The sequence below is a fragment of the Rosa chinensis genome, chromosome 3 (assembly GCF_002994745.2).
Source record: "Rosa chinensis cultivar Old Blush chromosome 3, RchiOBHm-V2, whole genome shotgun sequence".
Lineage (NCBI taxonomy): Eukaryota > Viridiplantae > Streptophyta > Magnoliopsida > Rosales > Rosaceae > Rosa > Rosa chinensis.
In genome coordinates this window covers 6,817,975-6,881,143 of record NC_037090.1, presented here as the reverse complement: position 1 = coordinate 6,881,143, position 63,169 = coordinate 6,817,975, and the positions used below count along the sequence as shown (strand labels likewise).

The window sequence follows — 63,169 nt, the reverse complement described above, 5'->3', positions numbered from 1 at the left end:
TGCATAAACCCCAATTACCTGACAAACTTATTTTTAAATCCGGCTCCTCTAAATTTACATTGTCTAAAGTTACGTAAATTTCATAAAATCACAATCTTTAATTTAATCTAACGGACAAAAATGTGGTCATCTAAACTAATATAGATCCCTAAGGATTTTTATTATCTTTTCTAGCTACTTGCTGCGGCTACTTCTTTGGAGGTAGAAGGGGAGAGAGAGAGTGTGAGGAAAGAGAACTGAAGAAGAAGAGTTGAAAAGAAAAAACAAAAAAAGAGAAAACAAATAAATAAATAAAAAAATAAAAAAAGAGAAGGTGAGGGTATAATAGTCATTTCAGTGTAAAAAGTGTCACGTCAGCAAGAAAACGGAATTTTGGACAGAAAATTGACTGCGGGGACCTTTTGTGTGAAATTAGAGAGTTTAGGGACTATCCAGATGAAATTGAAACGTCGATACCCTATAAATATAGGGAGTAAACAGTATTTTGTCCTTAATCTTTTGCTGATGAGTGAACAGAAGATGTTAATACTAAAGTAATTTTGTCCATTTGATTTTTTTGTGTCAAACTAGCTGATTGCAAAAGATTGAGACTATAAATATATATATATATATATATATATATATATATATTCTGAGCGAAACACTTAATACCTGATTAATTAGTTGATCATAATGTGGAGTCTTTGTGGAGGATGGATCTCTTGATGATGTGGAATATATATCTCATGATGATGCAGACCCTAGAGATGCTTTGAGAGATCGATATATGGATGTCAGCAAAGGTACAGATCCAATTGTTCTCTCTCACCTTTTAATTTGAAGTTGATTCAAGGGTTCACATTTACAGAAGTAAACTCTGTCAAAGTTACTAGTTGTCACTTCTTATTGGATGGAAAACTTCTTACTAGTGGCGGCCATGATAAAGAGGTGAGTGAGTGAATTTCTACATTGCGAAGAAGATATCTGGAAAGAATTAAATTCGGCTCCATATTGACTAATTGGTTCTTTGGAAACATAAATGGGAAACTGGTTTAATTGTTTCTCAAGTGCAGTGACTTCTTCTTTCTGGTGTTGCTTTTGCTTATTAAGATTGCTTGTTGATATATGGTGCAAGCTATATTATGGTACACTGATACTCTGAAGCCAAAATCTACACTTGAAGAACCTTCAGCTTTGATAACTGATGTTCGGTTCAGTCCGAGCATGCCACGTCTTGCAACATCTTCATTCAACAAAACTGTCAGTCTGGGATGCTGATAATGTGAGTGTAATATTCTGATCTTTTCCATCATATTGTCATGTTGTGCATAGCTTGTGCTTTGTTATCGAACATGTCTAGAGTAATCAATATTTATATTTCTCGATCTTGAGTAATCATAATACTATTTGTTTCTTACCCTTATCTTCGGAAATATTTCCAGTATGAGCTTATCTCTGCTGGTTAACTATTTTAATTTTTTTCTTGGTGGTCTATGTTCTTGCAAGTAATCTTTCTGATAATTTCAATTGACATGTAATGAGTTGTAAGAAAGTTTTGTTTATGTCTTAATCTGCAGCCTGGTTATTCACTTCATACTATCCTAAGATGTCATGGTAAAAAGTAACTTATACTCTTTTCTTTTTATGGTCTCTAGCATCGATTTCTCAGAGGGCACGCTGGAGTTTAGCATATGATGGGATAATTGTTGGTTGTTGTTTATGATAATTTGATTAATTGGGGAAGATTTGAAAGTGCAGTTTCTATATGTGAAATTTCGGTCAAGTTTCCTTAAGGAAAGTGCTTGTGATCCTATAGATATTTGTTTCTAACCCATGCTCCAGATTTGGTTTATTTTTTCTTTCTGGTTCTTAAATAGAGGTGTGATTCATTGGATTGGAGAAGCTATAAGAGCTTAACTTGTCTTCCAACCTGTTGGAGTCAGTGTCTGACACCATTGGACTACTGCAAAATAAGGTTGTACGTAGGTGTCTTTGGCAACAAGCTTGTTGCTCTTCTTGACTCTTATTTGGCAACAAGATCCTCTAGTTTTGTCTTCATATGGTTTATTTAGGAGACTTCAATTTTGTTCTTTTCTTTTGCTATTGTATATGGAGAAGTTTAGGCCATATGTCCCCTTCTCCCTACTCTTTGTACTTTTTTTATCAATAATATTAATGAGAATTTTCTTTTGCTTACCACTGGTATTCTCATTATGATACTTTTCTAGTGAAGAAACTGATTTAGTAATCACTTCTAAACTATAAATTGAAGCAAGACGAATGAAGACACAACAATTTGAAATAACAAACTGATGTTATAAATGACTCACGACATCAGTTCTATCTATAGAACATATGTCTAATACTGACATATAAATCAGTTTCTTATGTAAAACGATGTCTTAGTAGGAAACAAAATCAGTTTTTTATAAATCAAACGATGTCTAGAGTCATTTTATACATTGGGAGCTTACAAGAAACTGATGTCTAGAGTCATTTTTAACATTGGCTAAAAACCGATGTCTGGGATTTCCCGATCTTTAACATCACCCACTAAGACATTGGTACATTTTTTTTTAACATCAGTTTCTGGCCGATGTTAAAGGCAAAAATTCTAATAGTGGTTATTCATCTACTAACCTAATTATAATAATGAGGTATACTTTGTAAACAGTTAAATCTTTACAGTAAATTTCTTTCTTACAGTTGTATGTTGCAGATTTGATAGGTGAATTAGAAAGTTTGACTGTCAATGCTTAATGTAACGCTTCAAGCAGTAATAGAGGCACATACCTCTTTATAAATAAAATGCGGGCAATTGAGGTAGAGGTGGAACAAGGATTTTTTGGTTGCAAGGGCAGGATAACTGTATAAGACAAAATTAATTAATTAGATTTGGATGGGGGACTTGGGGTATTTTCTCTCTTCCTATAATGTTTTCTTAAAAGAAAGTGTCATTTTGGCCAGGTCCTTCAATTAAGAACTTATTAAGTGATTTTTTTTTAAAACCAAATCATTCATTCATCTCAAGCCAGAATGGCACGGATACATACATTCTCTTGCCAATTCTAGGGCAAGTTTAGGACATGGTATATATGCTAGCACCACCCATTAGACAACCAGTGCTCACTTATTCAGCGAGCCTATGAACTATGAATGTACATAGTAAATAGGTACAAAACAAAACAAAAGTGCATAGGTCCCTAAAAAAATAGGGTATAACTTAGAAAGAAAAATCTATCTAATTTGGAGTCCAAATAGACCCAACACTTAGCCCAAAAGACAAAGTGAAAGTCCGGGCCTATAAACCGTAGTTCTACAGGATATGCAGCCAAGGCCCAACAGTGAAGCCCAGCCCATCATCTCTCTATAGGGCAGAGCCTTCGAGCTTCACGACACCATCGCCGCCCGATGCTAGCACCGCCCAACGCGAGAGCCTCCTGACTTCCTTGCCGTCCGACCCCATCGCCGTCCTACCCCATCAATTCCGATCTCGCGCCCAACCCAGAAGCGAGGTACGATCTACTCCATAGGTCGACCACTCGAAACCCGACACGGGCTGCACAACGCCGTCGTCTGGAGCAAAACCTAGCCGACTCAGTCAAGAGCAAAAACCAGCCGCCTCCTCGTCATGAACCTCCAGCCCCAAACTGCCTCGATTCGAATAGGTATAGCTACCACCATCAAAACCTTAAGGAAAGATCCCATAGGGCTAGACCATGTGTCGCCCGTCCGGCAGCATCCCCACGACGTTAAGGAGACGCCGGAGAGCCATCGGACGAGGCTGGAGATGCCTTCGCCGCCGCAAAGCTTTAGGGTTCTCATTTTTTTTTTTATTGCTTATTAAGTGATTAGAATGATCAAATCACACATTTATTGTTCTTATGACATAATATTTTCTCTCTTTCATTGATAAATTGGGGAACAAGCATGCATGTTCATAAGTCGAACTTTTTTGCTGAATAGAAATCCAAACCACAACCCCCCCCCCCCCCCCCCCCCTCCCAAAAAAAAAGAAGTTAAAATGGAGCTAAGGATCAATATTGATTGCTTACCAAGAAAAGGAAAACAAAATTAATATTAACTTCGTTCCTAATCGTAAATGGAATTAGTTGCTGACAGTGCACGTTTATCATACCCTATCCTTATCGGAAAAGGAATCCCTTATCTTCTATAAAATAGGTGCAGTAAAGCAATGACAATTTATTTCATTTCATGCGTTCAATTCCGAGATATCGAAACTCATTGCGTTCATCTACCAATATGAAGAAGAATCAGAGATCAACGAACAAAGATCACATGAATGATTATTCAGAGTCAGAGGATTGGTGCTTCATCTGCAAAGACGGTGGGGTTCTAATTCTATGCGACCACGAGGGCTGCTCCAAAGCCTATCACCCTCGCTGCGTTGGAAAGAAGATATCTTTCCTCAAGAAACAAAAGCGCTGGATTTGTAGTCACCACTCCTGCTCAGCATGCGGTGTTGCCGCCTCTGGAACTAAGATCCTCTCTTGCCTTCTTTGCACTTATGCAGTGTGTGGTAGTTGCTGCAAAAGCAGCGATACTAATTCGGAGTTTGCAGTGGTGAGAGGGAAGGAGAAACTTGGCCTTTGCAATGACTGCTTAGGGATTGTTAGGCTTGCAGAAGAAAATGGACCTTATGGAGTAGATGGAAAGAAATTAGGCTTCGAGGATCCGGAAACATTTGAATACGGATTCAAAGAATGTTGGGAAAACATCAAGGAAAAGGAGGGCTTGACCTTGGATGATCTCTACTTCCCATATTCCAAAGGGGTAACAGATAGTCATGACAGTGAAGGCACAGAAACTCACAAGTTAACATTGAGCAAACGGAAGGCAGAAGCCGCAATTTGTGAGGATAACAAAGATGAATTTGGTAGTGACGATCTTGCTGCAAGCAACCACAAGAAGAAAAAATTAGTGAGCTCATCAGAGTATATGACATCAGAATCTGATTTGCATGAGGAAAATAACTCCGAGGAAAAAGAGGAAATGATTCCTAGTCCGACTAGGAATGACGAATCAGAGTGGCGCTTTGCATCTATAGTTGCTAGTAATATGAAGCTTGTCTACTTGAGAAGGAGCTTAGTGGAGGAGCTGATATCCAAGCAGCCTGATAGTTGGGAAAGAAAACTAGTTGGAAGTTATGTGAGAGTGGAAAATGAACCCGAGGACTATTTTCAGATAAAATCTTCTTACCAACTTTCACAAGTGAAAGGCATAATTAGGAACCACAACAATGGAGAAGAAATTCTCCTGCATCTGCTAACAAGAGAGGTTCCAATTTATATGCTATCGGATTGTGACTTCACTGAGGAAGATTGTGAAGATTTGCAAGAAAGGGTGAAAAATTACCTGATGAGGAGACCGACGGTTGTTGAAATTGAACAAAAAGCGAGAGAGCTACATGAAGATATAACAAAGGATTGGATTGAGAGAGAGTTGGTCCGGTTACTGAAATGCATTGATCACGAGGAATATCAGCATGGATGGATCAGCAGAGAGTTTTGTGAGTATTTGAAACAGAGAAATATGCTAAAGCAACCATCTGAGCAGGAAAGACTCCGAAAAGAGGTGCCACAAGTCATTTCAGAGGACTTGGACTCCAGCAATTTATGACTTACTCATATGTATGTCAACACGGAACTCTTGTACAAATATTAACGTTGTTGTTAACACTTAACGTACAGTAAGAAACCATAGTTATTAATCGTTATTGGATAAATTCCGAATTCCAACGTCTACTCGGCTACTCCATACATATATGCATATTAGTGTTGATTCTTAAATCCAGTGTATGAAATTAAGGTTCCCATCCTGTTCGGTGAATATGTTGAGTGCAAGTTTTACAGTCTTTACGAAGAAATTCAATTGGCGTAGTTTATGACTTCATACTACCCCAGGTCCTTTACAAGCTCATTGAGAGCAGAAACCCACATTTCTAGCCATCAGATTTAGCTAATTAGTAAAGTTTGGACGTAAACCTGTTGAAATCAAAGGTAGAAACTATTACTAGAAGTACTGTAAAAACCCTCATTCCTCAGTAACTTGAAGACTGAAATATACTGTGCGTGAATATGGACTATGGACTAAGGCAATCCCTAGTTCCCATAGAATAGAGAATAGGGTTTTTTACTTCAACAGTGTCTGAACTCTTCGAGGACTTTTGAAATGATACCTGAACTTTCAAAGTTATCAATGTGATACCTGGACTCATTTTTTCGTATCAACGTCGTACCTGCGATCGATTTCCGTCACAGAACCGTTAACTATGACCACGTGCCCAGCACGTGAGGCACAAAATAAGGGTAAAAGACTAATTTACCCTCAAAAGTATATACTTCAACAGTGTCTGAACTATTCGAGGACTTTTGAAATGATACCTGAACTTTCAAAGTTATCAATGTGATACCTGAACTCATTTTTTCATAACAACGTCGTACCTGCGATCGATTTTCGTCACAGAACCGTTAACTATGACCACGTGCCCAGCACGTGAGGCACAAAATAAGGGTAAAAATGACCTTTCCCAGTTCCTTTAGTTCTTCACTTGTCCCGTCGTACCTTCAGTTCTTCTTCTCCATTTCTATTTCCTTTTTCATCTGCAAAATGCAATCAGATGGGATGATGACATTTCCTAGCAAAATGCAAAACCCAAAGCAAAACTTGAATCCAATTCTCTGATGGATGGACACCGCCGGGGACTCCATCTCGTCGAAGTTCTCCAAGCACAACTTGCTCGACAGCTTTGCTTCTCTGAATTTATTGCAGGCCGAAGCGGTGTAGACGGTTTCACGACTCTTGGCCTCCATATCTGAGACTTGGAATTTACCTGAGATTTCAGACAGAGGGATCACAGAGAGAGAGAGAGAGAGAGAGAGAGAGAGAGAATATGGCCAGTGGCAATCCAGACCTTCTTGTGCAGCTTGCCGGGAAAATGACGGAGGCGGGCCACGCCATCGTGGCACTCGGCTTCCTCACTGCAACTAATATCACAGCATAAGTTCATGAATTTCATAAATAGTCTGTGTCATTGTAATTGAATCAAAATCTGCAAAAGTGAAGGAGACTGAGAGTCTCTCTCTTTCTCTCTCTGCAACTCGCTTTCTCTGTCTCAACAGCGGCGAAAAGGCAAAGGATGGTGATGATGGGAGAAAATCCAAAACTGATTTTTCCGTGACTGCGTGTCTGTGTATAACTATATCTATATGTATATGATTTATCGAACAATGGGCCAAGGATCATTTCACTGATTCCAGCTTCTAGTCAATTTGTCCAAAAAAGAACCGGTCTTTGGTTATTTGCTGCTGTAATATAAGTACTTAGTGGGAGCATCGGACGAGGTACTTCAGCGAGGCAATCGATGGCGGTCGGGGCTGGTGAGGAACAATCTGAGGGTTTTACGGCGGCGGAGGTGGATGACGGGGCATTGAGTGGTGAGGAGCTTGAATTTTTGCAAGGTAGCCATATCGATCTAGCTGAGTTCAATGTGATTGTAGTCAGGTAGTGCTTGGAAAGGGTTGGGTGGTTGAGAGAGAAGGTGAGATCTGATTTGCGACCATAGCTTCCAATCGGAGGGGACAAATTAGAGGGAAGAAGACGTCGAAAAAGAAAAACAAGAAAGAAAGAAAGAAAGCAAACAAAAAAAATAATACTTTTGAGGGTAAATTAGTCTTTTAACCTCATTAAGTGCCTCACGTGCTGGGCACGTGGTCATAGCTAACGGTTCTGTGACGAAAATTGACCGCAGGTACGACATTGATACGAAAAAATGAGTCTAGGTATCACATTGATAACTTTGAAAGTTCAGGTATCATTTCAAAAGTCCTCAAAGAGTTCAGACACTGTTGAAGTAAAAAACCCTAGAGAATATGGCCGTAAAGAAGTGTCTGCTGAGCAAGAATGTACGTAAAGGAGGTCACCAACCACAAGCTAATTGCTGTTGGTCAATCATTGAATTCAGTTTCTTTGAAGCATGAATGTATTAATTTTGGGAAATTTTATTATACACCCAATTTTCTAATCACATATTAAATTAACTTACCCATAAGATTAATGATACTACCAAACCTATTAATTAGGTTGTTCTCAAAATAAAAAAACCTATTAACTCGAAAAAAATAATAAAACATGTAATTATTAAAAATTACGAAAGATACTACAAGCCCTAAATATATCGTAGATGAAATTGACACTCACAGACATCTCCCATAACAAAATCAGACTCTTGATTTAAGCAGTATGAATCAACACCAATTACCTAGATATGAGGTTAATTATAATACTCAAATGTTAGGTAGATATTCAAATTATAGGTATCTATATAAGTATGCATATTTAATTTAGTGTAGGTTAATTCCTCCTCAATAGGTATTTGTGATTTGTGTTTTGTCTTTTAAAATTTATGCTAGATAGGAGATTATTTATAATACTGTCACTACAGGAAAATGGGTCATTCACGACGCAAGATTCACGGCGTGCATTAAATGTGCGCCGTGAATGAGTATCATTTACGACGTGTATTAGATGCACGCCGTAAATCTTGCAAATTTTTGAAGAAAATTACGGCATGCTTATAAAGAACGCCGTAAAATCATACTTTTAGTGAAATTTACGACGTTTTTCCGTTACACGTTGTGATTTCAACGTATACAAAATTCTCATTTATAAAAATTAGCCCGTTACAAAAAGCACCCATTTAACACAGGCCTCGTCTCTCTCTCACTCTACCTACCTCTCAAAAAGCGGTGACCTCCTCCGACCTCCTCCACTCTCCCATTGCTCCGGCCTCATCCGACCTCCTCCGGCCTCCTCCACTCTCCCATTGCTCCGGCCTCATCCGACCTCCTCCGGCCTCCGCCGACCTCCTCCTCTCCCATTGCTCCGGCCACAATAGGTACTTTCTTCTCTCTCATCCACAACGCTAATGTGATTGTTGCTGAAATTTACTGTGACTGTTAGCTTCGAAGCTTTGATTTTACATACTCGGTGTTCGATTCTGGTTTTCTACAAGTAACTACAATTGATTCTTGAAGTTTTTGTTATCGTTATTTAGTCGAACACTTGGTGTGCGTTCCTGATTTCTCTTTTGATTTTGTTCATCGAGTGTAAGGGTTTACTTCTTCTATGTATTTCTGGATTTTCTTTTTGATTTTGTGTGATTGATGATTTGCTGGGTTTGGGTAATTCAGAATCTTGGGAGTGGTTCATATTATGTGCTTATGAATTTCCAAGTTAGATTGTATCTGATTTTCTGGATTTTTGTTCATTCGTATGATTTTCTGGTTAGTATTCTTGTGTTGGTGGCTATTGATTCTTCAAGGTCTAGCATCTATAGCAGAAGATATTTGTTTAACAGAGGAAGATATTTGTTTAACAGAGTCACACCGAAAGGATCTGCACAAGTTTCTTGTAAAATATGATTTGCCATTAGCATTTGTGGTGGTGTTTAACTCAAATGTGCTCCCATTGTGGTTGATTTATATACTTTGTGCTTGGTAATACTTGGTTCTGTATACATTATTTGGCTCAAAACGTCATGAACCTCAAGGTTGCTGCCCTTTCTGCACTCGGATTGGAGAACAAAGCACAATCAACACTGAAGGAGGGTACTATGCTTGAAGGCAATAGGAAAACTACTGCTGGACACAAGTGAGAATAAAGGCTCAGGTACTAAATGTGCACTTATCAGTTCAACATAAATAGGCTTCAAAGTTGGAACTAATGGCTTGACGCAATATTAAGTATTAACATAACAACTTTTGCATTTTGACTAGAAATGTATCAGTTGATTTAGTCATGTACTTCAGTTCCTTAATTAAGCTCTTAAACTAATGTTCATGTTGAACTCGTGCATGGCTTATCAATGCTTATAATTTGTCTTTATTATGAAGAAGATAAGACATACACAGTTATATTACCATACTTTTGCTAATTGCGAACATTAACATCTCTCAATAAGTAAACACCTGCCTAATTAACTAATTCATGCCAACAAAGTATGACTTAGGAGCATTACTGGATGATTATATATATATATATATATATATATATGTAGTTTGAGTTATTTCAGAAGTGGTTGAGAATTTTGAGACCTAAACAAGCGTAGCCTCTCATCCTCATCTGCAGAAGCTATACAATTGCAATGACTAAGTTTAGAGATGCTAAATGGGAAATGGGAACAGCTGGTCCCTTGGGTGACATCAAGTCTTCAAGTCTTCATTGTACTTTTGTAAAGCCTCAAATAGACTAATTGAGTTCCTGATTGATTGCAGGTAGTTGCTAATATACTCTTTAATATAAGTACAGATGCAGTCAAACAACTTCGTCCAATGGGTGACATCTTCTCTGAAGTAGTTCTCTTACTCCAGGTTAGCATTATTCTATTGTTCTATAATTGTAATTCTTTACATATAGGTATATTGTGCCGCCTTCTATTCATATTTCTTTTACTGTTGTGGTCATGTGTTTGGTAGTTGTATATTGGGATGCCTTCTATATTTGAAATGTACTGAGTACTAGTGTTACTTTATGAGTTTAGTTGAATTAGCATATATGTATAAATATGGAGTGATTAAACTGAACAATAAATGACTTGTTTTAAAATCAAGCTCCCCTTCATTTCAGTTTGCTTATAATTAAAAGACAATTGGAGCCACCTAGGCAAGCTTCCATGGATACAGAATGGATATATTATCCCAGGTTATATTCAGAACCTTAGGCCATAAGTTTTAAATATGTAGATTCTTAGTAAAATTGTTACTGTTTTTTCTGTTCTTTAGAAACTCTTAAACCTACCGTGCTGGAGCTCAATTGTATGTTGATAGACTTCACACTAGCTTGGGGAATCCAGCTATCATGCAATGCCCTTGTCGCCTCTGCAAAAATATGCAGTGGCATTCCCCTAAGTTAGTTTTTGGTCACTTGTGCATGAATGAGATCCATCCTCTTCATGTTAGTCGAATCTTACATGGTGACTGAGTGACTGAGATACATGGAACATGTGATGTTGATGTTTGATGCATTTAGTACTCATTTTTCTCTTTGTTTGATTTCTGATGCTTTAGTTTGATATATGGGATGACATGGGAAAAGAATAAACTTCTGAAGTTTAAGACGAGTCTAGTTTAAGTGGCTCTGATTCAGGGATTGGGATATTTGAAGTATGCTGCCATTTATTAGTATGATGTGTAAATATTAGTTTTGGACCAATGCAGATACAATATTCTTTTGTTTGGCTAGCATTCTTTTTCTATTTGTATACTTTATTAAGTGTAAGTTATATGATTGTTTCCTCTATTTGTATACTTTATTAAGTGTAAGTTATATGATTGTTTCCTCCTTGTAGGTAAGCAATGGAGGCGAAAGCAAATCAAGAACATTACCGATAAGATGTTTGATCATTTCAAAAACATGATAGGAAGAGCATATATGAGATTCGAGGATGGGCAAGTTTCAGACCTCTTTTTTGTTCTTGCCTCTCATTTCATTTTGAAGGCCTTTTGTGTTATGGCTTGAAGAATAGTTTATCAACATTGGATTAATTTGAGTTGTTGGATATAATGGATAATTTTATAAAATGCACATTTTCTTTGTCTACTTAACTTTTGGGTGCTTAAGTTAATGTAATTATGTGGAAATGTAACATAATAGCTCATTGAAAGTTTGAAACGGGGAAAATATCCAAGAAAAACAAACAAATTTACAGCACGCATTTGTCCATCTACGGCGTGCATAAGTGTTGATTTACGACGTGCAAAATGTTGATTTACGACATGCAAAATGCACACTTACGGCGTGCATGTGTTGATTTACGACGTGCAAAATGTAAAATTACGGCGTGCGTAAGTGTTGATTACGACGTGCACTGGGGTCGTCAGTTTAACATTTTCAAATTGGAGAGAAGAGATTCACGACGTGCTTTTGGGTTCATTTACGGCATTCTTTTTGCGCGCCGTGAAATTCAAAAATTGAACTCGATTTCACGACGCGGTCTATAAGAGCGCGTTTTTGCACTATTTTGCGCGTCGTAAATTGTAATTTACGGCGCGCTTTGCACGTCGTAAAAGACATATTTTCATGTAGTGTGTAGTCAGATACCCAAATTATAAATTTCTAACACACTGTCCAAAAGACCATCGTTTTAGGCACATCCATTAGCTAAAAGTAGACTAATTAACTTCAAGCTTCTTGAAATGTCCATGCATACGTTTCTGTTTCTTGTTGCTCTTGGAATTAATACTGTGGCCCTTTTTAGCTACGAATAGCGAGCATGCACACTAGTCATCAATCTATTAGGATTAATTAAAGATAAAAAAAAATGTAATTAAAAAGTGTCCCTCATCCACCTTAAAGGGTTTTTTTTTTTTTTTTTTTTGAAAACTAAAGCGTTTGGATAATGTATAAATTGCCTAAAGACCAAGCAATACCTAGTTCACACAGACAACGCAGAATGTGGCCGCACTGCAAAAGAAAATAACCAGCTGCAAGAAGCTATTGGCGGCCGGCCATCACTGGATTGAGTTTCTTCAAAGCATTAAACTTGCTTTCTGCATGACCTCATAATAAACCCTAAAGAACGCAATATTTAATATCTGTCTTCTTCAATACTTCAATTCCCACATTGGGGGATATTATATTTTAATAACTGAAAAATATAGTGGGAGGCTGCAACCTATAGATCTAACAGCTAGCTTTCGCAAAATGACCACTCCTCTAATTCTTCTCAGCCCCTTTACAATCATGCTATGCAATTCTTGGTTCAACATAAAGATCCATTTTAAAGATCCTAAGGCACCAACTTTTCTTCAGTGACATTGTGTCTATAATTATGCCAGTGCTCGCATGCATTCTCTCAGCAAAAGAAGCCAAAGCCATAGCTCTAAATGGAGGTGGTCGGTTTCTCAACACTGTTGCATGTGTTCGTTAGGCGTGGAGCGACCTTATAAAAGTAGCTTCCCACTAAAATTCCTAGTATGAAAATGACTTATTACACTCCCAAGTCCCAACTGAATGTTCTGTAACTCTAACAGCCTCTGATATTCCCAAAGTTTGTAGTAGGGTTTATCTCTTTGCAACTTGTCTGGTGGTGGTGGTGATTAAAGTGGTCACATATGTGGCTTTTTTTTTAACTCTTATGGTAATCTTCAACTTCCTAAGATCGTGGGTACCTTGCTTCTATTTAACCCTATAAAACCTAGCTGATGAATGTGGAAAAATCTCAGTTGCATTCTTTGAAATTCAATACCTAGAGAAAACTAAGGGCTACCCTACTCTAGGTCTTCTAGGATTAGAACTTGTTCTATTATAAGTACCCAATAGTCTTTCATTCCATTTGCTCCACATCAACTTAGTGAAAGCCATGCTGATCAACTTTGTTCTTACTCAAATTTTCAACTTCTTTTTTTGTTTCTTGTTTCTTCCAATACACGGCAGACTTCACTACACTTCTTCGCTTTCACTGTCTCAAATTTCAGTGCCTCCTTCTCCTGCACCCACGGCTGCCGTTATCCCGAGTTACAATGGTAGTTCTGCTCTTGGTACCACTGTTTTCAATGTGAGAACTTTTGGTGCAGTTGGGGATGGTGTTACTGATGATACAAAAGCATTTAAAATGGCTTGGGACAGTGCTTGTCAAACTGAAGATTCGGAAGTTCTTGTTCCAAAAGGGCATTCCTTTATGTTACAGTCTACAATATTCACAGGGCCGTGTAAATCTGGCCTCAAATTGCAGGTTGAATTGTATTCGGTAATTTTTTTTTTTGTTTTACTACTTTTTTCCTCAACCAGAATCTGATATGTTTTTGTTTGGCTTGTTGATGAGAAAAGATTGATGGGACATTAGTGCCGCCAAATGGACCGGATTCATGGCCGAAAAATATTAGTAAGAGACAGTGGTTGGTTTTCTACAGAATCAATGGAATGTCAATGCAAGGAGGTGGTGTAATAGATGGTAGAGGAGAGAAATGGTGGAATCTTCCTTGCAAACCCCACAAAGTACGTAAACCATGCCTTTTGTTATTGGTCCTCATCACCATCTTACCCAATTCAGTAGAAGAAATATCTTCTTCTGGAAGAGGACTTCCTAGAATAACAGAGTCTGTATCCGTGTAGTTGCGGTCATTATTTTTGAAAACTATATAGAATTCTCTCAGAGATCTTTTTCGGCACGATACTGATCTTGTGCTTATGGTCGTTTTGGGTTTGGGGTTTAGTATTTTGGTGTGTTCAGAACTTCAACACCTTATAATTTTGTTAAAAATGAAATATTATATAAGATTTTATGTGCTTACGGTAAAAGTATAGTGGGCAAAAACACTTCATATCATGCGCTATATTAGAAAGAAAATTAAGTAGAAATCTAAAATGACATTGTTTTAGACATAAGCACATGATCAAACCCCAAAAAGATAAGCATGATCTGAATGAAATCTATATTTTACTGTTCCATCCCAATTCTTTAACTGTTTCGTCTATATGTAATGGAACAGGGAATCAATGGAACAACAATGCCTGGACCTTGTGATAGCCCGGCTGTAAGTTACAGACACAAAATTCTTCTGAATTGTATCTAATTTCTAGAGTAATGAGCACTACTATTTGAAAAGTTGTTTAGAGACTTCATTTTCTGTTGCAGGCTGTAAGGTTCTTCATGTGCTCAAATCTGAAACTGCAAGGACTCAAAATCAAGAATAGCCCCCAGTTTCACTGCAAGTTTGATAATTGTCAAAACGTTTTCATAGAATCACTTACCATAAATTCACCTGCTCTAAGTCCCAACACAGACGGAATTCACATACAGAACACAAATAATGTGAAAATATACAATTCACTCGTATCCAATGGTGATTAACTATTCCACAGCAGCCTCCAATCTATTAGACTTGTCTTCTCCATTTCACAAAGCTCACCTTGCTCTTTGGTTTTCATGTAGGTGATGATTGTGTATCAATTGGGACTGGTTCTTATAATATGGAAATTAGGAATATTACTTGCGGTCCAAGTCATGGAATAAGGTACATCCACTGCTTTTTTTTTTTTTTTGCTTGGTTAAAATAGGATTGGAAAGGTACATCCACTGCTTTAAAGCTTTGTACGGATGGTTTCTAAGAGTTCAGTTATTATCAAAATTTGATTCAACCCAAATCCTCTTTCTTGGTACAGCATTGGCAGTCTTGGAATTGGCAATTCCCGAGCATGTGTTTCGAATATCACAGTTAGAGACTCGATCATCAAGCACTCTGACAATGGGGTTCGGATCAAAACATGGCAAGGGGGATCAGGATCTGTGTCGAGCATAACATTCCACAACATTCACATGGACACCGTACGAAACCCCATTGTGCTAGACCAATATTACTGCCTCACCAAGCATTGCCCTAACCAAACCTCTGCAGTTCACATATCAAATATCTTGTTCACCAACATAAGGGGTACTTATGATGTGCGAAGCCCGCCTATGCATTTCGCTTGCAGTGACTCAATGCCTTGCACAAACCTCACTCTCTCTGAAGTGGAATTGCTCCCTGCTACAAAAGGACGCTTGGTGTCGAGCCCGCTTTGCTGGAGTGCTTATGGAACTATGCAGACAATTACCGTTCCACCAGTTTTGTGCTTATTAGGGGGCATCCCGGAACTGTTGCCCCAGAATGATAATGATGGGTGTTAAATGTTAACCAATATGGATCATATTATAAATACATATATATATATATATATAGAAGATGATAGCTATTCTAAACAAAGCTCCAAGTAACTGAGAGTCTAAAACTCTGCTCCTCACACACACACACTGACGCAGCAGACGGATTGATAACTAGGTTTACCAGCAATAAACCTAAGCAAAGGATTATGGAGTCCACCAGAGATAAAAGAGAATAATCTCAATTTTATTGATAAAAGATGATAAGATGCCTTTCTGCAGCCATAAGGCGGCTTATTTATAAGAAAATAAACCCTAGGGCGACTAACAATGAAACCCTAAAGCCCATGGGTAAAAACAAAAACAACCCGAAAATAACTAGAAAAACCAAAACGTCGAAAAAAAGAAAAATGCAGTTTTGAGGCCCTAAACGACCCCGAAAGCCCGAAAAAGGTCATAGGTCGTGGCATAGCGACGAGTTTGATTTCTGGCGCGATTCCCTTTCCGGAAAGGTAAGGTGCGTCCCAATCGGACTCCGGAAGCCCATTTCACGTTTACTAGTCACTTTTCGTTTTTCACCTTTAGCACGATCCAATTGTTTTTCAAATTGGACTGCCATCTGTTCTGCATCACACACATATATATGGTACATGGTTTGGATTTTTTAGCTTTTGTCTGTGTTTCTTTCTCTCTTTCTTTCTGTGTGTCGAAGTATTTCCAATTTTGTTCTCGATGTCTAAGAGCATCTCTGCTCTTGGATAGAGAGAGCAAATGCATTTCTGCTACATATAATTCTATATTTGTTGTATATATGAATCATGTTGAACCACACCCATGTTGACTGATTAAGAACTGTCCATTTGATTTTTTGGTTGACCTGGTTTGATTGACTACTAATAATTTGAGGGCTCTCGTTGCATTCAACATCAATGTTGACACTTGATAAGACAGTAAAATTTTCCTTCGAATGGGTTTTATTCCAATTTGGTTCAATCCAAGCACATTACCAAATATAGCATATTGCATAGGTCATGAACAACTCACCAACATGCATCGCTATAAAGGAGTGAGAAACTTCTTACTGATACAAGCAGTAGTGATCTTATCTTCAGCTGATCTCCACCTTCTTATTGATACAAGCAGTAGTGCGGCACTGTAAGACAACACCATTTTGGAGTTTGTTTCCATTTTAATCATACACGTGTTCAAGCTCATTTCAGATATTGCTTAAACTTACGTCCTTTTTCTACCTAGAATGAAGGGAACAAAGGGTGGCGAAGATTGTGACAATTTGAAAGTGATACCCCAACACGCTACCAATAATGGGGTTTGGAACCCTACAGATTGTTTGTGAGACAGAACGGGAAAGAAAAGCGAGAAAATAAAGCAGACAGTAACATCACTCCAGGCTTCAGTTGGATTTCAACACCCAGAACGTTCTTCTTTTGCCTCAGCTGGATTGCAGCAGAATTAGTATCTGTATTGCAGTTTTTGGATACAATAAATTAGGGAATCATACATTTACTTCACATTTGAGCCTTTCATGATAAATACAAGTTTCATTACAGCTGAAGTGAATAAATGAACGACTTTTGTTGCACAGTTCTCCTAACTTTCTTGCTCTGTTTTGGAGTCTCCTTTTTCAAGTTTATTGTATATGGCCATTTGGATGGTTAATCCAGTCATTTCATTCCAGTTCATTTTATTAAATAATAAGAGTATTAGCAAGCTCTAACAGCAAACTGGGATTACGGTTCACAACTGGATTTTGAAAATTTTCGGCAAGTTACCAAAACCTTCTGGAAAATATTTATGAAGACACCATGAGAATGTTCATTCAATGCAGTTTTATCTTAGATTACAATTTCTGATTATTCAAGCTTTTCCATGTACGAAGCATACATCCACCTTAATAAACATGGTGACTTCATACCAGCATACAAGCACTTTGGCATACAGGTGTGGTTGATGATGATAATAGGAGTACTAACACGATGATGTAAGTACCTCTAGCAAGGATGCAGCAAATTTCATTTGGGTGTCCTCATCTATAGTCAAGAAGAGAGGCACGTGCACAAAGAGCGATTTGATCCCATTTTGCTCTGCAAACCGAAGGGAATGATAGTAGACATAATTGCATACAAAGCGCCCTGCATCATCTGAGGTCATCACCTCATAACCCTTCTTTGCCAAGGCCTTGGTTATCTCCTCAACTGGTAGGGAAGTCTGCACAAAGACAGAACAAGAAATCTCTGAAATACTAAATGAAAATTATGAATCATTGCAGTCATGCAGTATTGTCATCATACAAAAGATAACCTATCAGTAATTACTATAAGAATATTTGAGGTCAAGATACTATAAGAAACATAAATGAAAGAATGATCATGATCTCCCATTATACCTCTCTTATATATGAAATTCCACCATCCGAAGGAATGATAGGGACTTTCTGCAAAAGGACCGTAAACATTAAAATATAATCTGAACAATTTAGAAGGCCATGTCAAATAAAATCTAAAAACACCACGAAAAAACAAAAAAACTTCTAACTTCTATCTAACCTGAGGCTTCCATCCCATCTCATCAGGGCAACGAAAAGTAGCTTCATTGACAGCTTGATGCTCAATGGCAAACTTAGTTGCACCACTATTAACTCCAAAGTGTACCTAAATAAATGTGGTAAAATTAAGAAAGAGTGAGGTACATGACACATAAATGTGAGTACTCAGCCTACAAAATCTCTCAAATTATACTCATTCTAGTCAAACCTTTATTCTATAGTGCGCAGACGTTATTGTTACTATGTTTGATATTGATACTGAATAGTTTCTGAAGATATATACAAACATAAACCAAGATGGAAAAGGGCCACTCAAGATATCCTTATGAACTCTTATACCTGTATTCAGTTCCTGTATGGAACAAATAAAAAAATTTCTTTGCAGGAGAAATGCAAAACATATTTTAGTCCGAAATGCTGAACCCAGATCATCCTAATGTGATTATATATGTAGGGTTTTGTGACTCAACGACTAATTATACATGCTTTGCTCTTTAGCCTAAAGGTGCAATTCAGCAATGTGTGTGTATACTAATAAGTGATGAACTAGAATTGAGACCACTGACCCAAATAATTCTGCTGGAATTTGTAGAGTCCTTCTCACTTATTGCAGATCGCAATGTCTGGTATAGGGGAAGAAGTGCTCCTTGTCCTGCAGTCTCAAGAATGCTGCAACTTCCAATAACCAGACCTTTTGGTGAACCATTCTTCTTCACATAATTGGTGAGATTACTGACAATTGTCTCAGTTGGATTCTCTGAAACTCCATGGAATTTCTTAAAACCCGTCACATGAATTGTTATTGTTGCAGGACCTTCGGAACCCATTTACACGTTATTAGAATACAATTGAGGAATGTGTTATAGCATCGAATCAGAAGATATCTAAGTACCTGACCAAACAAAAGGAAATGAGTGAACAAAATGCAGAGCCATAAATACAAGAACATAGGCAATTTATGAAATTTCTATGTCTTACATCACCATCCTCCTCAATGTGGTATGCTATCTATGAAATTTCATTTTACATCAATGAGGAGACTTCACACTTATTAATGTTTTTCCCACAGAATCGAATTGCTTTTTCAAAAAGCAGAAGCTGATTTTTAACTAATTCAGTATCAAGAGTCCAATATCATAGTACCAGCTAAACACTCGTATGAATTGATACTGTTCAGAAGTTAAATTTCAAAACTTCAGCAATAAGATTCGGCAATTGCAACAGTAACACATGGTCTATGAGCTCACTTGGAATATCAGAGGACTGAACCGCAATTCTTTTCATTTCTTTTAAATATGCAACTTTCTGACAATGAGATCATGTAATCATCATGTTTTGATGTGAAAACCCAAAGGGCATATAAAACTGCGAAACAACACAATTTATGGATTGAAGAGGAATATAATCTTCCATTATCTGATACAGCATGGAGATCAAGCAAAAGAAGATAATCAAATTCTAATACAGTGGCATACAAAATCAGATTAGACCCTCAATAAGCATCAAGTTCCTAAAAATGAACCCATCAGAATCCAAAAATGAAAACCAAACTGATTCCACACCCAGATGATGATATATATGGAAACCCATTAACCAATCTACCAAAGAAGAGAGTTTGAAAATTAAAAAACAAGTCTTTGGGAATTAAAACATGTTCAACGATTATGAAGGTCAATACCAATGAAAGAAGAGAGCTTCTGTTCTTGCCTGAAATCTTCACAAGCCCTCAACCACTGGTCTTATCTGCTCGGGGATGATTTTATTTACAACTGGAGAAGGATTCCAATCAGATTAAAAGAGAGAGAGAAAGAGGGGTTATGTTAAGGAACGTGGTAGTGGATGAGGGTCACTATCCAACAACAAAAACAGTGTGTACAAGATTAGATACATGATGTATTTATGGTTTATTATAGTCGTTCATGTCATTATAAAATTTGGCAATGACAAAGCTTTTTTGGATTGGATATATAATACGATGCAAACCACGAATTGGATACATTCTCTATTGGAGTTCGCAACTGTTCCTTTTGTTTATCCAATCATCCGTCGTTTATTGTTTGATTATTGCAATTTGGTCCTACCAAAGAAAAACAACCCAAAATACCAAACCTTAAGAATCCATAGTTTCCCTTGTGAAAAAAAAAAAAAAAACAAAGAATCCATAGTTTCCATTGAGTTGTTCCATTGCAATTTGCAAAATGTCATCCTGCAAAAACTAGTGAATGAGAACGAGCAACCTAAAGGGAAGTGGGTGTTGAGGAGTAACAACGATCTCAAATGAGGAGAATGATTAAGTGCACCGATGTACACTTGCACTGATATAAATGGATGGTTGGGATGTTGGAATATATTAAATATAATTTTAGGTTATTAATAAAAATATTAATTATAAATATCAAGAGTTGAGATCATCTTATAAGTGTTAAGTCATTTACACCGTTGGTGCATGAAATAATTTTCATAACTACAGTAGTATTCAAATACTTTATGCAAGGATCATATGTGTGGTGATTTGTGACCAAAGGGAAGAGAGTTTCAATTAAAGGTCAGTGAAACTAATGATCACTAGTTGGTAGGCTTCGATTGGTACTCTGAACCTATCCTTAGTGTTGTCCCTTTCAAATAAGCCTGCATTCATTGGATCGGGAAACAAATAGTACTGGTAGGAGTAACTAGTTGTTGAAAATTTTTGTCCAATTTGAAATTGTAATGATCTTTAACCATTACACGGCTAAATGTATATCTACGATTTTTATAGTTCTATACTTTTATAAATTTATAATTTTTTAAAATTTAAAGTGGTGTTTATCATTTGAGAGATTTTTAGTCATTAATGAGTTTTAGTTTTACAATATTTACAATTAAAAACTATCACACGCCCGCATATAATACAACACAATCTTTTATTGATGATAACACTTGTTTGTTTTGAAAATTTTGCTCCATTTGTTTGGTATGCAACTGGTAATTATTAAATTTATTGTTTTGCTTGCTATGCATTGTTTGTCCCCTAAAATTGTTTACTAAATGATAAAACCAAAAATGAGTAAAGCAATGCATCAAATTTAGGGTTTAGATGATGATCAATATCTTCCACTAAAAAGTTGATGATCTTGAACAATCAATAGAAAGAGATGATAGTTGTATTCCAACATGGATATCAAACAGTACAATATAACTGAGCAAGCGGTACTCGAGCAGCAAATTTACGTTCCCAAAATGTACAAACAACTAGAAGGAACTCAAGAAAGGGTTTTCCAACCAAGCCAAAACCCAAAATTATTTTTCTTTGGATAAGGACAGTCCGGCAATTCCCTAAATTCAATGGTGTACTATAAATCCAGAGCCAGGTAGACACCATTATCTATGACGTACTACATACAAAAATCTAAGTCTCTGAAATACAATAATATTCTGTCGCTCCCATTAGAACCGTTTATTTTCAGACACATCCAATCATGGGCATCACGAAGTTCTCAGTAGTTTTGTTCTGGTGCACCCAAAACCATAAGTCGTTGGTTACAGTCGTCCCCCCTGTAATATTCTTTCTACTAATAAGTAAGAACAGTCTCAGAAGCTTAAAGCTTCAAATTTTTGGAAGGATCTTAGACCTGAGTTGAGAAAGAGATCAAAGGATGTCGATGTCATTTTCAGCTGTCTCTGTACCCTTTATGGAATCCAAAGTTTCAAGGCGAAGCTATCTCTGCTCCAGTGCTTACCAGTTCTCTTTAAGGGTGTGTTCTCACTTCTCAGTCATCCTTAGATTTTTGGGCTTGTGTTCATTTATAATGCATTCTACTTCACTCTTAGTTTGTATAGTGTAGTGTTAACTTTTAAGTGTGTGTTTCTGAAAGAGGGTGTGAAAGTTTGGGACTTTTTAAGTTGAGTATATATTATTGATGGGGAAGAAGCAATTATCTCAAATGGGTTCAAAGTATAAATGGGGTGAATGATGAAATATTGAGTCTATGGACCAAGAGTGTGATCTCCTTAGTTGAAATTGAAGTTCTATAGTGTTTCAAGTATTGAATTTGGCATATGGGAAGTGAAATTTGAACTTTAGGCATTGTTAATTGTTGCCCATCTTCCTCTTTATTTTCCTTTTTTTGTTTAAATGTAAACAAATCATATGAGGGCATCATAGCCTGTAAAGTTTAGTACTTTTTTTTTTTTGAAAGGGGTAAAGTTTAGTACTTTAATGGGTTCATTGTGTGGAGTTTTACTAGTTCTATTGCATATTTTTTACCCATATGCTCTAGTGGCCTAGTCTAAAGCAATGACAATTCAGACGCCATGTTCAACGATGCTATAATCTAGTCACTTTCTTGCCCTCCTCTTCTCCATTTAAATTTTTTAAGAAGTATTGCTTGATGGTAATTTTGATGTTGGAGGAGGGAGGATGGTGGTGCTGGTAGCATTCCTTGTAGTTTTTGATGCTATAAATGGTGGTTTTAGGAGAGTTGGGGAATGGGAAATGGGGCAGGGATGAGGCTCTTTCTAACTTTTCAAGCTTGGTCCTGGCCAGTTTTCATCTGTAATGTACTTGATGCTTTGTTCCCTTATGTGTGAAATGAGGAAAGACTCATCCTTTTCTGGGTTATATGTAGGCTCCAGCAAACTACTTACATTCTGAGTCAGGTAGGCAAGTTCTGCTCCATGGAGGCCCTGTACATTTCTGCCGAAGATTTTGTGGCTTAAAACAATGGATAGTTGAGAACCTACACCTACAAAAGCAGAAGCAAGAACTTAGACCTACCAATGAGTTTAAGAGTATTAAAAATCAACTCAAAGATCACCTACAAGAAGGTATGGTGCATCAAAAAACTTCTCGATGTGTACTAATAACTACCATAATTGATTCGTTCATTAAAGAATTGATGTTTTCCGATCACCGTACTTTTTCGTTGTATATAAATGTTTACAGATTCTAAATGGTGTATCTGCAGATTCAAATGATGAGACAACAAAAATAACTTCGCAGGTCGAAGAAAGTTCTGTGTCAAGTTTCCAACCACATGTTTCTGTTGATGTGTCAACTACTTCTGCGAAATCTCCTTCTATGCCACAAACTCTTTCCTCCAAGTTTCCCTATGAGTGTGGTGAAGGACCCACACTCTGCATTGCAGTCATAGGAGCAACTGGTGAGCTGGCGAGGGGAAAGATTTTTCCTGCACTTTTTGCTCTCTATTACAGTGGCTTTCTTCCTGAGGTACGAGTAAGATGATTGTCATATCTTCATCCATTTGGATATTAAGGGCATTGCTGTTGTGAAAATGTCATCAAACAACGGTAGAATGGTCCTAGCATAAAACTAAATCTGGCTAACATAAGAACATACAATGAACCTTCATGTGATGCTTTCATTAAGAAAAGAGTGTAAGCTTCTTTATGTTTTAATGTTTGACTGCAGAATGTTTGTATCTTCGGTTATTCAAGAAAAGATATGACAGATGAAGATCTGAGATCCATGATCGCTTCCAATTTGACTTGTCGTGTCGAGCATCAGTATGCTTCCTCTGCCACCTTAAATTCCATGAGATGCCTACTAGTTTATATTTCCTTGTTGTCATTGCATGTGTTATCAAAGGGCCTTCTAGTTTATATTTCCTTGTTGTCATTGCATGTGTTATCAAAGGGCCTTAAGTTTCTCTTGTAGTAAAGACATCTGATATTGAAGTTAACCATCTGATATACAAATACCTCTCAGACAAAATTGTGGAGACAGAACGGATATTTTCCTTAGGAGAACATACTATATTAATGGGGGTTATGACAATAGAGAAGGCATGTCGAAACTCAATGTACTTATGAAGCAGTTTGAGGTAAAATGAATGCACAGACATTTAGACAACATTTCCCTTTGTTAGGTGCTCATATTTAATTTTCGAGAGTTAGCTAGATGCTTTAGATAATTGATTCTGTTACAGCTGACCTACCTCAGGGAAAATCTGAAGCAAACAGGATATTTTACCTCTCTGTGCCGCAAGAAGCACTTATAAATGTTGCATGTTCTGTTGCTGATAATGCCCAATCCCTGAAAGGCTGGAATCGCGTAATCATTGAGAAACCTTTTGGCTTTGATGGATTATCATCTCATCGGTTGACACAGTCTCTCCTTTCTAAGTTTCAGGAGAAACAGATATACAGGTCTCTAGCAATCTGTTTATACTTTCAAAACACATCAAACAGCAGACTTGTAGTCTATTTCGCTTAATTGATGCACTCTTCTTTCAGGATTGATCATCTTTTGGGACGGAACCTTATTGAAAATCTCACAGTTCTAAGGTTTGCTAATCTAGTATTTGAGCCACTATGGAACCGTACATATATACGAAATGTACAGGTAACTCAACTTTATGTTTCATATACATACAACAAGATCTAATGTACCCTTTTAATATATGTAGAAATGTTACGTATAACACTTAAATTGTGATGCAGGTAATTTTATCAGAAGACTTGGGTGTCCAGGCAGGAAGGTATTCCTTCCTATTACCTTCCTGGTGGCTGTATTATTTTTCTCAGTGGATATAGTGAATCCAAAAGGAATCTCCATGGCATTTATGTTCTTTCCCTTTTATGCAGGTACTTTGATGGTTATGGGATCATTCGCGACATAGTACACAGTCATATACTTCAAACAATAGCATTGCTCGCCATGGAACCACCAATAAGTCTGGATGGAGAAGATATCCGAAATGAAAAGGTATTCTTGCATGTTATACTTGTTTGCAATCCCTATAGTTTTCTTCTTCTTCTTTTTTTTTTCTTTTTTTTTTCTGATGAGAAGCTTCTTTCCAGGCCAAGCTTCTGAGATCAGTACAGAAATTGGAACCTAGTGATGTTATTCTTGGCCAGTATAAAGCCAGGGCTGGTGATAAGGTTGATGCATATATGAACAGCCTGACCCCCACATACTTTGCTGCTGCATTGTATATTGACAATGCACGCTGGGATGGTGTGCCTTTCTTGATTAAAACCGGCATGGGTCTCATCAAACACAGGTTAGATATTGGACTAGTGCTTTATATGGGCAAAATTGTTATGTCAGTTAAAGTTTATTGCCCCCTTTTTGCTTTACTGATTGCGATAGCAAGGGAAAAGATGTGGTCTAACATAGAACACAATCATGGAATAAACTTCTCTGCTTAGTGTACATGCATCTTTTACAGTACAGTAAAACGGATTAGTGATTGGAAAAGGTTGGTTTAAGTTAAAAATTGTTCTTGCTTAACAACTTACAATCTACATGCTAACCAAGTACAATGCAGAGTGGAAATACGCATACAGTTTCGTCATGTCCCCGGAAATGTTTACCGTGAGCGTATGGGGCATAATATAGACCTTGCTACTAATGAACTGATTCTGCGTGATACACCGGATGAAGCCATCCTAGTCCGGGTAAACAATAAAATTCCAGGATTGGGGCTGCAGTTGGATTCTCCAGAACTAAATTTGCTTTACAAGGACAAGTAAGCACGTTAGGCAAACTATACTCCAATACATAAGTTATCTGCTAAGTAATGTCAAAATACTTGTTTTGCTTGGCATAAATGTGCTTATTTGATGTCAATATATATGGCAGGTACAATGTGGAGGTGCCTGATTCATACGAGCAGCTTCTCCTCGATGTTGTGGATGGAGACAGTCATCTATTTTTGAGAAGCGATGAGCTTGCAGCTGCATGGAATATTCTAACTCCGGTTCTGAATGAGATAGACAAGAAGAATATAGCACCTGAGCTGTACGAGTTTGGGGGTAGAGGTCCAGTAGGAGCATACTATCTGTGGGCCAAACATGGGGTTCCATGGGCTGAGGACTAGAAAAGCCTTCAAAAGTTCTTTATGTAAAAGGAGTGCTTTTCAAAAGAAAAACAGTAGAATGAGTGAGTTCTAGATTTGTTTCATCATGTAATGATTCATTTCGATGCGTTTCCTTGCATTCATAGCTTTGGGTTTCTGCCGACGCATTATGTAAGATTGATAATGCAGGTGTCTCCATCATTGTATCATATTCATAAGGACTGTGTACCAAATTTATGTGAATTGGGGGGGTCCCTTCTGAGATGCTACCAATTTTGAATCGTGTCCAACGGCTAATTTCATGAGTTGGGATTTTTGAGAATGAATTTGATGCAGGCCACATATTCCTAAATCATGGAAGAAGCTAATTTCATGAGTTGGGATTTTTGGGAATGAATTTGATGCGGGCCACATATTCCTAAATCATGGAAGAAGCTTAATCTCTCTCGCAGAGTATTGTTGGTCAACTTGCAAGCCACACTTTCCATTTGGCTAATTATTTGATCGACCCTTCTAAGTAGGGTTAACTGGAGACTTGAGCTCAATTATTTCACTACAAGCAATAATGCAGTTCCTTACTTTTGTGAACGTGGATGATTTATTGATGGAACAAAGTCTTTATCATCAACAGGCTCCATGTGATAGCACAAACCAGTATTCAAAAAGTTAAATAATTTATATTCTAAAGATATTTATAAGTTTTAATATACAAATAAATACTCTTAACCACTACTGGTTACAAACTCTCATAGTATCTAGAAGTGCATGAAGTTGTAACTCAATTGGAGCTAGAAAACTTCGAGTCCTACATAGACCCAATTTGTTAGTTAAATAGTGATCAAGTTACTTCTATATGCGAACATAGATGAGTCTCATTCTTTTGGGAGATGCGACTAGCAATGTAACTGTCTTATTCAAACTCTCACTACTTTTAGAGTTGGTAACAAACAATTGAGATCATTAAAAAACACGTTGCACAATGGTTAAAAATAACAAAACATGATACACACTTTGACTCACTAGACTGTTCTGGGCAAGCAAACAACACATGATACCGTTTTATGATTTATGAATGACTCATTTTATGAAGGAATCAAAACCCAGGAAGAAGACGTCAAATTATCCCGTGTCATGATTCTAGGATCACGCAATAGTTGGTAGAAGCATTACGTTATGGGTCTGACGCAAACCAATATTCCACACTACCATCAAAGTGACCTATGTACCCATTGCTTTGCCCGTACTTTATTAAATCTTGTTCACAGGTGCAAGTGGGCATTCTTGTCTACAGAAGACTTTCGTGATTAAACAAAGGGGACTCGGCTCTATATAAAAGAGTCGGTTACAAGCGATTCTCATCTCTCTAACTGACACACAACTCCTTCAGCAATAAGCAATATACAGAAAACAAATTCTAGTTTGCTTCTCTCTCTCTTTCTAGCTTTCTTTCTCTCTCTTCTCTTCTTTATGGAAGGAGACAGAAAGAAGAGGAAGATGAATTACGAAGAAGAGGATGAAGAGGAAAAGATTGAGAAGTTCTTTGCTCTGATTAAGAGTACAAGGCAGGTGTGTGAGATGCTCAGGGGCAGCTCGAACTGGCCATTGGAGAAGAAATATCAGAATAAGAAGGAAGAGGATCGAGAGAAGAGAATCGGCGGTGCTTGGAACCCGGCATTTCAACCAGAAGACTTCCTTGATCAAGATGATAAAGCCACTAGTGATGGTCATGGTGCAGGTCCTTCGAAGAATCAAGAAGAAGACAAAAAGGAAGAAGATAAAGGAGGTGATGGTTTAGACCTGAAGCTTTCTCTGTAGGAAGTTGGGAACTGTGGAAGTGCAGTATTTGAAAACTTGGAACTTATTGGAAGGCAGATCGAATATTGACGTAACAGTGAATGAACCTTCCTCTATATTCTTCAGGTTTGACTTGTATTCTATGTTTTAAGCTACTAATCCTCTGTAAGTTGACCTGTGTGTTCTGTATCATCTAATCCAATAGAATTTACAATGACAAATCAGAACTTAGCATATAGCAACTTGAAAGAGAGTTTAATTAGTATTACCGGGAAAAGAAATCTTGATAGGTAATAATTAGTAACTATTACGAGTAACCACCAGCTGGCCAGCATAAATCATGATGAAAGAAGAAAATTATGAGTGATGCAGTAGCATGGCATCAGCAAACCAAACCATCAAATTATTGATCTATTGCAAGTTTGAAAATGAACAACTATAATTGATGCACCAAAACAGTGGGCCACATTTAGGGACATTATAATTCCCAAAAATAAAAGATTGTTTAAGGACAAATATAAAGTAACTTTGGAATGAACATAAATTAACTTGAGAGGGAGAGAGATTTGATTCTGAGAATGGAGAGTAATGTGTGTTTATTCTTCTCACAATGGAGGGTTTATATAGGGATACAAAGTAGTGTGAATTACCCTACAAACAATAACATATTTGTTACCAAACTTCTCCACTTCTCAAGTGCTTGCCAAACATACTCCATGATGTAGACATTTATACATTTACTACAACAAGTGCTTACCAAACATACTCCATGATGTAGACATTTATACATTTACTACAACACTCCCCTTTGGATATTTCATGTTAAGAGTAATGTCTTGGTGGTGCGCTTCTAAGTTGCCTCGTCAAAAACCTTGCCAAGTAATAAAACCCTGTGGGAAAAAAACAACCTTGGTCGAAGGAGAAAAAGAGCACAACACTACTAGAGAAAACCCATTCAGGGACAAAATCATTTTGTCTCCAAAAGCTGAGAATTCGTCACCCAAAAAAATTTGAGACGGAACCATTTTGTGGCTAAAGTCGTCTCCTAAAGCTCGTCCCTAATTGTTTTAGGCGACAACTTCTAAATTCTGTCCTCTAATGCATTTGGAGAAGAAATGAAAATTGTCCCCGATTCAATGAGATTTCATCTCCCATTCTCATTGAGCTTTGAGAGACTGGCGGGAAATTTAACTAATTTTGGCGCCAATCAGAGGAATAAGAGACAAAACTCACACCGTCTCCTTTTGTTTTCAAATTTTAATTTTAATTTTTTTCAAATTTAATAGCACCAAGCAAACAAAAAGGGGACAAAATTCATTCCGTCTCCATTTATTCTCAAATTTTAAATTATTTTAAATTTTCATTTTATTGTCAATATTGAATTATATAAACAAATTTTATTTTTTTTTGACAAAAAAATTCAAATTTATTACAGATAATGTAGTGATAAACAAAGCCATAACATCAACTTATGTTTCAACTCCAACTAAGATGAAAAACTTGAGCACTTTCATAAATTTGCTTCATTAGTCTTCAACTAGAAATAAAATCTGGAACTACTTAAGGACATTCATGTGTGAATATAAGATAGACAACGTCCTAATGAATAGTAACTTATGAAAACCTAATACGCTTAATGCCAAAATCCTCCTCATTTTCTTCATCTTCAGCATCCATAATACCATTATCACATGGGGAACATATATTGCTTTTTCATATGTTGCAAACTTGGCTTCCAGTTCCTCTATTTTTCAATACCATCTTCAAACCTGCATATAACTTTACAGTTTTCAACTTATTCAAACTCAAAACAAATTCAATACAGCAAAGGAGAAGTATAACTTTGTTATTGAAGTTAGATGGTTAATGAGTATATGCTGTAGGCTGTAGCATATTATCAGAAGTAGTAAAACATCAACACCACCATTACTAACAGTAACCCGGTAACCATTCACCACAAAAAATTTGTAGAGAAAGGAAGTAAATGAAAAATTGGAAAGATTTTTGGTACATAAGTACTTATTTTTCTATATGACAAATGGACCAGAATTATTGCACATATAGAATTTGGAGTTTTAAAACTCATAGTTATCTGTTATAGACTTAATTAACTTTTCTTAACTATGGAACTTCGGAGTGTTTAGACATTTTGGTGAAAGTCAGGCCCTACTTGATCATTGGCATTATCAAAATTTGTCGCATTATCAAAGGACTTAAAAAAATTACAGAGAAAATCACCTAGTTTCTGACCAAAAAAAAGAAAGAAGAAGAAACAGAAGAAACCACCTAGTTAACTTACTTCCTCCAACCAGACCAACAAAAATTACCCCTAGTAGACTGTAGACAGTAACAAAATCAATAATTTATTTACTGTGAATTTTATATGTAATGAAAAAGATTTCACATACCTCAAGTCCCAATCTCTAGTCACATCCCAGTAAAATGAGTACAAAGAGTTCAAAATGGCTAAGAGAAGCCAAAAGGGCAAATAGAAGTTTGTCCACTTCTCTGGGAAGACTTGATATTTAAGGGCTGAGAGAAGAATCACAGGTACTGCAATTGGATAATTTAAAGCTGAAACCAGGAGTAGACAACATCAATACTGTAATGACTAAGGAGTAAATCCATCAAATCAATTTCAAAGCAATAATGTACCACACAGAATCTAGCAATAAAAGACAATTTTTTGACAAAAGTAGGGGCAAAGAGTACCTAATTGCAAGATTAGAAAACAAATTCCATGACTTAGGTGATTAAGTACTGGCATGTGGCTTATTTTGATGATTTCGACTTTTAGCATTCAGCAAGATACAGACTTGATATCTTTCAGGTTCAGTACTATCTATTCTATCTAAGGAAACTAAAAGATATGAAACAAACTTTACTTCTTAGCTAATATGTAAAACCACTAATTAAGTGTTTTACCTTTTCCTTTGAATTGGCTTATCAAAACATACCATTAGTTAGAATTTACAAATTATTGCATTTTAGAAGCTAAGATGTGGTACACTACTACAGGATACAACAGTAAGTGTGTAATAACGTGGAATCCTCACAACTGTTTAGATAATAGGTATTTACACCATCAAATTGGTTTTACAATTTATGACTCTATGTTTACATAGACATGCTCAGAGTGTCAAAAGCATTCATGATTTGGTAAAGCCAAGGAGAAGAAAATATGGTCAAACAAATGAAGGTAACAAATTGAAGCTACAGAGAAACCACTTAGAATAAAGGCCTTGTCAGCGTACCATTCAGAGCCTTCTCCAGTATCCTTGTATTGTCAAAGGCATTGGAACAAACGAACAAATATGCCCAACATTCACTACTCTGCCTACAATCAATCCTTGCTAAAACATAGACCTAAATGTAAATAGGTAAAGCAAAAGGGTGAGTTCCATTATGTCCTGCAATATCTCTATTAAACATCAGCTCAGTTTTTTTTTTTTTTTTACTCTTTTTTCAATGAGAAAAATCATATGAAAAAGCCATGGTTCATGCTTTATATATACTTACCTCCCAGCCTCATCCTTCTCTCTAGCTTTACTTCAGAAAAGAATGCTTGCTCTAATAGGCACTTCCTCCTACACCTGGGGTGTCATTGAAAAAAGAAGAAGTTACTATTGCCTACGGAATTGCATTCATTCACATGAGCAGTCATCCAATTCCAACTCTAGTATATCATAGATTAGAGCAAATTACCTCTCGACACTGTTCGATGGACTAGGGTCCATTCCAGCCCCATGAATACTGCAAATCTAGAAGAAAGAAGGCTTGAGGTGAATCAAAATCCAAGGCCAATCATTCTGTTTTTGCTCTTTATATGCACTTCAATTCTAAAAATTGCAAATTTACAAATGAATCAAAATCCAGTGAATCAAGCCATATGAAAAGGATGTATTACCAGATATGACCCAAATCCGACTAAACTAGGCGGCAATACTGTAAAAAGAAAACAAAATTAGCAGTACCCAAACTAAAGAAAAAAAATTGAAATTCTACAAAATGAAAAACCCTAATTCGAGATTTAGGGTAGTAATTTAGGAAAAGGGAAAGTAAGAGAGGAGAAATGGATGAGGGGGATTACATGATAGAGACATCGCCGCTGGGAGGTATTGGTGTTCTGAGGTTCTTACGGGAAGTCGGAGATCGAGCTGTGATAGTCGAACACGGAACAAGAACGGAGTCAAGGGGAGAAGAGAAAAAAGAGAGACCCCATTTATATGTGAGATAGAAACTATGTCGTTTCGTTTGTTTTATTCCCACTGTGCCCTATTTGTTTTTGTCAAACCCCTCCAAGATAAAAACACAAAAAAACAAAGATACCGCCAAACAAATTAGGGACGAAATTTTTCACCCCTAATTCTTTTTTGTTCAAATTTGAAAATTGGCGAAATAATCCCTTTAAATTTTTATCAATTATTTGCAAAATCCAAAACATATAGGAGACCAAATTAACTTTTGTCCCCAATTAAATTTCGGAATGGATATTTTTTATCCCCAATTGAAATTATTTGTCTCTAAATAGCGTCAAATGGAGAATTCTGAAAAACAAAATTTTTAGGGACAAAATCAAAAATTTTGTCTCTAATTATGTGTTTGGGGGACGAAAAATTAGTCCGTCCCAAAAAAATTTGTCCCCAAATGGGTTTTCTCTAGTAGTGCAACGCGCGTTGAGTGTGGAGTATGCAATATCATAGCTTCGGAGATGAGTTGGAGTCTTCTTATCAGCATCATAAGTAGGTAGTATATGTCTACGAGAGGGATGCATTTAGAGTTGCTACACCAAAACCTTGCCCGGTAAACCCAGTGGGAAAAACCAGTGGTCAAAGGGAAAAGATGAGCAAATGCATATATGTTGAATAAAAACATCTTCAGGATGTAGTATAAGTGGGGCGACCATGCTAAAGATGTGCCTCGTTAAAACCTTGCCAGGTAACAAAACCCAGTGGGACAAAATAATTCTGGTCGAAGGACAAAAAGAGTACACGATGGTTAAGTGAGTATGCTTCTGGATACTCCCCCTGATTTCAACTCTCGTTGATTAGACTCCTTATTTTGTCTCCCAAACGTGGTGCTTCTCTTGTTGCCTCATTAAAAACCTTGCCGAGTAACAAAAACCCAGTGGGACAAAAATTACCTCGGTCGAAAGGGAAAAAGAGCACAACACACTCTTCACGTTTCGAGACCATATATGTAGACATCTCCCCCTCTGATTGATCTTTTGAGGAGAGTCAGTTGTTGCTGATTTATGCTTGGTGTTGTCGCTTTGGATGTAGCCTTGCTTCATTTGTTCAAAATAAGCAGCATTATCCTAAATGCTTGTAGGCTCATCTGTGGTAGACTTCAAATTAACCACAACTGTTCGAACATGCGTAACTATGGATTCAATCCATATACATTCACGATCTTCTTCGTGAAGAGCAATAATCTCTACATTGTTCGAATATATAGCGACTAAGGTCTATTCTATAGACCTCCAAGATATCGCGATCTTACCCATGGTGAACACTTGACCAGTTTGGTGGAAGACCTTTGTATGGGTCAAGAGATACCCAATATCAACAAAACCTTCCAAAACACTGATGTCGTTTTGGGGTAGAGATAGAAAACGCAGGTCAGCGTTTGGCGGCGTTTCTAGTGTGTGATGGGTCCGAATCCATCATCTTTCTATAGGGATAGAACAAGCCCATATCGATCGTACATCTCAAGTTATAGAAAGATATCTTTTACACCAATCTAATGGTATCGCGTTGGCGCAGAGCTATACCTTTAGCTAACAAGTTCATGGCAAAGTGAGATGTCTAGTCATGTGTATTGAGTTAAGTACAATAATGCGCTTTATTGTACTTGAGTAAGGCATTTCAGCCTCTCTAGCACATCTTCGTCTGATCATCCATTCAGACGAAGAGGATCCTTTTCAGGATCAAGACTACGAATGATCATGGGGTGCTTGAAGGCTTGACCTTGTCAAAATGCCTAAGCATCTATCAACACGGTGCTCAAGTTCAAAAACCGAGGCTTAATCGTGTCCCCCCAAAAATCCTTCATCTCAAACTTGGATTTCAAGTGTTCAGCGGTTTCCCTTAACTATTTAAGGGCTTCTAATGAAGATCATGTCCAACATGAAAACCGCGATAGAATCCGAAACTTGTTATGGAAACGCGCGGGCATATCCCTTCCCAATCAAGTAGTCACTTTAGTGAGCGTTTCAACTCTATTGTAAACGCGCTCCATGGCCTAGAGCCACTTGATTTGGGTAAATTAAGTTTCACTATGAACTTTCATGTATATTTCGTATCTAGATCCCCATAGAGATACATAGTGACCACATTTATAAGCTGCATGTTCAGTTATTTGGAAACTACCAAACTGACAGGGTAGTGGATGTAATGTCATCCATTACGAGAGAATATGTCTCATCGTAGTTAATTCCAGTGCGTTTTGTGAGAAGCCTTGCGCCATAAGGCGAGATTGCCATCTCGTTTTCTCAACACGCTTTCTAACGAAGACCCATTAATCAATAGGTTTTATGTAAGGAGGTGTTGGCATCACTGGCTCAAAAACCTTCCTCTTCGTTTAATCTGGATCGCATCTTTCCATTTAGGCTAAATTTCTCTACGTTGGTATTCATGCTTCAACGAAGTGTGGTTCGATATCATCGGTCTCAACAAACTCATGCGCAACAGAATGCGCAACTATATCATCAATTATGATGGAGTTTCTTTTCCATGTCTCATGTACACTAGTGTAATTTCATAGAGCTCTATATTCTCAGGAATAGGTTCTGACGTTGAGGCGTCCCCCAACGATAACCATAATCTGGAAGATACTCATGAGACGGATGTTGAGTGTCGATGATCCAAGGATGCCAAAGTCTCCTTCGAATCCACGAGCTTCCCACGCATTCTAGCTGGGGTCATGGCCTATAATGCCAGAGTGCCGCTTTCTATGGCGTTGGCGCCTTGCCTACCTCTGTGTAGGGTGGTGCTACGTCCTCTTTGTAGGGACGTCCTTCCTTGCAGGCATTTTTGCAGTAAATGTGTGATCTCGTCACTTTTAATAGGGATCGAGATGAGATATAGTGGGGATAGACCACGACAATTCCTGTCGTTCCTGTTGAACATTCGAGTTCTTATCTCCCCCTAACGATGGGAAGACTGTCTCATCAAAGTGACATCCGTAAATCAAACGGTAAGGAGATCGCCTGGCAAGGGCATTAAGTGGCGGACGTTTGTTGGAGTCTCAAATCCAACCAAGTTACTCACTTGTTTTTAAGGACCTACCATAGGCGTGGTGGCAGCGCATTTGGCACATAAATGGCTCACATTGGCACATAAATGACTCACTCAAATGTGCGTAAGTACAAAATATTTGTATCCAGTTACTAGCTGTAACGCAGGGATACATTGAGTGGCGGTAGGTCATAGAGGGATTAGCATAGTTGTATGCGATATTGCATCACCCCAACCGGATATAAGGAGATTGGTGCGCATTGCCAATGTCTTAACTACCATCGTAGTTATTTCCGCGAGACCATTTAGGTGTGTATATGGGAATGTGATATCCAACATCACTCCCTTTGCAATAACCATCGAAAATCTTCGATGTATACTCACTAGCATAGTCAAAATACATTTGACTAAATAGGATGATCCGGGGAGTGATCCCATTGTCATATTATATGTGCTATGAGTATATCATAAGTAGCTTTTATAGATGGACAATGGCACAACACGTGATTAGTGTGTTTGCGTGTCAACCAACATCATGAGATATTCAAACGTCCGCAAGTTGGTTGAATAGGTCCATAAATATCACCTTGGATTCTTTGTAAGAATGGTATATTTTCTTTAGTGTCATTTGCATAGGATGGTCTCGATCCTATCTTTGCTAAAGAGCAAGCTTTGCAAAACGAAGTAAGTCTTTGGACCAATCTTTGGTTCGTACTTCTTTTCATTTTGAGGAATGGATGTCCGTGAAGTCTTTAATATACGGAACATCATATCATGACCTGGATATCCCAAACGGTCTTGCTAAAGCCTATATGTGTCAGAATCCCATAAGTCATCTCTTATGACATGGTTTGATTCAATGACTCGAATAGTGGTTGCATGCAACCCACTAAAGTGACACATAAGTTTCTCTAATACTCGTTTATGTCCGTAGTTATTAGAGGCGATGCAAAGGAACTCTTGTCCATTCTTACAATGTGTTTTCACATGAAAACCATTGGCTTTTATATCTTTAAAGTTCGAAATTTAACACATGTCCATGACATTGAATAATAATGCAACACTTTATTAATAGCCAATGATTACATCAAAGTTTCCAAAATCTATTCCAAAATAAAATCAAACTTATACAAATTGTAATTGCCAATCCGTTTGGTAATTCCAATGAAATATGACCAGGGAAGTAGAGAGATGTTGGTGGAGCGAGGCTCGCTTAAATACCCCGATCTCAATTACTTTCCTAGACATCATACTTCATTGGGTACGCCACATGAGAAAGAGTCAATACAATTGTCATTTGTTGACTAAGGCACATTTGCCGTTTTATTGGAAAATAGAAAAGGACTATTCTAATCAAAGTCTGCGGCATCCTTGTGCTCTTTATTTGCAGCTTTGAAGTCCTCAGTGGTGAGAGTGATATCTTCACCATCTTCATCTTCAGCAAGATTGATATCTTCATCTTCAGCAAGATTGATTTCTTGCTCTCTCAATTGCCTATACTCCTTGTAGCTTGCAGCTAGTTGGGTACTTGCATGGCATTGCTTGAACCAATGCTTCAATTGATCCATATCGATGACACATGTCATTTGTGGTTACCTCCTTTCATTTGAGGTGCAGGTTGTCCACATTGTGGATATTGCCAAAGCGCTCTTCTAGCGCTACCCATAGGTTTCTTGAATCCTTGATCGACATGTACTCTAATCTGAGATATTTATCCATATGGCGTCACATCAAGATAATTACTTGAGCAGCATGCTTTGTGGGTGTTCGTTGGAACACAAGGCCCTGGTCAGGTGCCTGTATTATGGGCAATATCCCTCTCGTAGTGAGATGGTTCTCGACGTCGGTTACCCAGTCATGGTATTCTGAGCCTGTTGAGTCAAGTGTTGGAAAGTCGAGTCTAAGTTCATTCGACATCCTGAAAAATAGGAAGATAAGATATATTGGTTTCGGAGTTTAAACTTCCACGAAAACTAAAATAATAAGATTTCTGAGCTATGCTACCAAGAAATCAATTTCCAAGAATATTTGGATTAGATGAAAACAATGATGTTTGCGGACGCTCTTAGTCCGATTATTATGAACACTCTTAGTTCATTGATTTACGAACACTCTTAGTTCGTTTAGAGTGAATCCCCACGATTCTACTTTTAGTCCATAAATTGATGTTTTGCAGACGCTCTTAGTCCGATTATTATGAACACTCTTAGTTCATTGATTACGAACGCTCTTAGTTCGTATAGCGTGAATCCCCACGATTCCACTTTTAGTTGATAAATTGATACTTGCGGACGCTCTTAGTCCGAATATTATGAACACTCTTAGTTCATAGATTACGAACGCTCTTAGTTCATTTAGCGTGAATTTCTATAATTCCGCTTTTTTATTACAAGTCTCTGAAAAGAAGAGAAAATGAATACAAACTCAAAAACAGGAACTTTAATCTTTAAAACTTACTTGTTGAAATTCGGAGCAAATTCTCTTCTGAACATATCCCACTTCAAATGGTGTACAGGTCTCAAAACTACTCCAACATGGCTGAAATTTGGAGATCAGATATATGAGACATAGATGAACAACTTTTATGAAGAAAGGATTTTGATTATATGTCCCAAAAAGGACGTTTCTCGGCGTGCAAGCAGGCTGATCTGGACAGGAATGAGCGTGCTGGATAGCTCCCACTTCGGATGGTGTACAGGTCTCAAAACGACTCCAATAAGGCTGAAATTTGGAGGTCAAATAGAAGAAACATTGATAAACAACTTTTATGCAGAAAGTATTTTGATCAAAGGTTCTGAACAAGATGTTTCAGGGTGTGCAAACAGGCTGATCTGCACAGGAACGAGAGTGCTGAACAGCTCCCACTTCAAATAATGTACAGTTCTCAAAACCACTCCAATAAGGCTGAAATTTGGAGGTCAGATAGAAGAGACAGAGACGAACAACTTTGTTGAAGAAAGGATTTTGATCTGAGGTCCCGATCAAGATGTTTCGGGGCGTACAAGCAGGCTGGAGTTAGAGCCTCGTGTTGATAACGTGTTTAAGGACAAACATAAAGTAACTTTGGAATGAACATAAATTAACTTGAGAGGGAGAGAGATTTGATTCTGAGAATGGAGAGTAATGTGTGTTTATTCTTCTCACAATGGAGGGTTTATATAGGGATACAAAGTAGTGTGAATTACCCTACAAACAATAACATATTTGTTACCAAACTTCTCCACTTCTCAAGTGCTTGCCAAACATACTCCATGATGTAGACATTTATACATTTACTACAACAAGTGCTTACCAAACATACTCCATGATGTAGACATTTATACATTTACTACAACAAAGATCGATTACAGAAGTCATGAGGAAAAGCAAAAACAAAAGTAATGAGGTCCGGAATGATTGATTATAGGTCCTAAACCATTTACAGAAAAGAAAAAAAAGGGATTAAAACATGGGGTTATATCAGCCAAAATGCATTAACAGCAATCATCATTCAAGCCCGGATTATTGCCTAAAACAAAACGCATCATTCAAGAATCTTAACTATATCCAGTCCAAATATATAGCCTGGATTCCTAGGACCTGAGCAGACTTGGCATTACCTGGCTTAAGACCAGCAATAGTGAAATCGTTGTTCTTCAGCTTAATCGATCTTTTCAGCCTGTTCTGTCTCCATGTAACGAAAAGCCTTGAAAAGTGCTCTGAACCTCACGTCACCAGCGTCCATAGTAGTAACAGCCTTCTTCCCTTGATACAAATGACCGAAAGGGTAGTCAACCTCCTCAAGGATTATGTAAGCTTGCTTCAGGGTCTTGCTATCATAAGGAGCTTCAATTCGCTTAAGCTCAACTATCTTAACATCATCAGGAATTGGTCACCAGCTAAAGGATCGACCTCACCAGTACAGTAGGCACCAATGGACCCGAGGCAATTTGGGTAACTAAACCTGCCTCATCAAACTTCCTATAAGCAGCCAAAGCATCAGGTTGAAAACATTCCAGAACCTGCCTGTACGGTATGGCGTTAATTGCTACCCTAACAAGAGCAGGGGAAGACAACCTTTTCAGCCGGTACTGCAACACTTTGCTTTCCGATCTCAGGCAGCCAACAGTTACCAGCTTGCATATAGTGCTGATCGATAGCACCAGAAGATATGATAAGTAACCTAGCGGCAGTCAAGTATGCACCTTTTGCTGCGGTGTAAGACTCGTACTATCTTATAGCTTGCCTCCAGGATCCCTGGTTAAAACATGAACAGCGACAACCAACATTGTCTTAGCTTGGTGAGCATACCAATTCAACACGGCCTCACTAACTAATCCTACATCAGAGTCGGTATTCTCGGTACTAGCATCGTTATCAGGTACTACATGCTTTAAGGATATAAGCTTAACTACAATACAACCATATACTACATCCTTCATGTTATTTTTCTGCATGTCATTATCCTTCAAAAACTTGGCTACACCTCCAGGAGTATAAGGATAGTCCTTCAAGGTGAGAGAACCCGTATAGTTATCTAGAAACTCGATCAAACTCTGGCAAAGCCCAGAGAACCTTAAGATTGTCTTCAACAGTAATCTCCTGGCCAACAAAGTCCATGCAAACACCCTCTTTCTTCTTTCTCTCGTAAAACTCAGTATCAGGCTGGATAACATTCTCATCAGCAATTCAGCATCACTATCTTCAATTCTTCATATTCATCATCTTTCTTGTCACCTTTCTTCTTGGAATTATAACCCTCTCCATGCTTGGCAATATGCTTACCCTTCTCTTCTGAGCTACCTGTTTCTTCCACAGGATCAAACACATACTTTTCAATACGTACGAAATTTCCCTCATGGTCACGAAATGTGGCCACTTTGTCGGCCATGTGAGATTCCTCTCCATTGCCTATTCCATTCAAAAGTTCTGGAATTCCCACTTTCACTGCAAGAAAAACAGGTTTTGAGACGAAAGTTCTTTCCACACAAGGGGGTGTGGTTTGTCAAAAAGGAGCATTGGAAAACACTCGTGGAAGTAGTGAAATTCAATTGTCATGCATACATGCATTCAATTTCACTACCCTTCCACGAAAAGTTGAATTTCATAGGAAATCTGCCATTCTAACAGAAGAAAGCATATATACCCATTTTAGCCTAATACAGGCTTATACAGCCAACAGCTAACTATAGGCCGAGCTACACATAAAACATTAAGTTTCGAATACCTTCAATTCTCAATGTTTTAACAGCCAGATGAGAGTAAAGTACAAATTTCTAGTTGCGAAAAAGTCGAGGTGCAAAAGAGAGAACCCAAATGGGATGTTTCAGTAGTAGAGGCAAACTCCTCAAAATTAATAGACGCTTACATAAATATTAACTTACAGAAGCCAAGATTAACATCCCCAACTTCCTCAGCAAACAAAAAGTGAAACAGGTGAAGGATAAGTTTCATACTTCTATCAAACCCAATATAAACAAAAGCAAATATACCTAAATTCATTCCTCATTTCTAACCGCTTCTTCAGTTTTCAGCATTCAATAAATAACTTAAAGCATGTGGATTCATCTTTAGAGACCCACTTATGTGTATCATTTTGTTTTCTTGGAACCATAGAGAAGTGGAAAAACAAATGAGTCAAAAAAGAATGTTTGCTTACCTGCAGATGAGTTTGACTTGGTTGAATAGGATTCCATATTCCACCTGAAATGTGTGATGAGAGCAATCAGAGCACACAGAAGTTAACTTCACTGCCTCTGCCTCTGGAGTGTAGTGGGACTACTGTGGGAGTATATGGGACTTTGGAGGCCAAAGAGATGATAACTACGTGGCCGTTTCTTTGGGTCTGAGTCAGAGTACGTGTACGTTTCTTTGGCTCTGAGTCAGATTACGTGGCCGTTTGGGGTGAAGAGGTGGAGGACTCGTGGCTGTTCAACAAAATTTTGAGAGTACTTCTACTTAGACTTTTAAATTTGATATTTTTTTTTGTTACATTTTAAATTTGATATTTAGACCTCTTATATATATTAAATCTCTGATTTACTTTATTAAATACTAGCTCCTTAACATGTCAAAACAGACCTCCGCTCTGAATAAAATATATATATATATATATATTAAATTAAAAAAGCTATGAGCAATTTATCTCCTAATTTTGGAGAAACTTCTCCTAGAGATGACAATGAAGAGGGTAGGGTAATGGGATTAAATTATCATCCCCATACCCGACTTCATTCTCTATCCCCTTACCCACCCCAATCCCCGTAATAAGATACCGGGGATTTCCCGTCCTCGTCCCCATTGGGGATTAAGTCCCCGTACTTGCCTTAATCCCCGTTAACAATATTACTAATTTATTATATAAAAATTTATATAAATTCTTATGGATTGTAAAATATGAAGTTAAAATCAAACATCAAAATAAAATAAATTTCTTATTTCAATCAAGGAAAATTGATATGTATCATATGTTGATAAAGATCTTTTATTAAAATAACATATTTATTAACAGAATTTAAATATTGAAAGTTTACATAAATATTTATTTATAAATAATATAATATATATATATATATATATATATATATATTTCAGATAATTCTTATTGGGTGGGTCTGGGGATGGGGATCAAAATACTATCCCCGCCCCGTACCCGATTTCAGAATTCGAATACTGGGGATCCCCATCCTCGTTACCCGATTTCTCCCAGTTAGGGTCGAATACCCTATAGGTACCCTACCCGATGGGGATTTTTGTCATCCCTAGCTTCTCCTTTTTTCATAGGAGGTATTGCATTTTTTTTTTAGGGGGAAACGACAAGCTTTATTAAGTGAAACTAAGAAGTACATGGAGCGATGCAAAAGCATCGAAAAGAAAGCAATGAACCAAAATAGGATGCACAAGCACATCTAATTTTGAAAAGTAACCAGGATATAACTAAATGTCTTTCGAACATGACTAGAAGCCGAAAAGCCAAGAACTGCACTGCATATATCAATTCAGCAGCGAAATTGTAGTAGTAACCGTAACCAGGATCGTAACCATAGCTTGGGAGATTCACATCAAGAGAGCAAGGTGAGGCTCCCGAGGGGACGAAGGCGACCAAGGGTGTCAAAAACTAGGACGTTAGCAATCAAACTTTCATGAACAAGAACCATGAAACCGAGACTCCAATCCAAAATTGAATTAGGGCCCTGATTAAACAACACCAACCACCTGGGTCCCAAACACGAGCCCAAGAGTGCGTAGACACCGCACACCATTCCAAGCCCACTCACTGAAGTCCACGAGCCCAGTTAAATCTAGCAAGCCGGATAGAATCCAGCCTCCAGCCAATGACTAAAACCTTCAGTTGCCGTCCTCCTCCATCTCCGGCTCCATCAAAGTAACTCTTCCTGCCCCGAAAAAGAGAAGAGACAGGTCCAGGGTCCCAAATGCGAATCGCCTCACACATACCCATTTATGAGAATAGCCTCCTCCGATGAGAGATCTTCAAGCCCAGACCAGACTTCCCTTGAACACCGCCGCAATACGAAAGGTACTTCAACAAGGAGCGGATACCACAACCCATAGGTTGAACAGAGAGGAAGGACAACCTCGAGGAGGGTGACATACATGCTTCACGAGGAGTAGGAAACTCATCGGAGGCCGTAAAATTCGACGAGCAAAACCCTAGAACTAGGGTTTGCGGCCACCAAGCATGTGAGAGGAGAGCTCTCGTCATATTTGAAAGAGTTGCATTTTTTTTAAATATAAAATAGTCTATTGACTATCTTATCCTTTTTTCTTTTTCTTTTTTTAAGTAAAATGAGGTCAACCCTTTATTGAAAACGAAATATTACAATGATGCGATGCAAATGAAAATAAACAACATGAAAGGAAAATATGCAAAAATTGCATCTGAAATACAAGGAAATATGAAACTCGCAAGAGTAGCAACATCGAAACGTCAACTAATTTTACACTACTGATTGCAGCTGTGTAGTGAATTGAGTAGTCAGTGGTTTAATTACTACCCATGCAAATCCGAAGCACAAACTGACCAAAGTCAATTCGGCTCTGAATCGAGGGCAATCTTCCACCTAAAGATCGAAGCCAACCAAGGTTGTCAGAACATGGCCATATTGGCAGACGATCTTTTACGAATAGATACCAAATTAGACTTGGGTCCCGAATCCAATAGCAATAACGCAGAGGTGCCCCAAGCTATTCTAGCAAATGACAAACAGCCCAACAAAGATAATGGGCCGCAGTCCAAGCCCAAATCCCACCTGGATCCCAGATCTGGATCCAATTGCAACACCTACCCGGGTCCCGGATCCGGATCCTTCTGCCTATTGGATCTAGAACCTAATCTTGGGGCACAGCTCCCACCGACGGCTTGACAACAAACTCGATTGCCATTGACGCAACTCCGGCGAGCTCGAAGATGAAGATTTGACTCCAACATTAGGCAACCCATCTTCGATCACCATACGACAACAGGGACTTGCAAACCGCCATTACCACCACCAAGAGGATCCAAACCGAAATCTCTATCCGAATCCCTCATTCCCCAACAATCTCCACCATTAGCCATCGCCCAATTGATGACCGCCGGTAACCCACGAAAAACACCACCAAAAGAAGTCGTCGATGCCCAACCCCGATATGAGATCTCCATTGACAAATCTCCTTGAATTTGCAAGCGACAGTTGTTGCCCAGTACACCACCGCCGCCGCTCTGAAAAGTGACTAGAATAATAAGGAACAGGCCGGAACCCATGAATAACTCCATGAAGATGGAGCAGGTATATATAGGGATGGCAATCGCGAAAGGACGCCGTTTTCCCAACCCTACCAAAGCTAGGTCATAGTTTAGCGGAAATTTAAGAAAGTATACTTATTGACTATCCTATCCTCGTATAGAAATAATTTGTTTATCAATCTATACTATTGTTAAGAGAAGATGGCTTGCTCTCCAAAACTGAATTTTTTTACCAATTTAACCTTTATATATTAAAAAACTATGAAATATAATTAATCAACAGGGATAATATAGTAAATTGTAAAATAAAAAACAAAAGAATAAAAATAAGAAAAAGCAGAAAATGTGGTGGTTGTACAAAAAGTTTTCCCACTACTTTTAACTTCTCTCCACACACATAGTGAGTAGGCCGTGCTAGTATCCATTATGTGATGGCGCATATGATAGTTCAAAAATTTAACAATTTCCTTAAAAATTAGCTTAATTATATAAGATTTAAAAAACTAAATACACCTCTTTAATTTTTTCAAAACATCTTTAAACAATTAAATCTGTATTTTCAACAACTCGATTGTTTGAGTGTATTGAATGGCTTCACAATTTCACTCGTTTATTGTTTCAACTATTACATATATATGAGGGACAAGTAAATCTGATGACTGAAAATAAATGCACAGTTTTAAGTTGTTATAATTTCTGCTTTTATATTTAATACATGTGGTTGAGATGCATTTGTTCCTCACAATCCCTTAGGTTATCAAATCTGATACAATACCATTATATTTTCGTGAAGAAAAATACCGATTTCATCTTTCTTTAACTATTTATGGTCATATGGATCATATATAAATTTTCAACTTTTAACTTTTGCATCAACTATCCTTCGATTGGAAGCCTCAAAATTAAAAGGCTGAAAAATCTTGGATCATCCCTGTGGTAGAGTGATTCACAGCTTTATCAATTGAATTGAGTATATGTTTATTTTTCCTTTTCTTTTTCTCTCTTTATCTTTATTTCTCTTTTCATTTGAGTTGATAAAATCTAATTACAATAAAAAAAAGATGATGGAGGTCCCCCCCCCCCTGTATTTTTTCAATTTCACTAATCAATGTTTGAGAGTAACCGCACCAGCCGCTTTTCAAAAAACAAAAAAAAATGGAGGTCCAAATATCAAATTTAAATGTCCAACTATAACCGCCCAATTAATTTTAAAATTTTGTTTACATATGGCAAAGCAAACAAGTTTCACAGACTTTCGATTAAGATCATGGTTAGTAAAATAAGGAACATGTATAGGTAAAAGATATACATTTATGGGTGAGACTCTAATGAGGACCACTGAAATGAGGACTTTATGTGGACTTTCGAATCAACGTTTGTGAGATCTGCTTTCTGAATGCATTTCGGCAAATTAACTGTTAGATATTTATATATTCACTAGTAGATCATTTTTGTAAGTTTTCAACCAAATTGAAAATCATTAAGGTACTTATAATCGTGATTATCATTTATGAACATGAAAGGTTCAGGCTTGACAGATTTAGTTCGTCCATTGATTTGATCTAATCCAGTACCTCAACTATTAGTAATTTGGAAGAAATTTTCAGAAGTGATACACTCATGTATACCTAAACATTTAATAGTTGATTTGCTGGCATGTAACCAAAAAGTGGGTCTCACAACTGTTGATTAGAAAGTTCTCAATTTAAAGGTTCTCATTAGAGCATCTCTCAAATGCTTATTACTCGGACAACTTCATCTAATAGTTTATTGAAAAACTCGAGAACGCATTTTTACTTAATTAATTTTTAAATTCAACATTATTCATTTACATTTATTTTCATTCAATAATACATATAAAATAAGGGAAAAAGTGAAAGAAAAAAATCACATATAATACTTTTGAATTCAAAAATATATTTTTTTTTCAATAAAAAAATCAGAAATTTAACGAGCCTATTTCACTATTCTACCACAAAATTTTTTGATAAACATCTGCACAGAATTGGCTTTTCAAAAAATATGATTGAATGAGATAAACTCAAAGAAACCACCAAGTTAATGGTCCTAGTTAGTACATTTCAATTTTTCTTCATTTTTCTCAAAAGTTTATAAGAAAATTCAGTTCAAGTGTTTTGTTTGTTAATGTTATTAATCAATTTTGTAGTTATCACAATTTTGTTTCTTGTAATTAAGATGAGGAATTTAAACCTAGATTTTTTTTTTTTTTGAAAGGACCTAGATTTATCAAGAGAAGTAGTATTGGATTAATTAAGTCTTGCATATGGTTGTATTGCATTATAGTAACAAATGTTTCACTAAATCCTATGTTAGTAGTTAGTCTATTTTCAATAATTCTCTATTATTGTTTTAGAGAGCTATGCATTTTTATGTGCTTTTAGCGAATTCTCTGGAGTAGTTTTGAAGGAGGAGACATGCTATTTCAATGATTTGATGTCTAATGACTGGATCTAGTTCTATATATCACTGTGAGTATTAACACATCTTCTTGTCTGTCTGGATGACAGCGTAATGGTCACTCTAGCTTTGAGATGAATATATTGCCACCCGTTGTGGGTTTGATTAAAAAAAAAAAAAAACCATCCGGGTGATCAATCAAAAACTTTTAATTGCATAAAGCAATGTTCAATACTAATATGGGATGAAGAGATAAATTAATGTGATAAATGACTACTTATGTCATAATAAAAACTATACACCAAATACCTCCTAAAGGTGTAGATAACTACGTGGGTAGTTATTTCACAGAATGTGAAGAAAACTGCTCCCGCATTTTTTTTTTTGCTAAATTTATTTTCCTTTTCTCTTATTTTATGAATTGGCTTTTTTTTTCTTTTTCCCTTCTCGAATATTCCAATTTAGAGGTTTTTAATATTTGAGGGATTTTTTGGTAAAAAAAATTATGCCTTGGTTGACAAACTCTCGAACCCGGATGTGAGGGTTTCATACCTGAAAACTCTTACCAACTCGACCATATGTGGTGTTTATAATTTCTTTAGTCATAGTCCAATATTGCTAAAATAACATTATTGGAGCGAGTTATACGTTTACTCTGATTACGGGTAAACATTATTAAGTGTTGACGGTCCGAATAGACAATACAAAAGCAAGCAAACAAACTATGCATTATAATTTTCCTGAATGACCCCAGCAAGATGACATAGTATCACATGTCACAGTACGGTCACGCAGTAGTCGGTACTCGGTACAAACATTACGATTACGTCATGGGCGTGACGCAACAATAATCCCAAATTCCCAATAACGTGAAATGACCTATGTGCCACTGCTCGCTGTTTACCTTTGGGAGTCTTGTTTCGTGGGCATTCTTGTCAATGACTGCGACAGTCTACATGACTTTTTTTGGCGCCAAGCCTCGATAAATGGGCTAAAATCACGGGCTTTAGTTCATGAGTCCAGGAGCATAGCCAATTCCATCTCTCTATATCTTGAGTGATACACAGCACCTTCAGCAATAAGCAACATCTGTGTCTATCTTTCTCTCAATCATCAAACACAAAACTTCAGAGTATAACGAAGTATGGAAGGAGAAAGAAAGAAAAGAAAGATGGAATATGAAGAAGAGGATGATGATGAGGAAAAGATTGAGAAATTCTTCGCTCTGATTAAGAGTACGAGACAGGTGCGTCACCTACTCGGGGGAAGCTCGAAATGGACCAAGGAGAAGAGAGATCAGAATAAGAAGGAAGATGATCAAGAGAAGGCTACCGCCGGCAGCGCTTGGAACCCAGAGTTCCAACCAGAAGACTTCCTTGATCAAGATGATAAGAGAGCTAGTGCTGGTCATGGTGCAAACCCTTTTAAAATTCAAGAGGATAAGAGTACTGGTGCTGGTCATGGTGCAAGCCCTTGTAAAATTCAAGAAGAAACGGAAGAAGATGAAGGTGGTAATGGTTTAGACCTGAAGCTTTCTCTGTAGGAAGTTAGGAACTGTGCAAGTGTAGTAACTTGAAACTTGTAACTTGGAAGGCAGGTCAATGTTGACCTAACAGTGCATGCACCTTCCTCCATATGCTTCAGGTTGACATGTATTCTCTATGTTGTAATGCATTAAGAAATTCTTAATAATATATATATATTTTTTATCAAGGAAGAAAGCTCGGTTGAACCGTACACTGTTTATCTTAGCCCGAAATGGAGTGACGGTTTTGCCCTTGCCACTTGCTTCAACTGCAGTTTTGTTATTGTTTTACAGATAAGGACGATAGAGGCTTCCAGATCACAGCAATTCTGAGAGTGAAGAAATAATAGAGGGTTGAGTTTGTTTTGAAAGAAGTTCGATTGAAGTCGGAAAACCCTGAAAGAGAGTTGAATTAGAACTTAGCATGTCACTATCAAATTTCTGTGTTCTCCATGATCTAATCCAATGGAAATTACAGTGACAAATCAGAACTTAGCAGATAGCAGCAACCCTGAAAGAGTGTTGAATTAGTTTACCAGGGAAAAAAAATATCTTGGTAGGTACTAGCTAGGTACTATGTAGTAGCCCCCAGCACAAGCATAAATCATGACGAAAGAAGAAAATTATGAGTGATGTAATAGCATGGCATCAACCATCAGCAAATCCAATTATGATCTATTGCAAATTTGAAAATGAACAACAATAGGTGAGCGGTGAGCCACATCAAAACACTGGGCCACATTCAAGGACATCACACTCCACGTCAGGTCCAACTCAGACAATACATCATTCCTATCGGGCTATACATGATTCTAGTGTTGCAGAGAGGAAACAACTTTTTAAGTTTGAAACGCAACTCTTCCAACTTGTTTGATCATGTCGGGGCATCCATGTGAAACCCATACCATGTGATAGGGTTAAGAAAAGTTGATTTCATAATATCTTTATAGAGAGAAAATCTTTTCCATCACCGACTATATGGACAAATATGTGTTTACCTCTCTCATCAAGTATTAGATAGATACCTAATTTTATATGATCATACCTTATAATTTCTTTTTCATACAAATTTATTCAAGTAGAGTAACCGTTTGCAGCATAAAATGTCTGTACAGACTACAGAGTATGAACTGTAATCCACAACTTGATAGTCGTATCATTTTAATTACCTCCTAATTTTGTTCAATTGATGAACTCGGGAAAGAAGCTCAATACGAGTTTAAGTTCACTGTAACATAAAGAGTATTCAAAATATAAAACAGACTCTTGCTGCTTTTATATGAGTTGCTTCTGTTTTACTGATTCTTTCTGTATCATTCTAAAGTGGATTTGCTTTATAATAAACTACTAGGCACCATGATGTAGTGCTAGTTCCATTTAACATGGTATCATGTCGGCAACAACCAAGATTAAGCATGTAATCATGACATGTTATCCAGTAGAAGAGATGATAATCCATAACATCACTAGAATTATCTGTACACCGTTCAAATCTTCAGTAGTTCATCATTATTACCCTACTGTCAAATGGGAGGAGATCATCCCTAAACTCCATGTTCCATCCCTGTCCCAAGTTGACACACTCACTAACTTGGTGGTTGATAGTTAGGCCTTGTGGAAACTAGAGTTCGAATACAACAAACTAATAAGCGTATTGGGAGCTGAAGGGTCTAAAGCAATGAAATATTAGAAGATGACCTTTTCTTCATGAACTTTTGTGCAGCAGAAATCTTCAGTTCCATCTAAGCAACTCGGCTCATTACTCGCTATGTACGTATCATGTCATGTTCCGGCTCTGAATTAAAATATGTACAAAAGTAGCACAATAAGTTAGCATTTTAACAGAAAACAATGTAACACTATGAAATCTCATGTATTCCAGTTGGAAATGTGCTAGTGCATGTTTTTACTGCAAAACTAAAAAGAAGCCTCACCTCTATAAGCAGTTATGCAGAACATTTCTAACATGGTCTCTACTCTAAAAAGTACTTCAGAGTAAGGCCGTTTCAAATTCAGACCCAACATGATACGCCTACTCTGAAGTTTTGATGCTGAATCTCTTGGACAGTGAAGAGTTGAGACAATAAATTTAGGTATCTACAATCTGTTGCAGGATCTATCCTCAGCACAAGGTTCTGCAATCACCAATAGTCTCGGCAAGAACACAAGCCATCCTTAAAATGATGAAATCTGTTAGCATCCCTCACAATGATCTCTCTCCCAGTAACTTTGGCTATTAGTTTAATTGCAGAATGGCAATCCCCACATACCCGAAGATTTTTCATCACCCGAATGGGCATCCCTTGTGGCACCTTAAGGAGTCCATACGCTATTGCCAGCTTCTCACTGTGATAACCCAAGCTCTGGACCTTCTCTTCTTCATCCACATCATGCAACACAAAGCTGCTGTCAGGGCAGTACCCAGCTTCTCTTAACAATACACCTAGTCTCTCTAACATTCTCATGATCATCACATGCTCTGGGTGGCCTGTGGTCTCTCCCCAAGTAAACATATGTACTTTATGTTCCACCTCAATCCAGCTACAGCCAGGTGACTTGGTAATACTTTTGGCTCCCATCGTTTTCCTCAGGTCTGCAACCTCATGCCATCTACCTTTGGATGCATACATATTTGATAGCAAGATATAATGTCCTGCATTGTGGGGCTCTAGCTGTATAAGTTTTTTTGCCGCAACTTCCGCCAAATCCAACTTCATATGCGTTCTGCATGCACCTAATAATGCACCCCAAACAATGGCATCTGCTTCCACTGGCATTTTCTCTATTAAATCCATTGCCTGTTTTACCTGGCCTGCTCGACCAAGCAGATCAACCATGCAGGCATAATGTGCAGTTCCTGGCTCGACCTGATACTTTGATTTCATTGTCCCGAAAATCTCATGACCTTGTTCTACCTTCCCAGAATAGCTACATGCTGAAAGAACTCCAATAAAGGTGATATCATCTGGTGGTATCCCCAAAGAGCACATCTTTTGAAAAACTTGTAAAGCTTCCTCTCCTAAACCATGTTGGGCATAACCAGTGATAATTGAGTTCCACATAACAACATCCCTTTCACCAAACCTGTCGAAGACCTGTTTTGCCTTCACAAGGTTGCCACACTTAACATACATTGTGATCAAAACTGAGGCAACATATACATCAAGATCAAATTGGTTTCTCACCAACTGGGCATGAATCTGTGTACCATGATCAAGAGTTGCCAAGCTTCCACAAACAGATAAAAGACTTATCAGAGAAGGGAAATTGGGCCTAACACCTTCTCTTTGCATTAAAGTAAACAATTTAAGTGCTTCCAATTCTAAACCTTTCCGTTCATAGACTTTTATCATAGCACTCCATGTCTGATCATCTTTCTCTCTCATATTGTCAAAAACCTGCCTTGCTTCTTCTACCTCCCCATTGTGGCCATACCCAAGTATCATTGCATTACAAGCAACCACTGACTTAACCGGCATTGCACGAAACAGCTCTGAAGCCTCTGTGATCCGTCCACACTGAGTGTACCCCATCAGCATCGCCGTCCACGAAACCTCATTCTTCTCTGGCATCACTTCAAAAAGCTTCCTAGCAACATCCACGCGTTGGTTCTGCACATACCCAGATATCATCGTAGTCCATGTAACAACATTCCTGCGTGGCATCTCATCGAAAATCTCACGCGCTTCAGCCAAGCGGCCTGCCTGAAAATACCCACCAATCATATTAGTCCTTGCCACGACATCCTTCTCCGGCATCAAATCATAAAACCTCCGAGCCTCATCCACCCGGCCATCTTGAATCAGTCCCCCCAACATCACCGTCCACGAAACAACATTCTTTCCAGGCATCTGCCAAAAAAGCGACTCAGCTTCCGAAATCTTTCCCTCTTGCACATACCCTCTAACCATCGAAGTCCACGAAACAACATTTCTCTCCGGCATTGAATCAAACACTTTCCGGGCCTCACTAACCATCCCATTCTTGATATACCCGGATATCAAACCGTTCCAAGAAACCAAGTTCCTGAGCTGCATTCTATCAAACATTTTTCGGGCTTCTCCGGGTTGGTTGTTTTGAAAATACCCCGCAATCATTGAGTTCCAGGACACGGTAGTTCTCTCAGGCATTTCATCGAACACCATTCGGGCATTCTCGATTTGACCAAGCCGAGCGTACCTAGAAATCTGAGAATTAGAGAAAATTGCATTACTTGTGCAGTATCGGCGATATAGGATAAATCGAACCCGCATTGATAAGCTCCAAATTGCAGTACCCACGTTAAGAAGATACGCCGGCGTTTGAGTTCGTATCAGTTTAAGCAGGGAAGCTTAGAAAACGCGGGAAAGAGGTGTCTCCCAGTATTGGCCCTTGCAAATATAATGAGTGTAATTATCTCTTTTTTCTTCTTTTTCTGCTCCAAAAACTAGCCTTCATACATGTTCCATATTCTGCATATGTAATAGTTTAATTTTATTAGAAAAAAAAAAGAAATAAAACAGTTGTTGGGAGAGAAAGGTGGGTGGAAATAAATAAATAAATCTATTTTATAATTATTATATTTATTTTTGTGATTTAATGAAGGGATAATGATAAAAGAGATCATTTTAAAGTGATTTATTATAATAGAAAATTACATAGTAGCACCTGACCAAAGATATAAACACAGAAAACTCACCTTCAATTTGTTTTATACAAATAAGGACACAAGCCCAGGCCCAAAACCAAATGTAGCAGGCCTGACTTCAGATTTTGATAGAAAATGACTAAAATGCCCAGTTTTCCATGATAATTTACGTTCATGCCAGTAGCATATACTCTACGACCGAAACCAGAAATCCCCAAAAAGCAAAACGCAAAACGCAAAACGCCCAAATTGGTCAGAAACCCTAAAATCTCTGACGGATCCAAAACGCACTGCAAGAGATCCGAAGCAGTAGCACTCTGCTTGAATCTGGCTCCAATGGAGGTTGATAAGGTAAGCTCTTACTCAAATTTTGCTGCCTTAATTTATGTGTCTTCGAAAGTAGCAGTAGAATCGATTGAAATCTCCAAACCTGAGCAAATCAAAAGTAGCAGTAGAATCGAAACCTCCAAAGTTCGATTTACCCAGCTTGAAACCTCAACATTTGTATAATCGATTTCGAGGATTTGTATATTAGCTACTGTGTCTGTGTTGTGGTTAGAATTCGTGTATGCATGTGCATGTTGAATGTGGCTTCGAAATTGTGGTTCTCGAAGCTTTTGTTTGTGTTTGGGAAACAGTAACTTTCAGTTTGCATTTGAAATTTCCTTGTGGTTAATTTGGTTATTTTGAAGGATATGAAGTGCATCCAATTTTTCTGTTGGAAAATATTTGGAGAACCTGGGTGTTCTTTAATTGTAGAATTGCTACTGTGTTAATGTTCTATAATCTATATATGTCAATATGTGGTTAAATTGTATACTGCTACTGTGTTCTATAATCTATATATGTCAATATATAGATTATAGAACACAGTAGCAGATATTTGGTGATGTGATGGGAATGCTTAACCATGTTTCCATGTATATTGATTATCTAGACATCTTCTATTGCAGTTTTGGAACTTATCCCATTTAAAATTGTTGTTCTGGCTTCTGGTTTTGCTACTGGTTTTGTTATATCAATGTTCTTATCTTGCTATGTGTGAAGTATATTATTGCTATGTGCTACTGTGTTCAATTGAAGTTTCTTTGTGCAGTTCATTATTGCTATGTGCTACTGTGTTCAATTGTGCAGTTTCTTTGAAGTTTAATTGTGCTACTGTGTTCATTATTGCTATGTGCTACTGTGTTCAATGGTGAAGTTTCTTTCTGCACTTCATTATTGCTATGTGCTACTGTGTTAAATTGAAGTTTGTTTCTGTTGTTCATTATTGCTATGTGCTACTGTGTTAAATTGAAGTTTGTTTCTGCTGTTCATTATTGCTATGTGCTACTGTGTTTATTTGAAGTTTGTTTCTGCTGTTCATTATTGCTATGTGCTACTGTGTTTATTTGAAGTTTGTTTCTGCTGTTCATTATTGCTATGTGCTACTGTGTTTATTTGAAGTTTGTTTCTGCAGTGCATTATTGCTATGTGCTACTGTGTTAAATTGAAGTTTGTTTCTGCTGTTCATTATTGCTATGTGCTACTGTGTTTATTTGAAGTTTGTTTCTGCTGTTTATTATTGCTATGTGCTACTGTGTTCAATTGAAGTTTCTTTGTGCAGTTTATTTTATGTGCTACTGTGTGCAGTTTCTTGTATTTGTGAAATTTATTTGAAGGTTTTGGTTTTTTGTTAATCAAAGGTTTTGTAGTTTACTTTGTTTATAATTCAAATTGGCTACTCTGTGTAGGTGTAAAAGGGTGATGATACAAGGAATAATCACACAAAACCAGTAAGAAGAAAAGCTCTGGCATGTAGGATAAAGTTTCCAAGCACTAGAGTAAAGAGACAAAAGCATAAAGAAGTGGAACAAGATAGGGAAGAAGAGGAGGATGAAGAAAATGAGGAAGCTGAGGATGAAAAAGACAAAGAAGAACAAGACGGGGTAGAACCGGATAATGAAGAAGAGGAGGAGGAAGAAGAAAAGAATGATGGAGCAAGGAACAGTGGCAAAGACCAGAAACAATCATATTGCCAATACAGGTGCAATATGATTGCCTTCCATGATGTGCTTCATAAAGTGTATGAGCAGCTCAATCGTGAAGAAAAGATGAGATTGAAAGCTGAGTTGAAGAAGACGCCATTTTGGAACTTGATTGAAGCTTATGACAAGGGATTGATGACTAAGAACACAACTGCAAAATCAGATCGAGAGATGCATAGGTTAGTGCAATGCTACAAGCCGGCTTTGAAGAAATTTAAGTTTGGAAACAAGTTGGCAGAAATAAGTGTATCGGATGTGCACTACATTTTGGGTTTGCCAAACCAAAAATCAGCTCTCACGGTGCCAAACCCAATAGATGATCCTAAGAAGCCGACTGATCATCCTCTTGTTCAAAGGTTCTTTGCAAATGACCGAAGGATAAAAAAAGCAAGAATCATGAGCTGTATTGATGAGCAGTTAAGGGAAAAAGCTCCTGGGAGGATAGAGAACATGACAAAGTTGCTGCTACTGCATCTGTTCATCACACTACTGTTTGCAAGCTCGGGGTCTACCTTAGGATGGAGCTTTGTGAAATGCATCACTGATATTGAGACAATGAGGAGATATAACTGGGCAAGAGCTGTTAGAGACTATTTGTTATTGTGTTTGCAAGCTGCCACAACGGGAAAAGCAAGGCAAATCAGTGGGTGTGTAGCATTAATCCCGGTAAGTGACTACTGCTACTGCTACTCCTATTGCTACTGTATAGTTAAATTATGTGTTACTTATATCTGTTTTGTTTTTGTTATAGTATTGGATATGCGAGAGGAGTACTATGCTTGTTGAAATTAAAGGCAGAGAAGCAATGACTCCAGGGTGCGTCAAGTGGAGTCTCCCTCAATTCACAAAAGAATTGCAGAAAATGCAAGTTGATGACATAGAGGTGATGGATACGCTACTGTCTGCTACTATATATGGTTATGATACTGTGCAATATGCTACTAACTTGAAAAATATTTTATTGCAGATTGATAATGCAGTTGCCGACAACAATAGAAGCAAACATGGCAAGGAAAACAATGACGATGACTTTGAGAACCCTCCATCAAAGCATGCTGCTACTGCACAGGCAAAGGGGCAGAAAAGACAAAGAGAAGAAAAGAAGGCCACAGTAGCTGCCAAAAAACCAGCCAAAAAGCGGGTGGCCGAAAAGAGAGCAAAAAGTAAAGAAAATAAGATCTCGAATGAGGGTGCTACTGCACCAGCTGAAAAGGAAAAACGTAGAAATGAAGAAGAGACAGCTGATAATGAATCAGAAGGTTTCGAAGATGAACATGAAGACATGACATTAAGAGATTGGGTAACTACAATGAAAAATTACATTCATAGCAGCTACGTGTACATTTTTACTAAAATCATCTTTGCTTTGTTTTTTAGGTGGATACGAACAGCATGAATTTTGCGAAAAAGATTGACGAGAATAAAGGAGAGGAAGGAATGCAAACAAAAACCACAAGTGGAGTAAATGTCAATGACATGGATTTGGGTGCAACTGAGGAAGAAGAGGTAAATAAATTTAAGTTTCTCGGTTTATGCAGATTTCTTTTGGTCTACTTCACTTTGGATCTTTACCTTGTTTTGATGTAATTTGATTGGTAATAATGTGATACTGCATTATTTTCTAATTTTTTTGAATTATCATTTTCTTTTGGTTAAGGATGCTGCGGATGGTATTAGAGATGACTTTAGCTTTGACACTGGATTTGGGGGGCAGGAAAATGAAACAAACTTTGTCGATCAGGATCGGGATGGAACTGAAGGAGCAGAACCAGATCAAATGCAAAGGAATGAAAAAGCTGCTACTGAGGTCGATCATGATCGGGATGGAACTGACGGAGGAGAACCAGATCAAATGGAAAGGAATGAAAAAGCTGCTACTGAGGTCGATCAGGATCGGGATGGAACTGAAGGAGGAGAACCAGATCGAATGGAAAGGAATGAAAGAGCTGCCACTGAGGCTGATGATGTTGAAAGGAATAGAAAAGCTGCTACTGAGGCTGATGATGTTGAAAGGAACAGAAAAGCTGCTACTGAGGCCGATGCAAATTTTATGGATCAAACCTTGAAAAGTATTATAGAAGAGATTGTGAATGAAGCTGCAAGGAAAGAAAAAGCTGCTACTGAGGCCAATGAAGCTGCAAGGAAAGAAAAAGCTGCTACTGAGGCTGGTGCAAATATTGCTGATCAAATCTTGCACAACATTGTAGAAGAGATTGTGAATGAAGAGTACAAGAGCAGGTATGATTTGCATTTATATGGTATGATTGTGAATGAACAGATTTGTATGTATCTCTATTATTTTATTATTAAGCTTATTTTTTTGTTTTATATGGTTTGCATTTATATTGATTCATGTTGTGTGGATTGCAATGCTGGTTGTTTTGATGTTGGAATATAGAAAGTTCATAATTGGGTGAGGTTGTATGCTACTGTGTGCAGGAATGATCCAGTTTGGTTCGATGAATGGGAAGCCTTGTTGCAAAGTGAGTACGATGAATTTGACTATCCAAGCACTGATGAAGAGCAGATCAATACAGTGGAGCATTGGCAAGATGTAGCAATGTTGAAACAAGATATGGCGGGAAGTGCTATCGAGAGCTGCAAAAGGAAGCAAGCTTATATAGAGAGATTGTGGGATGAAAAAGAAGAAGTGTCAAAAAAATACAAAAAGTTGAAGACAAAGTTGAAGAAGAAGCAAGAAGAGCTTAGAAAATGGAGAAACAAATGCAAACAACTAATGATGATAGTGCAAAGGGTAGAAAAAGATGAAGAGGCCAATGAAGATGTTGCTGCTACTGCTGCTCCTGCTGCTCCTCCTGCTGTTGCTGCTCCTGCTGCTGTTCCCGCTCATGCTACTGCTCCTGCTACTGTTCCTGCTCATTCTATTGCTCCTGCTGCTGTTCCTGCTCATGCTACTGCTCCATCAAATGAACCAAGGACACGATCAGCGATAAAGAGAATCAAAGAAAGAACCGATCGGAAAGAGAAGCAACTAGAAGGTTTTGAGGTGCAGAAACCATCGAAGAAACAGAGGAAGAAGAGCAATTAAAGGACTTAACAAACATATTAGTAGTCTATTTTGGTGCACCAATCGTATGGGATTCGGTGTTAAGTCAGTCATCCAAATTAGTATATATTTGTAGATTTGGTGTTGGTATATATTTGTATATATTTTCATTTTTTGTGTATAATCGTATGGGATTCGGTGTTAGTATATATTTTCATGTGCAGAAGATAGGGATATGTTTGTAGATTTGCTATTGCCTATCATTTTTTGATCTTTCAACAAGTAGGATGGGAAGGGGATCAAAATCTTGAATTGCAAAGGTTCTTAAAAGGTTGAAATTGATTCAGATTTTCTAAGCCAAACCAAAATTTAATGTTAGGTTGGTGTGATATTTTCTTGGGGAATTGTAATGTTGGAAGGCATTTGATTGTGGTTTTCGGGTTTGGTGACCAAACATAAAATGAAAAAGATTGAATATACACGGAGGCAGAAGATTGAACATAAAACAAGGCAGCGTGCCGCTGCACCGCCAACAGGCCCTGCTACTACACAAACACTTTGCTACTACACCTGTTTAGGAGGGAACATAAACAAATCTGCTACTTCATTGCTGGAAACCAAAAATATCAATCACTGAAATTAAACTTTTTTCTGTAATCTGCTACAACGAAACAATGTCATATGCTACTGTTGAATAAGCTATTGCTTGAAAACGATCATCCATGACCATTTATCCCTATAATACTCAGTTCCTCATGACATAGAAACTTCTCAAAAACTCAAAAAATTAATCTGAGGCACTGCTACTATATAAAATTGCAGTGCGAACATATATGAATCAAAAATTGCATGTCATATTGTTGAATCATGCCATCTGCTACTGTTGAATCAATCTGCTACTGCTGAATCATGTTATGTGCTATTGCTGAATCATGTCATATTGTTGAATCATGCCATCTGCTGCTACTGTTGAATCAATTTGCTACTGCTGAATCATGTCATGTGCTACTGTTACTGTTGAATGTGCTACTGTCTCAGATCGCCACATTGCATGACCTGCGATTGTGGTGGCCAAGTTGATCACACCGTGTGCATTTCACTGGTCTGGACTCTTCCCCAAACGACTTGATCCTCCTTGTCCGTGGTCTTCCGGGAGGTTTTCGAGTCTTGGGAGGCTGCAAAGCTGAATCACCAAAACTACTAGGATTGGGCTTATCAAGATCCGGGACTGGAAAAATAGGAAGATCATGAGCACTTCTATAGAATGAGGTCTTCCAGTAATCTTCAATGTAACGGTAAGGGATACGGTTCGCCTTCTGCATTACTTGAACTGCATGAGAACATGGGAAGCACCTAAACTGCCACCAAGCACAAGAACACTCCCTCTCAACCAAGTTCACCATGACATTGCTATCCTCTGTACAAACTTCAAAAATATCATTAGTAGACTGGCTAACTCTCCAATTTCTCCCTGTTTCTATCCTTTTCGACAACTTTTTCTCAAGCTTAGGACATAGCACACTCCTCCAAGTAGAAGATTGAACCTTCCTTTCACAAAAAATCTCCATAACTCTCACACGAATGCCTTCAAGCAACTGAGGCAGCGGCATGCATCTCTCATCCTTGACCATGTTGTTGAAGCTCTCTGCCAAAGAATTACTCATTTCGCCATATCTTTTAGCAGGGAAGCAAGCAATAGCATAGTTTTCGGGTGGCAAGTTAGCAAGAAAGGACTGACCCTGCCCGCGACTTTGCTTCCTAAATTCTTCCAACTTTTCATTGAAGATATCTAAAGTCCTAGCATATGCAGCTTGTGTAAACAATCTCACAATGTGTTCCTTAAAAGTAGAACCATAGGAACTTGGATACCTGCCATTCAAACTGTCCTTTAGATGCTTGATACAGTAGGAGTGAGGCGCATTTGGAAACACCTCTTTCACACCATCCAAAAGACCAGCTCCACGGTCTGTCATGAATACAATAGTCCGGTAGTCGCTCGCCAAGATTATTGCCAAATGTTCAAGGAACCACCTCCAATTCTCTTTACTTTCAGCATCAACAATGGCAAAGGCAAATGGGAAAACATCTGGAAAACAAAAAACAAAAACAAAAGCAAGAATAAATAACACAAAAAAAGGATCGAATATAAGAACTGCTACTGCTTTAAAATGCTACTAATACTGTTACTGCTACTGCTACTGCTATTGCCATTAAAGAAATTCAACTTGACAATAGGAAAGCATGCAAAACAAACTCACATCCGATCATCATGTGAAGATCACAAGAAAACACAATAAGGGCTGCTACTGCCAGGTTCTCATAAATTACACTAAAAATTCACATTTAATCAAAATTTACATATGCTGCTACTACATGGACAAAACAAAAAAAATCATAAAAGACAACTCACTTTAGAAGCAGTTTGCATACCTTTGTTCCCTGTTTTAGCACAAGCACCCAATAGCATCCCCTTATACTTGTTTTTAATAAAAGTCCCATCAAGGAACAACATAGGTCGACAATATTTGAAGCCGTTTATGCAAGCCCCATAAGATATAAACAATCGACGAAAACGATTATCAAGAGAGTCAAGAATGCAATATGAACCGGGGTTAGTTCTCTTTAATTTGTCAATATACCAAGGCAATAGAGAATACCCAAATGCTTCACTACCATGTAACATCTTATTAGCAGCCTCTTTGCCCCTATATGCCATGTGATAAGGAATATCAAACCCATAATCATGCTTGAAATGCTTGACAATATCCTTGGGCTTAATTAAAGGATTGGATCTAACTTTATCAGCCATAATAGTGGAAATAACTTTGGATCCTAACCTCTTATGATTTTGATGCCGGACAACACCAACACAAGAATGATTATTCACCAACTTTATTATATGGAAATAACCACTAGCCTTGTTTAAGGAAGCATAAACATACCATTCACACCCATCGGAATCTTTCTTGGCACAAGTAGCACTAACACGGCACTTGTCATTCTTAACATAGTTAAACTCAAACCCCTTCTCAACTGCAAACTTGCACAACTTATCCCGAAATTCGACGGCACCACCAATGAAAACTTGACCAATCTTATATATATTGTCATTCCAATCACTAGACATATACTTCCTTTTAGACTTGTTGCTCACAAAATTTCCAATTATCATGTTGTTGTCATCCTCAAGGTTTGAATCATCACTACTAGCATGATCTTCATCAACAAGTTCAGGGATATTCACAATAGCAGTATCCACAGTAGCAGCAATTTCCTGTTTATCGACACACATCTTGGAACAAGCTCCAACATCAAGAACATGTATATCTATAAAGGGAAAATTTAGCAGTTGGAAGATATCCAACATGATCAAAATATCATCGTCACACTCTAAGTAGCAATTGGGGCAATCGTTAAGTGCATATCTAAAAACAAATTGACCATCCTTGAGGTTTCGAAACCTTGAGGAAATTTTGGCACACAAATTTTCATACGTGGTGCTTGATGACAACGGTAAAAGAATAGTCTCTGTCCCATATGTAAATCTTCCAAATGTTGACTTTGACATACTATAAAGCACATGTAGAAAACTATTATTAATGTTATATACTGCTACTGCACAACCTGAAAGCCAAAATATTAGAACAGCTACTATGATAATAGTAAAACTAAACATCACATCAAACTCTGCTACTGCTCTACAAGATATCAAACCTCAAATATACAATAATCAACCACCTGCTACTGCTATTACACAAATTCAAACACCTGCTACTGCTCTACTACAATCATAACACAATTATAAACCATCAGACACTAAAATCACAATACTCCAATTATAAACCAACTCAGACCTCAAACTTCAGGATTGAATATCATAGCCTAGAAGTATATTCCCGTTCCAATTATAGGTAAAAAACCAACAGACAAATTCAAAATAGAAAAGTAAAAAGAAAAAAGAAGAATCAAATTCAACCTAAAACGAGTTCAATAATTCAAAACGAAACAAATTGAACCAAAACTAGAAGAAATTCACAAAAAAGTGGATGAAACAGTAGATGATCAAAATCTTAGAAAGCATGAAATTGACACAGAAGCATGAATTTGAAGCAAGAAGACACGAAGAATCAAAAAACTTACATGGAAATTCGATCGCTTTCAATAGGAGAAGAGAAATTGGAAAGCTTCCATGGACGGGTTCTCTCACTGCGTTTCAAATTAAAGAAGAAGAAGAAGAAGCTGTCGCTGACGAAGGAGAAAGATAAAGAGAGAGAGAGAGAGAGACGGTCTCTGTAGCAGTAAGGGAATATATTCCCAAAAAAATAAGTTAAGGGCAAATAAGTAATTAACCTTATAACAGGTGGCAAGTGGAGATCAACTTGTCCTTATCTGTAAGATTTTGTCCTTGGATGTTTAATTTCATCTTTTAAGGATGTATCTGTCAAACAATATTCTGTCAATAACTTAGATGTAATTTGTTATTATTATAACTAGCATGGGCCTACACACATTTGTGTGTAGGAGATGTATTTTTTTTTTCTTGAAGGTGTGTGGGGAAGTAGTTAAAAGTAGTGGGGAGTTTCCTAAACCCACCATGTTTCCACTACTTTTATTTTAATATTGTTTTTATTTTTATTTTGTAAATTAACTTTATTATCTCTTTTGATTATTTCTGATTCAAAGTTTTTTAATATATAAAGGGTAAATTAGTAAAAAAATTCAGTTATGGAGAGCAAGCTCTCCTCTCTTAATAATAGTATAGATTGAGACACTACAAATGTTCTCATGATAATTAAGGTCACTTCTTTACAATCTGACACTGAAAAATATAAATAATTACAAAGACTGAACTAGGGCGGCGGCGGCGGAGGAGAGCTAGGTTAGTGTTTGAGTTTCTGGAGTCATGTTGATGGTGAAGGAGAGTTCTAATTGGAGTGTCACCGGTGGATTTGCCGCTGAGGATTTCGACATCGAGGACATGTTGATCGATCTCGATACATTCTATCGCCTTCTGGAGGAAGAACCCCCGGTCATTATCTGAATTGATATTTCATCGTTGTATTTTGATTTAATACTTCGAGGATGCTTAGTTCTATATTAGCACGATGTGATTTGTTAATTTGTTTTTGTTGTTGATTCTATGGAAATTCAATATGTAATTGATATTGAATTATAGGTTTCATTTTGCTAATCGTCAGGAAATTATTGGACACAAGAGTGTGTCTGTGTGTATACCAATCAGTTTGCCTTCTATGCAGAGATAGTGCATGGAACTTGAGAGGATACCAGCTTCATATTGTACATGTTAACATTACAATATCACTGCCGTGTATTACTGTTCAATCCGAGTTGAACCAAGTTTCACTTAAATAGACTCAAACAACCACCACAGATCGATCCAGGAGGCTTCTACGAACTCACAATAGGAAGCATGAAGCCGTGGCTTCACCAGAGCTGTGTTTTCCGGCTGGGTCCAAATACCCCAAAGTTCGCCATTTTGCTGCGCCGTCACAGCCGGGAAACGCCGCTAGAGGACACCACAGGGAGGAGTGGACGACGGAGACGAGCTGATTTGGAAATTTTCGCCGTCGGAAAAGTCAGGTCGGGTCGGCCGGTTTTGGGTCGGGTCAGACGGATAACTTCGATACTGAAGGTGTAGCCGAGAGAGAAAAGGGTTTCTGGAAATGGAAAATGGGATTTATGAAAATATTTTCGGAAATTCCTTATTTATACCAAAATGGAAACTTCTTCCAATGACCATAACTTCTTCATACGAACTCCGATTGACGCGTTCTGCATATCC

At 37.6% G+C, this 63,169-nt stretch overlaps 8 protein-coding genes and 1 non-coding gene across 14 annotated transcripts; 5 read left to right on the top strand and 4 right to left on the bottom strand.

The window, feature by feature from the left end:
- Positions 1-4,242: 4,242 nt before the first annotated feature.
- On the top strand, positions 4,243-5,619 carry LOC112194023 (uncharacterized protein At5g08430). The gene has a single exon (XM_024334288.1). The coding sequence runs from the start codon at positions 4,243-4,245 to the stop codon at positions 5,617-5,619; it is 1,377 nt and encodes a 458-aa protein (XP_024190056.1).
- A 7,741-nt stretch (positions 5,620-13,360) lies between these two features.
- Positions 13,361-15,667, top strand: LOC112192681 (polygalacturonase At1g48100). Its single transcript, XM_024332526.2, has 6 exons — positions 13,361-13,732; positions 13,828-13,995; positions 14,490-14,534; positions 14,636-14,843; positions 14,933-15,014; positions 15,163-15,667. The coding sequence occupies exons 1-6, from the start codon at positions 13,361-13,363 to the stop codon at positions 15,665-15,667; spliced, it is 1,380 nt and encodes a 459-aa protein (XP_024188294.1).
- A 1,257-nt stretch (positions 15,668-16,924) lies between these two features.
- Positions 16,925-20,080, bottom strand: LOC112192682 (pyrrolidone-carboxylate peptidase 1). Of its 3 annotated transcripts, none has more exons than XM_024332527.2 (6): positions 19,882-20,080; positions 18,770-19,095; positions 18,205-18,309; positions 18,045-18,092; positions 17,648-17,866; positions 16,925-17,117 (listed from the first exon to the last, which is right to left on the bottom strand). In XM_024332527.2, the coding sequence occupies exons 2-6, from the start codon at positions 19,028-19,030 to the stop codon at positions 17,091-17,093; spliced, it is 660 nt and encodes a 219-aa protein (XP_024188295.1). In that variant the 5' UTR covers positions 19,031-19,095; positions 19,882-20,080; the 3' UTR covers positions 16,925-17,090. The 3 variants fall into 3 exon arrangements, with proteins under 3 accessions (XP_024188295.1, XP_024188296.1, XP_040373027.1); XM_024332528.2 differs by having other exon boundaries at positions 19,911-20,080; XM_040517093.1 differs by lacking the exon at positions 16,925-17,117 and having other exon boundaries at positions 17,407-17,866; positions 19,882-20,077.
- Positions 20,081-21,574: 1,494 nt separating this feature from the next.
- On the top strand, positions 21,575-26,285 carry LOC112193013 (inactive glucose-6-phosphate 1-dehydrogenase 4, chloroplastic). The gene is made up of 12 exons (XM_024333013.2): positions 21,575-21,937; positions 22,811-23,009; positions 23,150-23,412; positions 23,614-23,708; positions 23,911-24,025; positions 24,145-24,350; positions 24,438-24,546; positions 24,645-24,682; positions 24,789-24,909; positions 25,005-25,207; positions 25,475-25,675; positions 25,789-26,285. The coding sequence occupies exons 1-12, from the start codon at positions 21,839-21,841 to the stop codon at positions 26,024-26,026; spliced, it is 1,887 nt and encodes a 628-aa protein (XP_024188781.1). The 5' UTR covers positions 21,575-21,838; the 3' UTR covers positions 26,027-26,285.
- A 1,187-nt stretch (positions 26,286-27,472) lies between these two features.
- LOC112194021 (protein NIM1-INTERACTING 3) lies at positions 27,473-27,820 on the top strand. Its single transcript, XM_024334286.1, has one exon. The coding sequence runs from the start codon at positions 27,473-27,475 to the stop codon at positions 27,818-27,820; it is 348 nt and encodes a 115-aa protein (XP_024190054.1).
- A 1,466-nt stretch (positions 27,821-29,286) lies between these two features.
- LOC112192796 lies at positions 29,287-32,039 on the bottom strand. 3 transcript variants are annotated; one of them, XR_005807829.1, is made up of 7 exons: positions 31,890-32,035; positions 31,707-31,744; positions 31,505-31,560; positions 31,319-31,392; positions 31,054-31,165; positions 30,208-30,373; positions 29,287-29,578 (listed from the first exon to the last, which is right to left on the bottom strand). It is a non-coding gene; the product is annotated as an uncharacterized LOC112192796 (transcript). The 3 variants fall into 3 exon arrangements; XR_002933603.1 differs by having other exon boundaries at positions 29,287-29,568; positions 31,890-32,031; XR_002933604.2 differs by lacking the exon at positions 31,707-31,744 and having other exon boundaries at positions 29,287-29,568; positions 31,505-31,638; positions 31,890-32,039.
- A 16,979-nt stretch (positions 32,040-49,018) lies between these two features.
- LOC112191917 (pentatricopeptide repeat-containing protein At1g56690, mitochondrial) lies at positions 49,019-52,145 on the bottom strand. Of its 2 annotated transcripts, XM_024331406.2 has the most exons (3): positions 51,986-52,145; positions 49,640-51,892; positions 49,019-49,500 (listed from the first exon to the last, which is right to left on the bottom strand). In XM_024331406.2, the coding sequence occupies exon 2, from the start codon at positions 51,848-51,850 to the stop codon at positions 49,847-49,849; it is 2,004 nt and encodes a 667-aa protein (XP_024187174.1). In that variant the 5' UTR covers positions 51,851-51,892; positions 51,986-52,145; the 3' UTR covers positions 49,019-49,500; positions 49,640-49,846. The 2 variants fall into 2 exon arrangements, with proteins under 2 accessions (XP_024187174.1, XP_024187173.1); XM_024331405.2 differs by having other exon boundaries at positions 49,020-49,500; positions 49,640-52,145.
- Positions 52,146-52,668: 523 nt separating this feature from the next.
- LOC112194020 (actin cytoskeleton-regulatory complex protein pan1) lies at positions 52,669-57,408 on the top strand. The gene is made up of 8 exons (XM_040516919.1): positions 52,669-52,683; positions 54,075-55,025; positions 55,111-55,242; positions 55,327-55,659; positions 55,737-55,865; positions 56,017-56,597; positions 56,799-56,944; positions 57,107-57,408. Exons 1-8 carry the CDS (start codon positions 52,669-52,671, stop codon positions 57,406-57,408), a joined length of 2,589 nt encoding a protein of 862 aa, XP_040372853.1.
- A 930-nt stretch (positions 57,409-58,338) lies between these two features.
- On the bottom strand, positions 58,339-59,990 carry LOC112194019. The gene is made up of 2 exons (XM_024334284.2): positions 59,797-59,990; positions 58,339-59,452 (listed from the first exon to the last, which is right to left on the bottom strand). Exons 1-2 carry the CDS (start codon positions 59,876-59,878, stop codon positions 58,401-58,403), a joined length of 1,134 nt encoding a protein of 377 aa, XP_024190052.2. The 5' UTR covers positions 59,879-59,990; the 3' UTR covers positions 58,339-58,400.
- Positions 59,991-63,169: the final 3,179 nt, after the last annotated feature.

Coding starts and splice junctions, on each gene's coding strand:
- LOC112194020 (XM_040516919.1), top strand. Junction 55,026..55,110: donor GGTGTGTAGCATTAATCCCG/GTAAGTGACTAC, acceptor TTTTTGTTATAG/TATTGGATATGCGAGAGGAG. Junction 56,598..56,798: donor AATGAAGAGTACAAGAGCAG/GTATGATTTGCA, acceptor TACTGTGTGCAG/GAATGATCCAGTTTGGTTCG.
- LOC112192682 (XM_024332527.2), bottom strand. CDS start 19,030: ATGGGTTCCGAAGGTCCTGCAACAATAACAATTCATGTGACGGGTTTT. Junction 18,310..18,769: donor ATTCCAGCAGAATTATTTGG/GTCAGTGGTCTC, acceptor ACATTTATTTAG/GTACACTTTGGAGTTAATAG. Junction 17,867..18,044: donor GAATTTCATATATAAGAGAG/GTATAATGGGAG, acceptor GTCTTTGTGCAG/ACTTCCCTACCAGTTGAGGA.
- LOC112194023 (XM_024334288.1), top strand. CDS start 4,243: ATGAAGAAGAATCAGAGATCAACGAACAAAGATCACATGAATGATTAT.
- LOC112194021 (XM_024334286.1), top strand. CDS start 27,473: ATGGAAGGAGACAGAAAGAAGAGGAAGATGAATTACGAAGAAGAGGAT.
- LOC112191917 (XM_024331405.2), bottom strand. CDS start 51,958: ATGCGGGTTCGATTTATCCTATATCGCCGATACTGCACAAGTAATGCA.
- LOC112194019 (XM_024334284.2), bottom strand. CDS start 59,878: ATGTTGTTCCTTGATGGGACTTTTATTAAAAACAAGTATAAGGGGATG. Junction 59,453..59,796: donor TGCTAAAACAGGGAACAAAG/GTATGCAAACTG, acceptor TTTGTTTTCCAG/ATGTTTTCCCATTTGCCTTT.
- LOC112193013 (XM_024333013.2), top strand. CDS start 21,839: ATGTCGATGTCATTTTCAGCTGTCTCTGTACCCTTTATGGAATCCAAA. Junction 24,683..24,788: donor TTGGGTGTCCAGGCAGGAAG/GTATTCCTTCCT, acceptor CCTTTTATGCAG/GTACTTTGATGGTTATGGGA. Junction 25,676..25,788: donor AATTTGCTTTACAAGGACAA/GTAAGCACGTTA, acceptor TATATATGGCAG/GTACAATGTGGAGGTGCCTG.
- LOC112192681 (XM_024332526.2), top strand. CDS start 13,361: ATGCTGATCAACTTTGTTCTTACTCAAATTTTCAACTTCTTTTTTTGT. Junction 13,996..14,489: donor TTCCTTGCAAACCCCACAAA/GTACGTAAACCA, acceptor GTAATGGAACAG/GGAATCAATGGAACAACAAT. Junction 15,015..15,162: donor GGTCCAAGTCATGGAATAAG/GTACATCCACTG, acceptor TTCTTGGTACAG/CATTGGCAGTCTTGGAATTG.